Below are 72,089 nucleotides of genomic sequence, written 5' to 3'. Positions count from 1 at the left end.
ACACCTGTTAGAAAGCATAAACTTGATTTAATAACTGTGTTTAGTATTGCATCTGTTTATTGCTACATTTAACAACAGCCATTCATTAACTATACCACTCATCATCTGTGTAACAAACAAGCAGCTGATCTGAAATTACAATTAGCCTACCTTGCATATGTGTAGACTGTGAAAGGAAACCAAACTACATGGAGAAGACCCACCAAGCAAGTGGAGAACACGCAAACACAAACAAGACAAGATTTGAATCCGAGACCCTGGAGGTATCCACTTAACACCTTGTTGACTCAGTTAACAACATCTACATAAACGTTAATAATGTGACACATTAAAAAATAATGTATTATGGTACTTTCTGTGTGAAATACAGACCCAAAGCATTATTCTGACCCTCCAGGACTGGAGCCTGCTCTAAAAAGAGTATCCAGAAGGTGTCAGCATTTCTTGCTGCTTTGCAGATACCAGCCTGCTTAGTCCAGTAATGATTTCACTAAGTTTGTCTAACACGTTAAGCCAAATTGTCACTAAGCCTAACTGTTTAACTGCCAATCATAGAGATCTATGTTTAATTACTTAGGTACCCTGCTCTTGCTTACTAGAGGTTCCTTTAAATCAAAGGGCAAGGTATTCTATTAAATCAAAGGCCAAGGATTAACAAATATTATGAATGGAAGAACAGTCTTCAGAGAAAGGGGCTGTTTTGTTTTGATTTGTTTAGGCCAGTCTACGAGGAAAGGGGAGATGCAGAGGGGCTTTTCTTTCATAGAGAGCTGGAGACATAGAGGGGCCCCTCTAAATTCATCCCTCATTCGTTTTATGACAGGTCGCTTGTTTTATCCTTTGATTTCTCCTCATGATTCACACAAAAATGAGGTGAGAAATATGTGCTGAAAGAGCATTCTGACAAGGCTGCAAGAGGCCGGATAAAATAAGAAAGGAAACTTACTCTTTTGGCAAATCCTCAAAGCACATGCACATGGTAGTGCTCATGTGGATTTGAGTTTTATGAAGCGGTAGCCTTCAGAAGCATCATTCATTAATTATGGGGGACTACGTTTGGTATTAAAAGAAACAAAAGAACCCTATAATAAAAGTTAAATCAAGGGAAATAATTCACAAAAGACTTTCTAGTGGATGAAATATAGATGAATGTAGTGACCATGATGATACAGAAAACCTATTAGAGTTAAAAAAAAATATAACTGACTTCATAACTGACTTACCATTGCTTTCACTTTTACTGGAGTCTGTGGTGCTGACATTCTATTATGTTTATTTCAATTCCACATTGTGCAGCCAGCTAAAAAAAAGATTTTTTGTAGTCTAATTATACTAAGATATTAGTACGTGCACTAAGAGCCTTGCAACTGTTTATGAAGTCACACTTGTAGAGTTGTGGTGTATGACACAAGACAATAAACTAAAATTCAATTTTTATTAAAATTTTAACTTTCTCACTGTTGTACAGACTAATTAATATTCCAGTTCCATTTCCACTGTCTCATGCATATAACTGACATTTGTTAAGATGATCTGAATAGTAATTAGACTAAGGAACACATTCCATACCAGGAAAATATAAACTTCTATTATTTTATAAATACATTAGAAAAACTTTCAGATAGTTTCTTGGAGACAAACGCTTTTAATTTAATAACCAACGAAGATGGATCCTTGTATATATCTACCAGACCTGTATTAAAGTAAAGCACTTATAAAATTGTGACTTGTATTTAGGTGCATGCATTTTTCATTGTGTCTAGTTAAAAGGCACACTAGGACATGCTGAGGTGAGACTGTTCCTTACAGAACCACACTCACAGGAGTGATGGAGTCACACTGCGAGCCAGCTGGTTGAATGCTTTCTGAGATGGTGGGAGCTAATCAGCTCTCCAGGGTACACACACACACACACACACACATACACATACACATACACATAAACATGCACACAAAAGAGAGAAGCTCTCAGAGACATCAGTCTTTGAATATGACAGAAGAAATGTCCATTAAAATTTCAAAGCTGATTTCAGCTTTTGCTTACTAGATGGTTCTGTACAGTTTGTGCCCCGTTTCTGACTCTGGTAAACTCTGGCATAATTTATAAAGTTTCTTGGTTCATCTCAACAGTTTGATACTAATATTTTTATCTCCACTTCACTCACTTTATCTAGAGTTTTAGAGTCACGATTGATTTAATGTAGATGATTCATCAACTCCAAAAATAAGACTTACCGTAAATTTTAATTTAGGTTGAACCTTAACATACTGGTTATTTTTGCTAAAGCAGTGGTGTTTCTTTCAAATAGCATTTCTGTCACAAAAACCCATACGTGTATTCCATTATGAATGAGGTTATGTAAAAGATTTATATACTAGTATATAAAGTTACTGTACATGCTTCATGGTATATTCAGTACTAGTATGGTCCTGATGTCTTTTCTATCCACTTCATTAATCTTTTGTGTAGACTCTCTCCAAACATACTTTTCAGATGGTATTTTATTCCCTTCAGAGTTCGGTCTTGGGTTTCCGTCTGAACATACCACATTGCTTAGTCATATGATTTATTGACTGAATGCACATTTTACAAGTAATGTTGCGTTTCAGAAAGACTGTTAAAAGAACAGATTAAACAGAAATCAGGCAGCTATTCTGGTCTTGTAATTTTGATCCATGTATTGTGTTTCTCCATTCAGGACAGCAGGCTCCTTTAAATGAGGCCTGCATTCCATAAACCCATTATTATACATGACTGCACCAGCCACAGTGATGGTGTTTACTGAGCATTCAGCACATACAGCATTGAAAACTCAGCGAGTGTGTAATGTAACCAGTTAAAAAAAATACTCAGTATCAATATTACTGTCATCACTTACCTTTGCTATTTTGTTAGCAATGTATAACCCATTGTTGTTATTATAAACCACTGGTTTTGGCTGCAGAAAAACAATATATCATAACTTTTTTATCAATCCAGATACAGTACATTTTTGAGCTGGTTTTAGTGAATAACTGTAAACAACCTGTGTATCTTGAACTACTGTGTTGTTAGTTGCAAGATGGTTCATTTATCATTCTGATGTATTGATAATATACTGTAGGATAATTTCTTTCTTGTTTTCCTATTTTCAAAATGACAGATGCACGTTTACTGACCTCCTTAAATTCTTAATATATTACTTAAATAGAAGTCCTCTGTTTAAATTTTTACTAAAGAAACACACATAAGTACTTACAGTACTTTCAGATTTACTTTAATATGACTTGTATTGACTAGCTTCAAGTCACAGCAAAAGTTACTCAAATCATAAAATTATGTATAATAGTCCAAAGGTGGTGTGTGGCAATGAAATTACATGAACAAATGCAGTGAAGTATAAAGTACAGATATTTGTTGTAGGATATAATGGACTAAAAGTATACATGAAAATTGTGAACACTAACAAAGATCTACTGTAGTTACTATCCACCTCTGCCTAAAGGTCTGGATCTATATGTTGTTGTTGTTGTTGTTGTTGTTTCTGTTGTTGTTGTTGTTGTTGTTGTTGTTGTTGTTTTAAATCATCATTTTACTTTTATTTTATTCCCAAGATGGCTTTGAAACCTTTTCTCAGGGTTTATTCGATTACAGTAGTCAATAATAACCCAGGACAGTTGTCGTAATTATTAAGAAAATTATCTCTGCATGTACCAACATGAGTTCTGGTGCATTAAAAATGTTTAACATTCTTGCATTTAGCTTGTACACAAGTGCTGCAAAGTCAGAGAACATAAATCTAAGCATTTGCTGTAATTTAAACTTTTACATAAATTTTTGCCCATGACTCCAAATTTTGTGCCACAGATTTTTGTGTATACACATTATGTACACCAATCAGCCATAACATTAAAACTAATGAAAGATGAAGTAATCAAAAACTATTAACCAGTTACAAGATCACCTATCAAGGGGTGGGATATATTAGGCAAGTATACAGTCAGTGTTCACAGTTCATGTGTTGGAAGTGGGGAAAAATGGCCAAGTGTAATGATGACAAGGTCAAAGTATCTCCAAAACAGCAGGTCTTAAGGGGTTACATGTAGTTAGTGCCTAACAAAATTGTTTCAAGCAAAGACAACCAGTGAATTACCGACAGGGGCATGGCCACCCAACAATAACTGATATGTGGAGTGGAAGTGAAAGCCTATCTCATCCTATCAACAGCTACTGTATAGCACAAATTGTAAGGACTTTTCCTGCTGTTTATGATAGAAAGGGCCAGAAACAAACAGTGCATTACAGCTTGCTGTGTATGTGCCTCCGTCGCCAAAGAACAATCAGCATGCCCATGCTGAACCTTTGTCCAACAATGAAAGTGCCCACAACAGGCCCATGAGCATCAAACCTAGATTACAGAACAATGAATGAAGATCGTCTGGACTGAGGGAGATTGGAGGTGTGTGTTGTTTACCTGCAGGAGAGATGGCATTATGGGAACAAGTCAAGGCAGTGAAAGCAGTCTGAGGCTCTTGATTAATGCTCTGCTGGGGATCCTTGGGACTTGGCCTACTGCCTACCTAAACATTGCTGCAGACCAAGTTCACCTCTTATTGACAATTTTCAAATGATAGTGCCATCTTTCCGCAGGCTAACACACCCTGCCACACTGCAAAAATAATTTGTGAATGTTTTAAAGAACATAAAAGACAACTCATGGTGTTCACTTGGCCTTCATCTATCTGATCATGCACCTTTTTGAGACAGTGTTCAATAAGAATAGTTTATTGTGCGGACAGAGTCAACTTAGGTGATCTCATCTCAATGTCTAAACATGAGCTGTAAGACAACTAGTATTTATACTAGTCCTATGCTGCTGGTGTTCATGTAAGTAAAACGATAAAAGTGACAAAACTAAATAAAGGAAATGAACATCATATGGCCATACTGTTAGTAAATAAGGACACTTAAAAAATATACACTGACATAGTTTCTATTTAATTACTACTTCTATTGTGTATTAATTGTCTTAGAATTATAAGAAAACCAAAAAGACATTTCTCAGTAGGAGTAATTGGACAAGGACATCAGATCCAAAGTGGCCCATTTTGCAGCTTATAAGACTTAAAGAATCTGCTGTGTCTTGGTGCCAGATACAACAGCGCACCGCCAGAGGTCTTGTGACGTCCATGCCTCACTGGGTCAGAGCTGCTTTGGTGCCACAAGAGGGACCTGCACAATAATAGGCATGTGGTTGTGGTTTTAATGTTATGGCTAACATTAAAGTGTTATGGTATATAAATCATTAAAATGCACCAAAGCAATATCTACTGCTTAAGGATCTCTTTGTTATTAGACATAGTACATTTTGTTGTTACCTAGCCAATATAATTATATTGCGAGTTAATCTGTATCATCAGAGCTATTACTGTAGCTTTAGTTAATTTTTGTTTGCATATTTCCTAAGATTAAAAAGTCTAGACATCGTACCCTGACTGAGGTTGCTTTTGTCTTCTGTTTTGTATTAGGTTCGAATTAAGCCTGGGGTTGTTGATGCAGGAAGTCATTAGAAGGAGGAAGTTCTATGGGATCATGGATAATGTCTGGTTCCTGTAATATACACATTTCTGTGAAAAAGAGCTGCTGAGGGATTCTAAAAGTGACTTACAAGGGATGGCATTCAGTGCCATTTACTAAGTCTTGACATAAGCCAACAATGAGACTTGACAACATCCTGTCACATGAAGAATGTTCATCCACTTCCTTATGGAAAGACCCTGCAACTTAATAAAAAAATTATCATTTTTATATGGATACATTATCTAAAGTGTCCAACATATAGCCCCAATGTGTATTGATTAGTTACGTTTAGAAGATTGATAACAATGGTTAACACTTGCTGTTTTTTCAAATCTTGTTTTTTAAGTTCGATTGCTCTATGCATACATTATAGATTGCTTTGAATAATACACAAATACAGTATGTATTCTCTTACCCTGACTCAACTTTCCACTTTCTCATTTTCTGTACCGCTTTATCCTGTATACAGGTTTGTGGGGGCACTGGAGCCTTTCCTAGGAGACTTAGGGCATGAGGCGGGGTACACCCTGTACAGGGTGCCAATCTGTTGCAGAGCACACACATACACACGCTCATTCACACACAACAGGCAATTTGGAAACTGAAATACCCAGAGGAAACCCACCAAGCACAGGGAAAAACTTGCAAACTCCTTGACAGACACACGAGGTGGAATCAAACCCAGAACTTTGAGGTGCATGGTGACAGTGCTAAGCCACGTGCTTCCTCATTACTTCCAATTACAATTAAATTTGATATATATGTAGATATATATAGATATAAAGAATATGTGGGGAAAGGGCCATGCGATGGATTGCCATCCTGTCCAGGGTGTACTGTGCCTTATTCATTTAAAAATCAACATATAATACTTTCTGGTCATTTCAGTCAATTTTCTTTTTTATTTTCCTTTTCACCCTTTTTGTGCCTTTTTCTTTTTTTTTCCTTTTTAATTATAAAAAATAAATATCCATCCCCTAATTTAGCAAAAAAAATAATTGCATCTTCTAAAAATTTGTTTGATGGCTTTTAGATTTGATTATGGCATGATAAATGATGGTTGATTCATTTGTGAAAATCTATTGATGGGATAACCGAGGCATTCAGGTAGTTAGCTGACTCCATTTGTTTTGCTCCATAATGTTTCTGAGCCTAGACCTGACCAACGGAAACAACCCCAGATCAAACTACTGTTCCAGATGCTTGTAGATTTCTTTAGGCAAAGGTGCAGATCTCAGGGACACATGGGCATAAAGTTTTAGGGTAAACCAATATGTTTGGATGATGTCCTCCCCCTGAGTGATCTCACTCAGTTTTGTTGACATTGGAGTAACTGGTTTCTTTACATCTCAGGGAGCCCTCATGTCTGTGTTTCATTCTGGCTTTTCCTTTTGCTATCATTGTTAGTCTTACAAAAGTCCCTGCTTGCACTCTGAACAAATTGTGCATTGACCTCATCCATTACACGACAGTGAGTTCACCTAACTGTCTCTCTTTCTCTGTCAAGCTACACATGGCATGCTTAAGATTCCAGTGATTCTAACCCCTTCTTCTCTCCAACACGATCTGATGCATGCTGGTGTCCCACATCTGGGACTCTGGTTGCATCAGTGCTGCTGAGGTTGTCCTCATATGGTCTGCTTATTACTACTGGTGTCTCCATCACTAAACACTTGGTGGTAACCTTAACAAATTTGACTTTATGTTAACTAAAACACATTTCCTGTTATACAGTTGCACATTCAATCTCAAAGCACAGTTATGTTCTTCTAAATCTTTTCTCCTCAAGTCATCTTGGGAAGTTTTGCCACTATTGCCTCCAGATTGCTCATTAGGGATAAACAATTATGCATAATGGGTGCCTTTTTTTCTGACCACATTTCAGTTGTTAAACCAATTCCAGAGGAATACAGACAAATATTACAAAATGTTCATTTATGCTAGATTTATTTTGAGCTTTTTATACATTTAGTGTAACATGGAATTAAACATTAATTATTATTATTATTATTATTATTATTATTATTATTACTACTACCATATTGCATAAACAAATGTTCAGTACAAAAAAATCTAAAAACTACAAAGTACTGTCTTGTCATAAAATGTTATTAGATCACTATTGAATTTACAATAGTCATTATGAAATCATGCTTTATGTTACTTTTTTCCATTTCTGTCATTTCAAATGACATAAAATGAAACGACTTGACAAATGAAATTAGACTGCCTCTGCCTTTGATCCAGTCATATGAATTTTTGAATGCCAAAAATAAAAGAAAAGGAATTTGAGTCTTATGACTAAAATGTCATGGATTATTTCCCTATATGTTTCACGAACAAATGGTAATGTTATTGTAATTTTGGGTGCTTTACCTGGTGTGTAAAGTACCAGGCACCATGTTTTACTAAAGTACACGTCATATAATGAGGGATTTGTACAGGAAATCCAAGTCAGGTCCACACAGGTGGTGGTGTGTATAAGAGAGAGAGAGAGAGAGAGAGAGAGAGAGAATAGCAATTTAATAAAAAGACATTCATTTATTAATCCAATAAGGATCACATTAAACTGCTAATTGCACTTGTGTGTTCTGACCAACTTTAGAGTGTTGATGGTGTTTCAATGTTACTAACTACAGTAGATATTTTTCTAGACCACAACACAAGTCCTGGTCGAAGTTAATTCTAGCATAAAGGTTCTTTTTATCATAAATATTCTAATAATAACTGTTGACATTTTAAATATATTTTTAAACTATCTTTAACATAGATTTTGTAACTACTTCTCGGATTTAATTATATCACGAGGGAATCACATTGTGTTTTACACACAGCATGGACAGACCATAATCACATCACAGTGGAAGCTGTTACCAATGTGGCACAGCTTGTGAGTGGCATGCTGGGTAAATTTGGTGCATGATTGAGAAGTGAAAGTGCTGGAATAAGCAACATTTTCATGAGCTGGCCAGCGGAGAAAAGGTCACAGCTGCTCCCGTGACATGTTACTTCATCTACCTCTGTAATAATTATTCTTCATCATTATTTATAGATATTTGATTCAACATGACAGTGAGTTGAAACCATAACTGGACTGGAAAATAATGAGTTTCAGATTCCTGCTTGTCTTTTTTTTTCATTGGTCTATGCCATATTTTTAACCTTGACTGCATTGATACTGGAACTTATACGAGCTATAGTACTTTAGAAATGCATGTTGTTTAAAAAAAAACAATTGTAGTGGACTGTTGCCACTGTTGCCTCACACCACCACGGTTGGAGGTTCGAACTTTGCCTCACATCATCATCTGATGATGAGTTTTCTTCTGATTCTCTGGTACAGTACAGTGCATATTGATTGCTGTTTTCAAATCTAGTAGTGTATGACTGGGTGTGTAAGTGGGTGTGCTTGTACCCTGGAATGTGTTTGCATCATATGACTTGTCTGACTTCTCTGGGATAAATTCTAAGAACAGTGGTATAGAGAATAGATAAATTGATGAACAGTCAAATGTTATGTACATTAGTTTAATGTTTTTAAGATCCTTTAAAATATATCATTTTACATTCTCTGCAATGTTGCAGAGAAACATTAGAGTGAGCATGTTGTAATGAGAAATTACAGTTAATAATACCTGGCTCCAATAAGGTTATATACAAAGTAATTATTTACAGTGTACTGTACCATACGGCAATTTGTGGTACAGAATATCACACCAATAACATCGACACAGGAAAATAAAAAATGTCCCTACAAATTCCATTCTCAATAGATGGAACAAGAATCCATCAAGAATGAAATAGGATTAACTAAAGAAATGAGAAACAGGACTCAACTGATAAATTCAATTAGCAAAGCAGGCAATTAGCATAGCCATTCCCATGTGTAGGTAAAATAATCCCAGTAGTCTGGCTCATCCAGCTTTCCTGTGCATGGCATACAGTGACAGCTCGCCATATGGCAGGGAAAAAAATGAGGAGCTGATTATACCTAAGGGAATAATCATTAAGCAGCCAAAGTACATAAAGCTTTGATAATATAAACTATTCATAAATATATATACTCCATGCATTTCTAATATATGGAAACAGAAATGTATACTGGTATTTAAGAATTTTAAATAATTTCAGCCTTATAGTATCTGAATTATTCACACAGTTTTTATTTTTTTATATAAAACTTTCATGATAGTAGAAAGACAGAGATAAAAACCATCTCAGTGTAAAAAAAAAAACCAAAGGGTAGCTGACATTGCAGGTGCAGTATTTTTCAGTGTTTAGAGGTGACTTTGTTCTTCATCCCTTAGGATCTGTGGCTAAGCCACAAGGTCTGTATATGTCTGATCATTCGTCAAAGGAAAAAAGTCATATGGCCACAACAAAATATGAAGGAGCGAGACATAAAATTCAATTCAACCTCCTTAGGGCATTCCCTATTTTTAATATATATGTGGCACCATAGTAGGACACCTCAGTTATACTCACTCATTTAATTTCACCACAAACTGCCTTCATGCTTTTGATGCTTTGAGCTTAAAAAAAAAAAAAAAAAAAAAAAAAAACATTAGAAAGACTTTATTGCATTTTATTAAATTTAGCAGTTGTTCTTTCCCTTTTAGGATTGTGATTAGACAAAATCTTTTTTTTTTATTCTTTTTTTTTTAAGACACAACTGATATCTTTGTGGCTTTGGAAAATGGTCTTAAATGCTGAGACAGCTGAGGTGAAATATATATGACAGAAGCACTTGAAATTCAGTAGGGAGGTCTGATGTTGTTTGTCCTTCATAAATCCCACTAGTGAGAAATGGAAAAAAGCCATTCATATAGTTAACATTCCACTGCTTAGATTTACAGTTTAACTATCTGTACAGTGACCTGTTTAGAAGACCCTTGAACATATTTCTCATATAAATGTTGAGCAGGTATAGTAGTTACTTTGTCCATGCAAACCTATTAACAGAATTTATCGCTTCATCTTTCTAGCCTGTTATATGATTTTGAATTCCAGTGTTAAAACACAGTGGCATTCTGACGTAGCGGTTAGTGCTGTTGCTTTGCACCTCCAGGGCCTGGGTTTGATTTCCGCCACGGGTTGGTGTGCAAGGGGTTTGCATGTTTTCCCTGTGCTTGGTAGATTTCCTCCACATTCTCTGGTTTTCTTCCACAGTCCATGGACATGCAGACTAGACTAGGCATTTTTTATTTGCCCCTAGGCATTTTTTATTTGCGTACACATACATGTGCCCTGCAATGGATTGGCACATTTTCTAGGGTGTACCCTGCCTGATGCCCTAAGCCTCCTGGGATTGGCTCCAGGCCCCCCCGCGACCCTGTACACAGGATAAAGTGGTATAGACAATGAGTGAGTGAATGTCAAAACACTTCCATGTTTTAAAAAACCTTTTTAACAATTTCTAAACTTTTTCATTACAATGCCCTTGTATCTTATTAGCAGAAAATTTTATTACGGAATTTTTATCACTAGATATGATAACAAGGACAGTCCTTGTCAGAGCAGGTCTGTGATGCGTTAATTCTATTACACTTATGAAAATCAGAAATCTGCCCTATTAAAGAGATTTTATTCAGGCTTGAGTTCTTACTGTGAGCTTATTTTACTTTCAGTAATTTGGATTTAAGGTCTTATAGCCTTAGCCACAGGAAAAACAAGTTGCTGTAATAAAAAATGTCAACTTGAACTTTTTTGCTGGAAACTTCAGAAGCCAGAAACTCTTGTGCACATTTCCACTGAGGGACTTATTTTATAGGTAAAGGGGTCTTTGAAATTCCTACGGTGGCACAAGCCCTCACTGCCTACAGGCTTGAGTTATAGAAACATCAAATGATTCCTGTTCACTTGAATGAGAGGACGGAGTGAAGGGACCAGGGGAAGGTGAGGGTCTGGAGGAGACTCTCTCAGCTTTATGACCGCAGGGTTCCTGAACGGTGACCCGACTCTGACCCGGTGAAGTTCGCCTGAGTTGTGCTCGCGCTCCAAACTGTTACAAAATGGCAGAATCTAAGCAAAGGGGTCCGTTAGGGGAGACTGCGAGGTGCAACACGCAAGGGCTGGGGCACGTTTCCGACGCTGAGGTTTGTTTAGTGGACAAAAAAGTCCTAATTTTAAACAGGTGCTGTTTTATATCACTTTCAGCACGGATTAATTGTTGACACCTACAGACATACTGCTGAGTGATTTTGCTGTGCCTGGTGTATGGACTGAATACCAAAAACTTCCAAAATTCTGGTTTGGAAGATGCGACGTCTCTATGGCAAATAAATCTTAAATTATTAAACAATATTAAATACATAAGCTCTTAAAAGTAAACTCAAAAGTCTCTTTCCTTATCACTAGAAATCCTTTTATCACAAAATATCCATGCAGTCTTCCCTTTATAGGGCTAAAATTACATGCATGAAATATAAAATGACAATTACTTATGTGGCTTATAACAAATAATTGTGTGGACTGCATTGTTGCGTCACAATGTTTGTATCGGCCCCCCGTTTTGGTGGCATTTAGTGAGAATTTAGCTCGATTGCTACGCACAACCATCTCCAAGGAAAATGCCTCTGGTGCTTTCTGACCTAAAAACATAAGCGGGAGCAGCCTAAACGTGTATTACAGTCAGTTTAGTCTGATTGCTGTCACTGAGAGTCACTGTCTTCTTAGCTGTTATGTTTCAGACAGCAACTTAACAGAACACTCTCTAGAGCTAACGCTATCAGCTAGCATCTTTCCTGCCTATTTGCATGTTGTAAACGGTGCATTTTATGCACGCACAGGCTTCTGACACTTAATTACATTTTCCACCAAAGTTATGCTTAAATACTACAAATGCATTTTTGGGTTACTGTCAGCACTAGCCACCGACGTTGATCATCCTCAACATACAGTACTCCACAACATTATACTCACTCACTCAGTCACTTATTGTCTACAGTATACCTCTTAATTCTGTATTCAACTGGTAATTAATTCCTATCCCCAAACAAATTGAATTCATTATTTGAATAAATTATAATGATTGTGATGAATGGTATCATTCGGTAGAGGTTAAAGTTGAAAATGGTTCTTTATTTATACATTTGACATTAAAATGAGTGATAAATGCAGGTGCCTTTTTGTAAAAAATATGTTTATTATAATGGATTTTTTGTTAATGATTTTATGTTAAAATACCACTGATTTAATTTTAGGTGTCTTTTGAGTCTCCAGAAGAGGAATATGTATGCATGCACATAGCCACAGGACTCTCATATTAATTCTGGACACTTCATTTTTTTAATGCTTAATTTTTTATTAGTAAAATATTTTTAATGGGAAAATGCTTGAATAAATGATTATGGGTTATGGGTATTATTTATTGGAAATGATTAATCAAACAACCAGAAAATAATCATAAGATTAATTGTGGAAGTAATTAATAGACTAATGACTAATAACTATTACTTTTACTACTAATAGGAATAAAAAGAGTAAAAAGAAGAAGAGGAATCAACATATTAGTCAACAAAACTTTGGCTTCAGCCCTACTTTAAAGTATTATTTAATTACTATGTACAAGCTAATTAACCATACAAAATGGTCCTTAGGTACAATTATGCTGTGCTTTTAATCAATGTAAAGATATGTTACATTTGCATTTCACTGTAACATGTTTTAGTCACAAAGAAAAGTGCAGTTTTAAGTGATTTTTCTGAAAGCGTGATGCAAAAGGCTACAGAAAAAAAAGGCTACACAAATCTTTACAATCGTGTAACGGTTCATCAGTTTTTATGGTTATCAAGCTGTTATATCTGGGACAAAGCTTTAAAAAATGTAATAGCAATAAAAGCAACGTAATATTAGAATCTTCCAGCATTGTTAGTTATTTTGGGGTTTGTATTTTATCTATTTCAAAACTCGTTCACACTACAGACTTGGCTGCTGTATTGAAAGACCAGGTGGTTTACTACACACTCGTTCCATATGGTGCCCTTTAGTTTGCTGCACTCGCTACACCCTTTCTCTCACACACACACTCTGGCTCTCAGTCATTCTCTCTTTTCTGGCCTCTCTATCTCTGATGGGTACGTTGACATTCAGAGAAAAGCCTGACTGCTGACAGCTCTTTGAGCAGAAGCAGACTGTTGTTTTGAATGCAGAATCTGTGAGTGAGTGTGTGCGGTTGAATGTGTGTATGTGTGTGTGTGTGTGTATTTGTATGCGTATGTGTGTGTGTATGAGAAAGAAAGAGACCAGAGAGGCAACAACATTAATGAAAAGCAGATGTGCCAGCAAGGGATTGTACTCAGAGCCAGACCCTTTGTTTGTGTGTGTGTGTGTGTGTGTGCGTGTGCGAGTGCATCTGTGTGTCTCTGTGTGACTACACACATGTGTGTTTTAGCATTTGCATCCCTCTCATCTCGTAACCGCTGGTTGCCTTGCGTCTCTCGGCGTCTGATAGAGCAGTGCAGGGTGCATCGAGCCCAGGGAGTTCACTGTGAGTTGACCATCTGGAAGTGCTGGTGAAGATACAAACTGCGAGTGTGTATGCCAGCTATCGGAGGCTGTAGAGAATTCAGCCACACTTCAGGCTCACATTATACACACTTATTCTCCTTTACTTCTATAGAGCAAAAATAAACAAGGGTGAAAATACTGACAAAATAATTTATCACGTGCAAAACATGTTTTATATGTAAACCATTTGTGAGTTTCGCATCATAAGGGTTTTTCTGGGTAAACAATGAATCTGTACTAGAATACTGAGAATACTACAGCATTTTGTACAGTATATTATACTTGTGACCTATTTCATACAACTATTACATTTTTATTTTGTATTGCACAATACATCAATATAGACCTTAAAAAAACTAGGCCAGATTTTACACTCCTACCACATATAAGACTCAATGTCACAGGGTTAGTGTCACTGATGTCCAGAACATAACAAATCATATCAAATGCTACAAGATGTTCTCTTTCCAGTGATGAAATAGGGAATTGGGGACAAAGCAAAAATCTATATAAAACTGTACCTACACAACGACCTTCTACATACAGTAAGTGTATGTGATAATAACAGGGAATAAAACTAGCAGCTGATTGTACTGTATGTTACAAAGACTTTAGTAGTATATCACAACATTCTGGTGTATATAATACAGTATAGAATGTAATGTGCTGATTTATTAGCAGCACAAAGAGGATTTCTGGTGATGGATACTGTGAGATTTAGCACAGCCTAGCCAAGTCTTCAGCACAGCATGATACTTGAATATGGACTTGAGGGTTCAGTAAGCGATGTTGAGTTCATGTGCATTTTGTTATTTTTACTGTCTAACCATTTGTGCTGCAAACTTTGATTTTACGTCATCACTTTTTTCTTGTTGGAGCTGGAAAAGAAACAAGATTATGTTAAAACAGTTCAAATCTCTCTCTCTCTCTCTCTGTCTCTGTGTGTGTGTGTGTGTGTGTGTGTGTGTGTGTGTGTGTGTGTGTGTGTGTGTGTGTGTGTGTGTGTAAGAGTATGTCTAGTGGAAAACAGGTTTAATGAGCTGTGCACTGGGGGGCATTCCCTTGTTTCCTTGAAGTAGAAGGAAGTGTGAAGATTTATGACCTGCTTGATTGCCCCTCTCTTTCCTCCACGGTGGCTGACCAGCAGAAAGGGAAAGAGAAAGCGAGACGCATTAAATCACCGTCGGTGAGCTGCTGCACTTGGTGTTGATCCCTGAGAGATCAATCAGAAAGTCATATCTCAATTTGTCTGTATGACACTCTGCCCTGCAGCCAAGGCTTTCGTCCTCTTTATCACCTGCCGGACACTGGGCTTTGATGGAAGTCTGACTCGCCCCGTTTGATCATAGTGTCGCAGAGATTAAAAGTTAGGTTAGTCTGCGTGAGAGTCTGACCTCAGCAATTAAAAAAAAACCTTGGAATCAGATTCTGACAAGAAAAGTAATTACATGATTGCTCCATAAATGCGAACTTCAAAACGGCACTGATATGTGACCTCTTTTCTTCCATACTTCAGCTATTTTGTTTGTCAGGTAAAGTTGCTCAACTTTTTTTTTTCTTTCCTTTTTTTTTTCTTTCCTTTTTTTTTGAAGACACAATGTGGATACTATTTGTTAAATCTGTTAGAAAGGTTACTGACAAAATAGTAATATATAATCCGTGGCGAACAGCATTCTGTAATGTGTAGCTTAAGGATTTATTCATATAGGTGCTTAAATAAATAAATAAATAAATAAATAAATCACTGGTGCTTGTGGCTTTTACAGTTTGCAGTCATTTTATACCATAACACTCAGCGTAATCCTCACCTATCTACAGGATATCAGAGGATTATCAAAGGTCAAAGTCAATATAAGACTCTTTCTGCGCGCTCCATTTATCTCTCTTTCTCTCACCTCACACACACACACCCCCACTGTGTAGGAGTTAACAGAAGACGATGACCTCTGGGCCACTTGCGGTTCCTGATCCACAGTGAGGAATGTGAACCTAAGACCTCAACTGAATAAACTCAACTTTCATAGCATATGTGGACGACCCCAGTATAATGCCCGGCTCTAGAGTTCTTATGTAAGTTAAATGGAAAAATCATTTCAGGGTCTGACATTAAATAACAGGATGAAATCAATTGACTACAAATTTTTTTCCCCTCAACTGTCATCTGAAAGTACATTAAGAAAGTATCAGGAATCAGCAGGAGCCTCTTGCCTGTAGGTGAGTGGAATTAATCTGAACAGGGCTTCCCGTCATTAGGGTGATGGTTCTCCTCAGAGGATGTCGTTTGAAAAGTGAGGCTAGGCTACAAGCCTCACAGGCTGTTGTTATAACCTCTGACTCCCAACTCATTCTTTTTCCTGCTTGTGCCGGAGTCAATGTGCTGCTCAGTGCTGAAGAGATATAAAGTGAACTGAGCAGGCTCTTTAAAAACGTTCCCTCTGGCATCACAATTCCAATTAGGTCTCAATTATCACTGGGTTTTGTTCTATGAGTATTATTTGGGACAGTGTAATTACAAAGATTTTCTACAATCAATGAGATTGTACTGTACTGTGTAGGTGCATGTAGTTAAAGAGGTTCCAGCGTCAAAGCTTTGACAGTGTTGGAGTTGTGATACTGTATAAGTGGATATACTGTAAGCACCCTGGGGCATAAAGTCAATGCCAAATAATAAAGAATAATATAAAATATCATTGCCAAGTCATGTTGCAAATGAAACTTTGAACAGCCTATTTAAAATTCACAAAAAGGAAGCAATGCCAATGAGTCAATGCAAAACCCTGTTTACGTGTTTTGTGTAATGTGAAATGTTCATCAGCCTAGGGGATTACCAGTAATATACTGTATTACAGACCTTTTTTTTTTTCGCTGTTTGGCTCACATCTTGCAAAAAATATATATAGCAGAAAGATTTTAGTGCATGGACAGCATTTTATTTTTTTTACAACAAAACACACACACAGCAGGACCGTGCAGCTGGACTGAGGAGAACACAAGAAACTTTCTTTGTTCTAGAAAAATCATGACATCTACATGCAGTGCGAAACTGCATGTAGTAATTAAAGTATCATTTTTTTTTTATTATTGTTCCATAAAATCAGTGGTTCATGTGTGCACCAGTGTCTTTTAACAATGATGGCATTACATTACATGCAATATAATTTGTTATGTGAATGTAAATTATATCATAGGGACTAATAACAGTCTTTCTCACCTTCATCAACATTGATATGCATCGAAGTGCATTGTTATGCATTATTATTTATGATTTATTTTCAATAAATCATAAATAATAAATGAATAAATTACTTGAAAAAATATAGCAAATATTCAATAACAACCAGTTTTAGAAAGTAAGTATTTACACAACTGTAGCTACACTTTTATTTAAGTCAGCCTCACTTAAATCAGTTGGAATTAGATCCTCACAAAAAATTTCCACAAGCGCTAAGCGATTAATAATTCGCACAATGTCTAATCTACAAGGGTAATGTACAAAAGAGAGGGCAAGGGGATCCTGTCCTAATTACACAAAGATATTACAGGGTTATTAATGAGATAATGGCAGCCTGAATTAAATTAATTGCTCCTCTGAGTTTTATAGTGCACACATTATTAAGGCTCATGTGTGGCGGTGCGAAGAGAGCATGTGGCAGAGCATAAAATAGTACGTCTTGAATTGAGACATGGCTCGGGGCTCATTGGTATTCTGTAAGATAGTCAAGAAGGTTTCTTTTCCCATCACCAGCTTCCTCTCTCTGTCTCTGTCTCTCTCTTCCTGTCAATCTCTCTTTATCAAGATTTTTTTTTTAGTTGTACGTTGATTATTTGTGCATGCTATGTAGCGTAAGTAAAAATAAACAAATGATTTCATCTTGTCTTATAATAAAAGCAAAATAATAATGTTTATCATAAAGTCACAATTGCAAAAGAATGGTTACAATATAAAAACATATTTTATGGATTTCTTTATTATGTTTTTATAAAGTAGAGAGGCATATTTAAAAATACAATGATTTCCCATAAAGAGAGAGAGTGAGTGAGAGAGAGAAAGAGGAGTGTTTCTAAGGGATCAACTATTTATCTGCCATAATATACTGTAAGTGATAGAAAATTATTTTTTTTTGCAAACCTGTGTGTGTGTGTGTGTTTTTGTTGCAAACCCTATGTAATAAACATGAACAAGACGAGTGATATTCATAGTAAATTGTTCAAAGGGCTGTTATTATTTAATATCAGCACACTTGCATATCAGCACACTTACATCAGTATGCATTCACTCATTTTCTACTTATCTAACACAGGGCTGCGGGAGGCCTGGAGCCTATCCCAGGAGACTTAGAGTACCAAGCAAAGTATACACACTGGAAAGAGTGCCAATCCCTGAGCGCAAACATGAACACACTCACTTACACACAATGGCCAATTTGGAAATGGCAATTAGCCTAATCTGCATGACCGCAGGAGAAAACCAGGGTAGCCAAAGGAAACATACCAAGCACAGGGAGAACATGCAAACTCCACACGCCTAGACCTATAGACGGAACTCAAACCATTAACCCTGGAGGTGTGATACCACAGTGCTAACCACTATGCCACAGTGCTGCCCACAGACCAGAACAAAGTGTTGTATTAGTAATAAATACACTTATTGTCTACAGCACTTATCCTGTACAGAGTCGTGAGGGGCCTGGAGGCTATTCCAGGGTACTCGGGCAGGAGGCAGGAATACACCCTGGACATTACAGGGAACCCAAGGACACACTAAGGTCAATGTGGATACACCAGTTCAACTACTCTGCATGTCTTCAGCTTGTAGGAGGAAAATGGAAGAAACTCGCCAAGCACAGGGAGAACTTGCAAACTCCACACGCCTAGACCTATAGACGGAACTCAAACCATTAACCCTGGAGGTGTGATACCACAGTGCTAACCACTATGCCACAGTGCTGCCCACAGACCAGAACAAAGTGTTGTATTAGTAATAAATACACTTATTGTCTACAGCACTTATCCTGTACAGAGTCGTGAGGGGCCTGGAGGCTATTCCAGGGTACTCGGGCATGAGGCAGGAATACACCCTGGACATTACAGGGAACCCAAGGACACACTAAGGTCAATGTGGATACACCAGTTCAACTACTCTGCATGTCTTCAGCTTGTAGGAGGAAAATGGAAGAAACTCGCCAAGCACAGGGAGAACTTGCAAACTCCACACGCCTAGACCTATAGACGGAACTCAAACCATTAACCCTGGAGGTGTGATACCACAGTGCTAACCACTATGCCACAGTGCTGCCCACAGACCAGAACAAAGTGTTGTATTAGTAATAAATACACTTATTGTCTACAGCACTTATCCTGTACAGAGTCGTGAGGGGCCTGGAGGCTATTCCAGGGTACTCGGGCAGGAGGCAGGAATACACCCTGGACATTACAGGGAACCCAAGGACACACTAAGGTCAATGTGGATACACCAGTTCAACTACTCTGCATGTCTTCAGCTTGTAGGAGGAAAATGGAAGAAACTCGCCAAGCACAGGGAGAACTTGCAAACTCTGGAGGTGCGAGGCAACAGTGCTAACCACTATGTTATTGTGTATAAATAATAATAATAATAATAATAATAATATATACATATAAATATATTATTATTATTATTATTATTATTATATTATTATATACATATTATTATTAACTATATATATATAGTAATGACAGCAGATTCCAACCTGTTTTTATGTTTTTGAGCATGTTAAGAACCCCAAAAGTGTCCGGATGATTAAAAAAAATCCTTAGAAGAACAAGAGAGTCCTTACATATTTATGACATCAGCACTATTAAACAGCCCTATTAGAGTATTGAATGACATCATAGTAATGGCGTGTACGTGCTGATGTCATAGTGCTTGGGCCCTGACAAATAATCCTTAAAAGAATAAGAGGGCAATCACACATTTATAACATCAACAATATTAAAAACAGCATTATCAGAGCCATGACGATGATGTCATGCGATGTCATAGTGCTTGTCATACTGATGTCATAGCGCCTAAATAATGAACATTGATGAAAAGCCGAAACTTTTTCAAAAGTAAAAATATCAGTGAAATATTTTGTTTATGTTTACTATGGTCATGCTCATACAACCCCGTAAACAAAATAATAAGACGGACAAAGTGATATTTTCGTTACTTTAATGACTTAATGTGTTTACATTCTTACTTCATAGAATTGAGTCATTGTCGGTGGATTCATCCCAACTGTGTTACTATTTGCGCGGCGTCGCTGTGACTGTGCTGATTGTTCTCGGAGTCCCCCCTGAGAGGGGCCCCAGTGTGAGCAACACAGCCGAGCTGCGAGCCGCGCGCGCTGTAGCGCTCACTTCAGTTCGGCCAAAGCGCGCGCTGACAGCGGAGTTCACGCATACGCAGACACGCACACACACACACGCGCGCTCGCCGTGATTCCTTCTGGATCTATACTGTCAACTCGATTAAAGCTCCGGAGGACCAGAGTGGTGTTTCCCCCTGCAGCTGGCATGAGCTAACATGGAAACCAAACCTTTTTTGTCGCTAGGTAAGTTTTGCGTTTCCCTGTGTGATGTGGTTTCCTTTTCCCTCCGCAGGCATCATGCTGAGGATTTCTCCATCGACTCTACTTTAATGTAGCTCTGCTTCTCCAACACACACACACACACACACACACACAAGTGCAGCTGGATGCAAAGTAACACTGGAGCAGTTACAGTTCAGCAACTCTGTCCCAAATCCTGGAAATGAGTTTAGTTTAGAATAGAACACTTTATTATTATTATTATTATTATTATTATTATTGTTGTTGTTGTTGTTATTTACTAGTTTTGTTGTTTGTAGTAAAAGTATTAGTAATAATAACATGCCTGCTGTAGTAACTTTGCTGTGTTTATTTCCCAACTGGGCTTCGTCCCAAACCTCTTTCTCCTCACACAGCCTGACTAGTACACTTAGTACACTACTGTACCCTTTTTAGATGAAGTTCTAAAGTTGTGTGTGTGTGTGTTTTTTTTGTTGTTTTTTTTTTGCAATCTGTCCCGGTTGTCTTGTTTCAAAAAATCCTCTCCCATCTCCTGTCCAGACTGCCGGACTGTCTTCTTCCTGAACATGGATCATAAAGACAGCTCAGGGGTAACACTCACTGAGACACACTTGTGCCCTCAGCGTGATAAGTAAAAATCAGTGAAAACTATACAGCTAATAGCAGATTTGGTTTGTATATAGAAATTGCTTTAGATTTTTATCTTTAGATTTAATATGTATTTCATCTATGGTGTGACCAGAGTGTTCAAGGTAGACTACATGTGTGTGCATGACCCATGTGAGCTTTTAGTTCCCAGAACATTGAGATTATTATTCAATCATTCATCTTTCAGCATATCTGTATAAATACATATATATTAAGCAGGTTTTCACCAATCAGCAAGCAATCCGGGTCCGGAATCGCCTACGGGGTATGGCCATTTAAAAGGTTAAGCTATTAATCTTTAGAGCGGCGTCCAACTTGCATACTTCTATGCACAACAATAGGCCATAGGGAACATATGTGGTTTGGATCGAAGCCAGAAACCTTAAGTCTATAATCAGCAGAGCTTGTTGTTATATTAGCTGCAGCTCTGAAGCCCCCAGTGTTGTAGATGAACAATAAAAACACCTTGTCACACCTCAAAGTGGAATTCAGGTTCATAATTCACATGTTGCATTATAGTGTGAGATCCACAAGACTGTTTGTTTGCCAACTTTTCCTTTGGTTTGGTGTGTATGATATAAAAAGAATTAATAAAATGTGTTGGACTGGAATAGCATCCAGAGTATGTTCCTGTCTCACACACCCTGACCGGGATGCCACGATGATGTAATAAAAAAAAAACAGTGTCGTACAGGGGTTTAGTCCCCTTCTGTCAACAAACTGTGTGATCCCTGTAATGAAGACTAATCACTGCAGCCTTAAGTAAATCTGAGAAAGCTCTCATCCGCTTGGCATTAGGGGTGACCCTGAGCTTTGAGCAGATACTCCCAAGTCCACGGGTGTCAGAGGGAGGTATTGACTCTCTTTGTAGGATGGCCCGAGGTGTTCAGGACCACCCCCATAAAACAGGACCAGTTGGGTTTACAGCACTGAGGTTTAGTAGCTCTGAGGAGGTGATTGGTGCCTTTGTGAATGTCTGCAGCTGTCAGTTTTATTAGGGAGCCTTTAAAGGGAAAGTTAATTGCTTAAAGTGACAGCATCTCACAGACACCCTCCAGCCACTGTCTGGCTCCGAATCAAAGGCTGCGTAGGCTCCTTTCTAGACGTGCAGAAGGGCCAAATTGCACTTAAGAAAGTTTAAAGTGACAGTTACCACACACATATACACACACTTTTGGGAAGGGGGTAAAAGCCTTCTCTGTCTTTCTTCACTCTTACACAAACTGTTGTTCAAGTACCTGAAGCCTTTTGAAAGTTACACAAGAGCCTCATGAAGGATAGAAGACGTTATCAATAATATGCCCGAAAGCCCTAGTTGTTAATGATTTGCTCTGTGCACTGTATGCACTGATTCGATGATAACGGCTCCGTTGCCCCTTGTACTATGGACTGTGTTATTCCGCGGCTCTTGTGATGTAGCTCCGACCTGCTAACCAAAACTAACCTGTGTTACCCAGAACTCTTTGACCCTAAACTCTGGGCAAGTTTTGCAAGTCATGACTGTCACAAGATGATATTAAAAGGTTGCCTGGCCTCTTTCACTCTTCCCCTTTCCACTTGTGCTGTACAGTGGATTAGTCATATCTGATCTGTGCTGTCTAATTTACTTTAAGCTAATGGATTTGGCATTTACAGCCTGGCTTTGCGACAGAGCGACAGAATGTACCACGCCGCTCTCATCTGCTCTGTCTGATTTTATGAGCGTAAACACCCAGTCACGTGATGTGGTGTGGTGTGGTGTGATGTGGTCACTCTGAACAGGATTTTGTCTTTACTGTCCAGGCTGCACTAATGCTTTGTCTGGAGTGCGTAGGGTCATGGACACTGTAATGGCCTAATAAGTCTGTGGCTACTTTGGAGACATGGTAATGAGAAGGGCAGCTGGGTAATTACCAGGTGCAAAGCTACAGTATGAGTTTAAATCCTCTTTTTTTTTTTGAATTTTTTTTTTTATATATATAACCTTAACCTTTAAACAAGCAAATTGCAGAATTTAGTTTTTCTTGTGGTTTTAAAGTGCACTACAGACTAGTGCCAGGTTTGTGCTTAAAGAAACAACAGAATGTTTATGTAATTTATATTTTCTAATAATTACTTAATAATGATATTATAAACTTGTTTTTAATGCTTATGATCTAATTTTTCTCCACTGCTACCACAGAAAGGCAAAAAATCAGTTGACTCAAAAAAAAAACACTTGTAATTAAGGCAGTTCTTAAACTCCATTAATAAATATGTAAAATACATATTAAAATATAATCCAAATTAATACTGGGAGATGACATCTCAGTGTACTATGCACAGGCCCATTCACACATGTAGCCAATACAGGAAGGTTTTACGGACAGTTGCAGGAAACCAGAAAACTTGAAATAAATCTGCGCAAATAGAAAAAATAAACATCACGCTGGCTCTAACTTCAGTTTAGGATTAAAACTGAGACAGTGGAGCTGTGAGGTAGTAACAAATCCAGTTTATATATTGCCATTTACTGCACAGTTATTAGCATTAAAATTTAAATCACACTATGGACCCTGAGTAGTTATTTAATCACAAAAGCCTGCGATTTCCTATGAGTAATGTTTATGTAGAGTTTGTGAATAATTTAAATATTATTGTGGATTGATAATTAATTAGTAGCAAACATCCCCTTGCTGATATAATTAGTCCAACTATTTACTGTTAGCCAAATTAATTACAGTGGGATTGTTTTTATTTTAATCGTGCAGCTTTACCATTTACACTAAAGGTTTTGCATGTTCATGCACAGTCTGAGCCACGAGCACTTTGTCATGTCAAAAAAAGTGAAGGATACTTGAAGGATATTTATTGCTTAATTTATGAATACATTTGACTGAATAGTTAATTAAACTCCTTTTTTACGTAGTATATGGCATGTTTGGCGTAGATTTAACTGTACTGACTGCTCCGACAAGTGCCCTTACATTTCTAGTTTGTACAGTAAGTGAGAGTTTTTCAGTTCTCACATCAGTTCAGTTTTGATGTTAATACTATTTATAGATATGTAGAAGATCTGGAAGATACTAGATAATACATTCTGTTATACCTTGAATGTCTAAAAAGTTCTATTAAAAAAAGTCTTTCACTATATGCAAGTGTAACATCATCCACAAATTATGTGTAATAGCGAAAAAATATGATCTCCAAAGGTTTTTTTTTTTCCAACACATCACCCCCCACCCCCCCTTCTTTTTTTTTGTTGCTTTAGATTTTAAGTAAGCTTTTTCCGGTTGTTTCCTGTGAATATTCTGCCTGTGTTTGCATGGAGTCACTGGCTGAAAGTGCGGCAGTTAGGAGTTAAGATAAGATCTGTCAGAGATCACGATATCCCCAAAGCTGTGCATATCTTTAAGGCTGAGTGCATTAAATTTTACCCCTTTACCAATTCCCAAATACGATAATGGATCCCTCAGACTACTGCTTAAGTCCGACATGACTCAGTTACATTCATGTTTATTATTACAATGCAAAAAGTGTTGTTGTTTTTTTGCTTTTGCCAAAAAAAAAGAAAGAAAAAGAATGTCTTTGTGTTTAGCCTGCACATGAACTTCATGTCCACGTTCGCAATCACAGCTCTTTGTTGAACATACTGTATAAAGATATACTCGTCTTTGGCTAAATGCCTTGGCATCCAGAATGTGCAAACCTTTTTGGATTGGTGCGAACATTAAATTGTGGTAAATGTACAGCTCTATAGACTTGAGTCAAAATAGAGAACATTTGCCTCTATAGAAACTGCAGAGACAAGATGGCTCTGTCGAGATAGACATTAGCAAGGATGATTGAGCAATTCAAATAAATGTAAGCGTTTGAAAAGTATGTAAAGTATGCTGTTGGGAAGTGCTGGTTGGTTTGTTGAAATGGTGCTTGGAAACATCTCAAAATGTTGAAACTTTTGGCCTGCAGAGGATTTTATGTGAGCCTGTTACAGGGATATAAAGGCTAGTTCATGTGGTAGTGGGCAGCATGGCCAAACTGTACAGTATAGGAAAATATAGATTTAAAAATCAATATAGCATGCTAGAGTATCTACTGTTTTTGCTATCCTTTAGTCCTTATAAAAGCCTAACTAAGCGTCACAATTGAACTTTCTTTTAAATCTGATTTCTTGTTTATCTGGTAGTTGCATCTTCGAGGAATGACTATATCCAGAGGGCTTGTATGTGTCTCTGTGGGTTTTATTTTTAATAAATAACAGTAATGATCACTTTTTTATTTTTAGCACGACTAAAGAGCTAATCTAAAGGCACCCTTACTAACCATATAAACAATGTAAAATGTAATTCTTCTTTGTATTTCTAACAATAAAATCTGCTATTTACGTTTATAACCAATGAATGAAACCATAAAATGAACCATTAATTGAGTTTTGGAGTAGTGTGCTGAACAGGTTTATTATATTTCACTGCATTTGTCTGTTTATATTTTTATATAAATACATTTATTTTGTGGATGCACATAGACGGCGGTATGTTTTAATAATTGGTCTTGAGGGTCATTAAAAACATTTAGAAACGATTAGAATGAGATTATCATTAGTGGAGCCGTGCAGCATGACTCCACAATCATCAGCTTTTCCCTTGAATATAAGTACATTCTATAAATCTATAAAATCTATAAAAAAAAATTTTATCTTTTTTAACTGACAATATTTTTGTCATCAAATTAATATTATTTACTGATATTTACTGGCTGAAAAGTGGTCACAGTTTAAAGGTGAAAGTAAATGTGTAAAAAGGGATTTTTATCTGTGACCAGTGTAGACACCAAAGAAAATCAAAAATAGGAATGTAAGTTCTTTATCCTTGACTCAGTCTATCAGGTTGCATGTTTCTATTCATGTCTCTCTGCATTCTATACAGGTGCAACAGCTTTGATAATATCTATAATTAAGGAGAAGCAGAACCTGTAAACTGGGTTAACCGTCGTTCCATGCAGTAGTAGTTCAGCATATTTTTGCGCTGTATGGAACAGTGAAATCAAAACTGTTCTCACTGTACTGAATATAATTCTGATACCATTTTAACTATATAAGCAAATACAGATAATACGAAACTCATGTATTTTTCTAACACATCATAAAGCAGCCTCCTAATATATATGCAGGTCAGACTTAAAACATGCTGCTAATTAGCTCTACAGGAAAGATCTCACCCAGGGGTGGAGACGTTCATAAAGATTCTAAAAATAAATAAATAATAATAGCAAATGAATCTGCTTGTTCATGATGCATGTGTGTTTGTCCCACTGGGTGTTAAAAAACATTAAAGCTAATGAAACAACTTTATCATCCATTAAAAAGCAATAAAAGAGTAGATTATTGTTTATATATCACTGTTTATAGATGTACTCATAGCAGCATGTCTTTACCATGGAAAACCTATCAACTGTATATTGCTCAAAAGTCTTCATTAGTCATTATATATTTCAGTGCTTTTATACAATAATAAGCAGATCTCGTCCATGACCAGATAAGTCTCGCCATGTGCAGACCCTGAAACACTTTGCAAGTCAGTTTGAGTTCATGTGACACATTTATAGTGCTGGTATTGCCCACAATTATTTTCTCCTAATCTAATCTGTTTAGGCAATTCCACTTGATAGATGTGACAGTCAGAAAAGAGACTGCACAGTTTCTTCATAAAAAATATTTGTGGTTCATTCCTTTGATGAATGTCACAATATTGGCTTGACATGTGTTGCTTGTGTGTGTGTGCGTGTGTGTGTGTGTGTGTGTGTGTGCGTGTGCGTGTGGGGTGGGAGTTTTCCCTGAAGCTAACACACACGGTGGTTAATTAATGGCAAAGCAGCAATATGGACATGTGTCCAGTTCTATAAGTTCTAGCTGCAACAACTACAATGTAAGGACAAAAAAAAAAAAAACACCACACAAGGAAAAAATAAATCAAGAATAATAATTTTTTTAATTGTTTTAATCCCCTTGTACCACTAACAATTTACACCAACAAAAAAGAATGTACAGTATATGTTTGTCTATGTATCTATATATATATTTTTTTATCACATTACACTTGTAGAACAAGGTAGCTATTGCTGTAGAACAAGGTAGCTCTTGCTGTAATTTATCTTTATGTGATAAAGAAAATGCAAAAAAAAAAAAAAAAAAAAAAAAACCTTTACCACTAACCAAAACACACTTCACTGTTTCAACAGTTATACTTGTTTTCTTAATCTGTTTATGTATCTGATTCTCCATACATGTTCCTGCGAGTAGGCTGTTACTATAGCAGCAATAACATTAGAACAAACGCTTTCAGGCAAGCATGTGATTCCAAATGTGAAGCATGCATTACTGTTATAGAAAGTTCATCAAAACACATTCAGGCGAATCGTTGGGAATTCAACAGCAATTATGACTGACTATTCAGGTAAATAGTATGATGATCATGTAACAGTTTAAGTAGCTGATAATTATAGCAGGAAATGCAATGTGGTCTAAAATGTTTGGTTTGCTCATTGGGGACAAGCTATTATAGCTACAGATTTAAAAATCTATGCATTAAAAATATCAAACGTAACTATATACACTACCATTCAAAAGTTTGGGGTCACTTGCAAATTTCTTTGTTTTTGTTTAGTGATTTATTTTCTACATTCTACAACAATACTGGGGATTTCAAAACTATAAAATAACACATATGGGATTAGGTAATTACGTAACAACAACATAAACAACAGTTAGTTGTTATTTTAAGACACAGAGGTCAGCCTTTTTGTAATAGTTCTTGCAAGAACAGTATTGTCAAGTGCATTTGCAAAATCCGTCGAGCACCATAATGAAACTGGCTCTCATGAAGGCCATCCCAGGAGGGCGAGACCAAAACCTACCTCTGCCGCAGACAAGAAGTTCATTTAGAGTTATCAGCCTGAACAATGACCAATTAACAGCACCTCAGATTAGAGGCGTTATGAAGTCTTTACAGAGCACAAGTAGCAGAAACACCTCACCATTAACTGCTCAAAGGAGATAAATGCATTTTTTGGACGCCTTCAGCATTCCTTTACAATGTAGAAAGGAATAAAAATCAGGAACCATCATGGAGTTAGAAAGTGACCCCAAACTTTTGAACGATAGTGTACAGTATATACTGTGTGTGTGTGTGTGTGTGTGTGTGTGTGTGTTTTCCGTGTTGCCAGTTTCCTTTTTTTTTTGTTAGGTTTTGTGGACACTCGAGTTTTTTCTTAGAGGAGTAAGTGAAATGGACAAACACAAAAATTTGTCAACATCTACATGGTCTGAGCAATCAATCAGAATAATAATTTTATCCTCATTTTAAATAAATATCCTTGTACTTAGACTGGAATCTTGACGAATCTATGTGTCAAGTGTGTACATGTGTGTGAGATATTAAAGTGAAAATGCCATTATATACTTACAGTATAATAAAGTTATCGAATCAGATTTTAATAGTGTAACTGCTGATTGATGCTAAATATGGATTGATGATTTTGATGTTAGTTTCTGGATTTTCTATGATTTGTCATGCACTTGTCTTGACTTTTTTTGTCAAGACAAGTGGTTAATCTTTCAAGACAAGTGCAAGAAGTTGATCTTTTATAATAAAGATATATTATATACGATAACTTGGGGTGACTTTTGTTTTAGGGTGAACTACTTGTTAAAGTAATAAGCCTTAGAGCTAGATAGGATGTGCTAGAGAGCTAGTTTTTGTGATCATTTCTCTGTGGTTGTGTGTTTTTTTTTTTTTCAGCGGTTAGAAAGTAACACACCCGCTGAATTGCACTACACATTCCTTTCAGTTCCTTTATGTGGCTTTGCTTCCTTTATGGAGTGGTGGAGGTGTCTCTGGGGTGGTGCGGGCGTTTAAACAATGTAAGGCCGTATCTAATCCCGCTGACATTCTTCTTCTACTGTTGGATTGATTTTCTGTATTGTACAGAAGTTTTGGCTGTTTTTCTTCCCATATGTTATTTGTTACCTATTTTTTTTGTACCTGTTTATTTATTTATGTTGCATTTAAAATCATGCTTTTGTTGCTATTCCACCTGAATGTTTGGGGGTGAAAATCTTGTATATGCTCAGATCTTTAGAGACGACTCTCCTCAGTGATTTGTTTGCGTTTTACATTTGCATACAGTGAGATACCAGAGTGTGTGTTGTATGAATGATGTATGTTTTGTGCACAGCAGGAAATCATAGGAGAACAATGAGGAGATGAGGAACAGGATGCACGCATGTGTGTGTGTGTGTGTGTGTGTGTATGTACGTTTGAGTTTATCATACACACATCAAGCTTTCATATTCCGCTCCTGTGTGGTTAGCCATGAGCAGAAGCATAGTCATTAATACCACGGGCTGGAAGTGCACTATTTTATGACTTGACTACTACATACTGTAAATGTCTGGATGTCTGGATTATTTGTCATTTCATTTAATATGCATGTTACGACGTGAAAAGTCTAATTAGTTCCACCCCTGTTATCTGATTAATCTGTTGAATTCAGAATGATATCTATGGTTTTAATCCTGCGTTTGACATCCCCCATAATGAAAAGGTTGCTTTTATTAGACCTCGCTTGTGTTTAATGGGCCAGTGAAAATAGAGAGGGCTAGATCCGCTGACACTCTCCTCAGTCAAACTTTTAAGTCACTACAAGCATCCTACAAGATTCTGTGACCTTAGAAAACTGACACGGATCAATGGGACGCGCAGAAAAAAGAGCATCGTAACTCATGTTTTGTGCAGGAGAAGGTCAGTGCTGATGTGCTTTCATTTACGAAGCTTACTCGAGGTGCGTCTGTGGAGAAGTTGCAAATGCAACCCGTGTGCCAGGAATGCTGATCCTCACCTATGAGGCTAATAATGGGCCGAACGCGTCATGTGTTGACCTCCTAGCACAGAGAGAGAGAAAGTTTTTAGCTTTTTGGGGTTCACCTACAGACCGTCACTGTATTTGTTGCCTGGTTATCTGCAGAAGGAGCAACTTTCAGTAAAGAAAAACTCCACTTATGAGGAAAGATATTAAAGAGTGACAGATGGTAATAGAGATATGTTTTCCCTTTCTTAAGAAATGACAGAAAACATCTTTTCACGCCCAAAAGAAATCTGCAAAATATCAAAGCACTGTTTTTTCCCCTCTTATTTGTTCCTGCAAAAGAAAAGCGAACGGAGTGTTTATTGCCACCAGATTTTGTTTTTCCATCTAGCATTCATTAATCTTTCAGAAAGATTCATCTCTCTCACTCTGAGCCTGAGGGCAAACAGCGAAAGGAAACCCTGTTATACTGACAGCATCAATACACATCAAGAGCCCTAATCACGCGTTCTCAGTATAGGTGAAATGTGTAAATATCTTTTTCTCTCTCTCATACACGATTCATGCACGGTCCTTATATTTCCACCAGACGTTAATGATTTCTGCAGTTCGGGTGATTTGCATACTGCGTCTTAATCTGCGTTCTGGATCGGGGCTGGCAGGAATATGAAAAAATACACTTTATATTTTTCTCAGACTTATAGCGCAGCAGTGACTCCAGGCTGATTTAATTTGGAAAGTATGTTGGCTGCATTGGGAATAAATTTCAGGAACTGTTTCACACACCCAGGAAAATACATATCAGTGACTCTGAGAATTATTTTGGTTTTACTGTATTTTTATTTTTTTTCATAAAGAATTGCCACAAGTGTTGAAGGAAAGTAATATTGTTATGAAATATGGCTTGGAAACATTCTGGTTAATTGGTGAGCTGGACAGCTATTGAGGCATTGTGTGTGTGTGTGTGTGTGTGTGTGTGTGAGAGAGATAAAGAGAGAGAGAGAGAGAAAAAGAGAGAGACAGGAGTGTCTGGAATGACGTTTATTGGGAAAGTGAGAGGAATGAACTGTGACTGTGAAGTTGAACTCAAGGTCAGGAGTTCCTCTTAGTCTAGGGTAACCTCTCCCCTTTCGTTCCCTTCCTCTCCTCTCTTTCTCTTTCAGTCTTTCTCTTTCATACATTTTTCTTTCTCTTTCTGCCTAGCTCTACTTTACTACTTCATGCTATTCCACTATACACTGCACGTCTGTTTTTAACTGTCTAGGGGTACAGTTAGGGGGCTGAGTTCTGCAACTATTTTAAGAATCTGTGGAAGCTGCCTACGTTTAAGCAGCCACATACTTCACTCTTTCTCTCTTTTCCTCTATGTCTGTTTTTTCCCCTGCTTTTCACAGAGTACAGGGTGGCCCAAAAGTCTTTTTTATTTCAAAGTAAAGTAAATGCTCAAATTATACATTAATTAAGTATACGTTTATACACTGAATGCAAAAAAAATTAACATTAATGTATCAGAGCTGAAGCTGAACTCGTGGGTAATCAGCTAATTCAGTGCCGATTCTGGTAGACTATTCACTTTAAATAACTCGAAAGAGAGTCAAGAGGTAAGAGTTCTGGTTTAATTTGATAGTCTATTGTATACGCGTCATTCAACAGAGACGATCCTCATAATAGCTTAACCATGTATAGACACAGTGTGCAGAAGAAACAGAAATGAAAGCACGAGACAGCACGGCTGACTTAAAGAAAAGGAAAGTACACTATGATAACTGAAGTTTTAAAACTAGGATAGACAGATCAATGTATGTTTATTCTTTCAGCGGGAAGTTTAAAAATCGTTTGTCATGTGTTTCGAAACAGTGGACTAATAAAAAGCAGTAATGTGAAGTGCCATGTCATTTGACAAAAATATTTGCAGCAGTCCAATATAAAAAAAAAAGGGATGTAAAATTCCTGACCTGAGAGCCTGGTATGACAGAGCAACCAGAGTCCTTTCACATTCATTTACATCCCAGCAATGAGTTAATAAAGAGTGTAAAGATATTCCATACAAATACAAGTAAATATACAGCACAAGGCCATCAAAGTGCAAATGGTACATTTAACGTAATTACTGAAAACTGGCAATTAATATTATTGAAATGCTATGGAAAAATCTTACCTGCCCTTTGTTATACAGTATACTTACAAGGATTGCCAATATACTGTAGAGACCTGAATCATAATGCAAACCTGAAATTTGGAGAAGAAAATTTTATTGACCGGTTCTTACTAAGTTTTCATTTAGACCCCTTACTCTATGCAGTTACAATGAAATCTACAAATCCTGTTGAAAATATCTAGATTCATTTGATAAAAAAGGACACTTTGACAGAAACTGCATTATGCTTGTGGAAATAGCTGATTCAGGACTGTTGACTTGTAAATTCCGATCTTTTTATCATTTGTAATGTTTTCTTTGTCATTTTTCTGGCTTAGAATTTTGAATTCATTCTCTGCAGAGAGACCGGGCATCAGCGGTAGTGTGAGGTGGTATAGGAGGCTTTGCTTCTTTAAAGTCTGCATAGAACTCACCTTACATTTGTGTAATTATCAGTACGTCTGTCCCAAGTTATATTACAGCTACAGAACCCAGCAGGCATCCGAATGCCTCCGCATGCTGATCTAATTCATTATAATGAGTAATGCCACTTCAGCCTGCGAGGCAAACAAAAGCCTATTAGACAGTGTTGTGTAATCACAAGCCCAGGAGATAATTGATGCCGTCGCGGTAGGTCCGCCCCCCCTCGGCTTCTTTCCGAACGCTTGATCAAGAACGGTAAAAGAACAGAATTTTATGATGTTCCTGATGTAATAAATTGCAGTCCTGATCTTTGACCTTGGGTTTGATCGCTATGGAAACCAGAACTGACATTGGAAATAAAGGATTCTGCTCTAAGTGTGGCCTCTAGTTAGTCTTGTAAATGTGAGCTTTAAAAGAGGAAAACATCCCAGAGGCTCGTAAAGGGGGCTTCCATCCCTTCCTGAGTGTGAGTTTTGTTTTTGTGTGTGTGTGTATGCGTGTATGTGTGTGTACATTACAAGAGGTCACAGGATGTGAAGCTGCAGATAGGGGCGCTTATTTTATTAGGTTGTAATAAATTAAATGTCTTCGAAATAAATCAAGGCCACACACACACATGCACACGCACACCCCCCACACACCCACACACATTTAGTCTTTTCAGAATGTCATTTAAAAAAAAAATAGTTTTTTAGTGCTTGGCTAGTAGAACAGCACATCCAAGTAAAGAATGCCTGTCTGTGTTTGGAACTGTGTGACTCTTACTCGCATCCTCTTGTGTCACACACCCAGGGTTCCTGAAAAGCCCATGCTCAATTGCGCCGCCCTGTGTGCAGGGCCGGCCGGGCAATGCTGGCAGCTCGCCCTCGGGCTGCTCCTGCTACATGGGCACATGCCCGCTGCACCAGCGCAGGATATCTACAGGTACAGAAAAATGCACACACACACACACACACACACACACGCACATGCATATCATGTTTGCAGAGGTACATCTAAAACATAAGGTGAGGTGTATTTTGTCATGAACACACACTTACCAGACCGGCTCTGCTGTACATCAGGGTCACACCTACAACATCGACTGCTGTTTTTCTCTTTTTTAGAATGAGTCTGTATTTGTAAAAGGAAGCTTTCATAGTAATGCGAGCTGGTGCAAACAGTTATGATTTATATGTCCTTTGAGACAACTCATTGCGTGTTATTACGATTACTCATTGTTATAAATCAATAAGACAGACAACCTCCGGCTGCAGGGTAAATCCTTTGTAGTCTGGTTTCATGCATGTCATTCCTGCTCTGGTAGGTGTGAGAGCAGAAAAACAATTAAAACCTTTCATTATGAAAACATGTTTTAGCAAAACCCAGGATCTTGTCATTTTCCTGTTCTTTTTTGAGGCCAATTATTATTATCTGTGCTGTAGACAGTATTAGCTGTATGTTTTTAGTCTTTTTTAAATAATCGTAAAATTTTTATCATTAGTTTTATAGCTTTTAGCGGTTGCCCTAATCCTAACATTTATTTTATTATACATCAGAGGAGTTGAGGCCCTTGTTAATAGCCCAAAAATAGCAGTTTGGTAATGCTAATATTTTGAATCTGTTACCTTCTAATTGGCTTCACCACTGTCTTACCCCTGCCCCTAGTTTCCCAGTCTAAATAATGTAATGTTTTAACATCAAAAAATACATAAAGAATCCTTTTTATGCTCATGTCTGATGCAACTATCAATAGCTAATAACGGGTATATATGTTAAACCATAACCATCTTTTAAAGCAAACCATCTCAAATCATTTTATACACTTTTTTTTAATGATAATGACAGATTACAATATCGTACATTACAATATCATTTTATTCTGTATTAATACCTTTTGAACTTTTTTTTTATTATTATTGTTGCACTGTGAATACAAGGTATACACACTTACCAGTCACTTCATTAGGTACACCTGTTCATCTACTCTTTAATGGGAATATCTAATCAGCCAAAAAGAGAAAATATCCAGTGAGTGTCAGTTCTCTGGGCGGAAATGCCTTGTTGATGCCAGAGGTCAGAGGAATATGGCCAAACTGGTTTGAGCTGATAGAACGGCAACAGTAACATAAGAGCATCCCTGAACGCGCAGGAGCAGAAGACCACACCGGCTGCCACTCCTGTCAGCTAAGAATAGGAAGCAGAGGCTATGATTTGCAGGAGCTTACCAAAATTGGATAATAGAAGATTGGAAAAACATTGCATGGTCTAATGAGTTTTGATTTCTGATGTGAGTCCCTTTATAACCACAGGATAATGCGCCATGTTACAAAGAAACCAGTTTGAATCATCTCAAACTGGTTTTTGGACATGACAATGAGTTCGCCTTACTCAAACACACTCCACAGTCACCAGATCTTAATCCAACAGAGGAAATTTACGATGTGGTGGAACAGGAGATTTGCATCAGGGATGTACATCTGACAAATCTTCAGTAACTGCAGGATGCTGTCATTTTGATATTGACCACAATCTCTAAGGAATGTTTACAGCACCTTAAATCTATGCCACGAAAAATTAAGATGAAGGGGGGGGGGGTGTCCAACCCTGTACTAGCACGGTGTACCTAATGGAATGGCCAGTGAGTATAGTTCTTAGTGCAGTTTACCAGACTGAACTGTAAATATGATTTTAAGTATAACATCACCATATTACAAAAATAAGTTGTTTTTATCCTGTAAGAGCAATCAACACACAACAGTAGTGAAGATTATGCTTTCACAGTGGAGAATGTTACTTTTCATGAAAGCATCATCTTTACTTTTGATGTTTGTTAAATTTAAATCATTCTATGGCAATAACTTTTATTGAAATGTAAACATTCATATTTTTAATGGTTAATTAATTTGTACTGGTTTAAAAGTATGGAAAAGTCACTTTACCATTGGTACAGATATTATATACAAGCTATGTGAAAACATATGTAAAGAAATAGAACAGTGAGACTATAAAGCTAAGGGTTACGGTAATAAATCTGTATATGAATTAACCTGCCAACTGTTGCCTAAACTAGTCCAGACAAGTCCAGCAGGTTTGCAAAAGTACAGTCACTACACATACCAGGTTTATTAACAGCATGCCTCTGCAGGCATCATCAAATTATAATAGTTTAAAATATGTGCTTTATTGAGATTTTTTGTTTGGATGTCAGATGGTAGTCTCTGTTACTTCATAATTTTAGATTTAAAGAATATTAAGTTACACACACATATTAAAATGAAATCTTTTTGGGATTTATGAATTTGTGAAACGTTTTACTAATTTTATCTAACCCTGATACAGTATGTCCTAAAAATCAAGAAATCTCAGACCGTGAATAAAACCATAAAGGCTTTATGTATCTTCTATGTTTTATGTTAATTTCACCTTAATGTATTCTGTGGAATTTTTTAAACAACACTGGAATTTTTGAACAGCATTGCTTTGCTACAGTACATTTAGTCTGAAAAAAAAAATCTCATTAGCTTATCCTGATACATTTGCTAAAGTCATTTTAATCACACTTTGAATGTAGCAGCGTTGGCGTTGCTCGTGTTACTGTGTGTCAAATTGTGCACGGTCTCCACATGTTTTCTCTCATTTCCCAAAAATCATGTGAATAGGGAGCTGGCTTAACAAAACTGCCAGAATGCCAGAATGAGTGTGTGAAATGTAAGTGTTCCCAGAATAGGCTCCTGATGCTCAACCCTCATCAGGGTAAACCTCAAAAATAAATAAATGAATAAAAAAAAAGGTAATAACTTTACACAGTTATTTAAGATCGCTGGGATTAAACTTGCTGTTAATTCCGAACTCTCATGTGACTTACGATAGGCATGAGAGTATTTTTTTTCTCCCTAAGTTGTACCCAGTTGGTACCGACCTTATCATCCAACAGCTACTAATCACAGTAGCTACTAAACTACTAATGAACACTATCACATTCTTCCTCTGAGAGACATGATGCCAGCTGCCCTCGTCTACCTGCGCGAAGTTGCAGATGCCTAATTGACTATTGCCACTATGATTGATATGAGAGCGCAAAGTATCTTTGTTTTAGCAATTATGCACATGCATTTTTGAGTTTCAAAACCAGCCCAATTTGGTGCAAAAACCACAACCCTAAAAGTTCAGCTGGTGTGACTCAACAGGGTGTGTCTAACGCACAAGATGTATTATTTCACATTCAATCGGTAGTGATTTGTGCTAGAAAAGCTCAAACCCTTTTTTTCAGTCCTGTATTCTCCACTTTGTGAATGTAAACTCCCCAATAATTGCACTAATTTCTTTTCTTTATATTGAATTAGCTGAGAAATGCTATTTTAAAGCAGCAAAAAGAGAGCAATTGTGTGTGTGTGGGTGTGTGTGTGTGTGTGTGTGTGTGTGTGTGTGTGTGTGTGTGCATGCATGCATGTGTGTGTTATTAGCACCAGCAGGTATGCCATTAACTTGTGAAAAATAGCATGCTTAGGAGAAGTGTATTTTTTTTCAATTCCCTGCAGCCTCTTCTGACTCTCCAAAATTTGGACATTTTTGCAATTTTTGCTAATAGTAAAGACAGAGTATTGTACTGATTTAAATAAAGTAACACAACATACAGTCATAAATCATAAAAGGACACGAAAGTGTCAAAGAAATCGAAATGTATGTTTCGGACTCTTCAAATGAGCTTTGATGACAGCTTTGCACTCTTGGCATTCAGACAGCTTCCTGGGATGCTTTTCCAACACGCTTCAAGTAGTTCACATACAGTCTGTCAAGTCTGTGCATACCTTAGAGTTTCCTTCTCTTGCCTGTCTCAGCCTGAGTTGCTTTGAATGTTTGCTGCCTTTTTTGCACACTGTAATCATTTAAGTGAACTCTAAATCTTGTGATTTATGGAGAAGAGACGTGTCTTTATCTTAGTGTTTGTAATTTCTAGATCCGCTTTAATTCCCACAAACCCTAGCAAGTGGCCACATGGAAGTGTAAGAGAATGATATATTATCTGTTTCTTTGTGGTTAGAGGCCACCGCAATTACAGCCTTTTGTTGTGAATAAAGCAAGGCATGCTGGAAAAAGTAACCGAAGCTCCGGAGGGCAAACATAGCACGGCTAGTCTGAACTCTCATCCCGATGTCTGATGTGGGGTGGCTACTAATTCAGCCGCGCTTTATTGTTGGCTTGTTGTAGAAAATAGATTTACTGGAAACTATTGACAAAAGTCCAGCATTCGGGTCATTTGGGAGTGAGGACACGAGAAACTCATGTATTCATTTATCCTGTCATGAAGCTAATTAAGGTGCTGACATGAAGCTTGTGACATGAATGCAAAGAAAAGCTAGTGAAGGTAGTATAAAATGGGCCTTGTTCTCCAGCCCTGTAGTTGCTCTGAGAGAGAGAGACAGAGAGAGAGAGAGACATGGACAGAAAGACAGAGAGAGTGAGTTGGCAAATGGAAAAGATTATCCAATGGAATGTCTGGACTGACCTCAAAAAGAGTGAACAGGCCAAGGAGCCAATAGGATTGTGTGCTTAGCGTTGAGCTAATTTTTTCCTGATGATTGCAGTCGCCATCTCTATAAAACAGTCTGAAGTTGTGTGGAGAGCAGGAGCACAGCAGCACACACATATGGTACACGTTGGTAGAATTCAAGTGACAGATGCCTGAGAGGTGAATCGCACATAATTTGTAGGCATTTCCTTTTGCGCTTCGAATTCAGAATAAGTGTCTTTCGTGGCTTGTTGAACCAGTGATGCCACACACTTTGGCTTCTGTAATTTAAATCGTTATTGTACAAAAATATTTGTTATTTTTATATATTCCAGTATTTTAGTTTCTCGTTTGTCAGATGTATGAGGGATGAAGCTATCAAATGTAGGATTTTGTCATCAGTCGTCCGATCCCAAAACGTCTCTAAAAGATTAATCTCTCCTAATTGAACAAATTAACAGTTAAATATTTTCTCTTATTTATACGTTTTCTTTGCTGTTGTGCCCTTACCTGCCGGTTAAAGCTCTGAAGAAACTCTATCTAGTTTTATGACTGTTTTAAATCTTGATCCTGAAACTATTGTCCACCATCATTATAAGCTGACTGGGCCTCGAGAAATGTTCCTAGAACTTTTATCCTGTTGCATAGTATAGCAGTATTACAAATAATTATTAGTACTATATAAGCATTTTAAAATAATCAATACATTTACCATGTGCATGTCTATATAGTCTGACTAATACAGTAGGTCTCTGGCTCTTTAAAGGCAGTGCTGACAGTGTGTGTGTGTGTGTGTGTGTGTGTGTGTGTGTGTGTGTGTGTGTGTGTGTGTGTGTGTGTGTGAGAGAGAGAGAGAGAGAGAGAGAGAGAGAGACATAGCAGGAAAACAAACCTGACAGAGTCTGTAACATGAGCAGCTTTAAGCAAGTCATAAGGAACAGTTGAAAGGGCACTTGTTGTCAGGTTAAGTTTTAAAAGTTTGGGGGTGTCTGATGTCTCCGCTCCTTTGATTGGTCAGACTCCATCATAGACATCGATATCGGGACATCACAAGTCTGGCCTGTGAGCAAACATGAGTAAATGGTGGAGCTACAGTTTTTTAGAATAAAAAGCACTATAATACACACCAACTTTTTGTGGGTTTTTTAAAGGTTTTTGATTTAAGTGTAATATAAAAAAAAGTTCAGTTAATTAGAATCTCTATAGTTGGGCTAGAATCCTTGCTAGATTCAGCATAGAACTGAATTAATTCCATAGAAAAAGGAGTAGTAGGTGATGTATGGCGACTCTTTTGTGTTGTGTGGTTATTCATCTCGTTGAATGCATTTAACTTTGGTGAAATGTTGCAATTTCTCTATAGTCCTGCAGGTGGTGCAATCTAAACTATTAGGCAGCACAGCGTCCTGTGTGAGAAGCCCCTGTCTGCCAATTAATTGTGGGAGGATCGTTGCGTCGACGTCATTAATTTACTTACAACCAATAAGAAAATATATGGGCGGGGCAACACGTGCAGCCCCGCCCCAGATTTAGCCCCCCCTCGATCTGCAGGCTGCAAACAGGTGTACTTGTCCTGTGTGGGTGGAGCGAATCATTAGACAAGTTTGTTTAGAATTGTAACAAAATTTCAAGAAAAAAATACTAAATCAGTATATTCATTAAATCGTGATACAGAAAAAAAGAATTTAATTTAATTAGTCTTATCTAAAAGTTTTCCCGGTCCGGTATGTCACAGCCTACATTAATTAATCTTTTTGCTGTAACACAATTATGAGAGAAGGTATTAAAAAAGTATCAAAACTACCATACTATACTATACTAAAATATACTATACCGAACTATACTATACTGCACTATACTGCACTATACTATACTATACTATACTATGCTATACTATGCTATGCTATACTATACTATACTATACTATACCGCACTATACTATACCGCACTATACTATGCTATACTATACTATACTATACTATATTATCTTATACTATACTATAAGGTAATTCCCCTAACATAAGAACCAGGTCTGTTCTGTGAGCTCGTTTGTAAGTATACTAACACAATTGGCTATACACAGTCTAAAACTAACATGTTTCATGATCTTGTCCTTGTTCTTTAAGATTCATGTTCATGTTTAAGGATAGAGCAATGTCTGCCATCTTTTTACCTCATTCATTCTTACAATTATTTTAACTTCATCGTTAAAATAAAAATATTTCATTTTTTACTTCAGCGTTATTAATTGGTGCTTCTGAGCAGTGTAAGTGTCATTGCCGCTGCTTTTACGCTTGCTCCTGGACATTATGGGATGCGCACTGCATGCACGTGAACATGCGATCTAACTTTTGCAATTAAACATGCATATGTTTGTAACTTCAATGTTTGTATGCTGGAGACTTGCCGTACTATTCTATACTATTACTGTACTGTACTGTACTATATTATATAATACAATACTATACTATACTATTAATGTACAATACCACACTGTAGCCACATTGTGCATGAGTAGCACAGCAGCAGTGAAATAAGCCACAGAGTGAAATAAGATCCAACCATAGGGCGTTACATGAAAATCAATTAGGAGTAGACTGTTTTCTTTCTCTGGATGTTGGCGGAGAGGAATAAATAAATCTAGTGAGTGTAATACCCAAAGTCAGCTCATTCTGCTAACAGGGTTGTGATTTGTAAAGCCATGTACAAACTAATGATTATTTTAACTTTTTAATATAGCAGAAAATGCTATTTATTTTACTGGAAACATTGTCCAGAATTGCATTGTTGAAACATTATTATCATGTGGCTTGAAGCACCCAAAGAGAAATAGAGTTTTTTTTTTCCTCTCTCTATTACATTAATAGGTTTGAAAGTTCAATGAGAGGTTTACATTTTTTTTTACAGATGACAGACACTGGCAAAACTTTAAATCATATTTCTGTTGCATAAAAATATATATTTTATATTTTGTTAATATCATAAACCTAGATCCGGACCTCACCTGATAATATTTCCGTATTTCGTACATAAATGTTAGTTTTATGTATAAAACCCTCTTTGTCGTCACACAGGAACCAAGGGGTACATTACGGTAGACATGTTTTCATTCTTTACTTTTGTTTACTCCATAGGATTGCATTAAATCACCAATGTCGAGAACTGCAGAGAACGATTCAATGTAATTGTGACATGAGCACGCTGTACCGTTTTCACTCTGGTCAAAACCATGTACATGCGAAAGCCTGAGCAGGTGTTTCTGTTTATCTGTTGCTATCTGTCTGTCCCTCAACAGGTGTGAAGTATCAGATAGCACAGGCCACATTATGCAGGTGTTTAATATGGTAAAAGTGCTGTCCATCTCTTACATAACCAGATTTGATTGCCGCTTTGTTGTGATTAACCCATCAGTACTTTAATAGTTCAGTTTATTCAGCAGACAGCACTGCTCTAGATCCAGATTGCCTACAGTGATTTGGTATGTGAGTGACACTATTTCTAACATTGTTTTAGGAAGCTCTGTCATGATAGACACCTTTAACAGCAGGTTAATATGCAGGGAATGCATGTTTCCTATGACAGAAATAACCTCTGAATATGAGGCATGTGCATACAAAGTACAGAATTACAGAAATAGACATAACAGGTGCTTAGTTATGTTTTATAACTTGCTCATCTTCCTGAGATAGTCTTCTGATGATAAAATCTGTCAGGTGCCCCAGATCATAGTAATTTCTATTCCGACCAGATATTCATTTAGCATTCAACTGTACAGTATAGGCTTTCTGTCAGATGTCAGACCCTCTAGGTGTTTTTAAATCACAGGTGGTAAGAGTATCATTAATGTTTCAGATACTTGATTCAGGTTCTGTGTGAAACTAGGATAAAAAAACATGAATGCCACTGGGTTCAGCACACCAAGGAGGGTAAAGAAAATATATCTCTCTGGACAAAATTGTTCAGCTGATTTATCTTCATTGCATGTCATCGCCATGTTAACTGGATAATCCTCAATCATGTAATCATACAGTTAGAAAGCCTCAACTGTTCAAGAGATGACCCGCTTGAAATCTGAGCGAGTGTGACAAAAACAACTCATATTCTCCAGCATGCTCAGTAAAACCTAACCGCTGTTTTCTTATATTTTCTAAAAAAACTGCACAAATTTGTTTTATGCAGTTTCTTTTATGCAGAAATGTTTTCAAAAGCATCTTTTGCCTATGACATATTTTTGTGTCCAGGACTTTTGCACAGTACTATAAGTAAACTAGTTGTTAGGTTTTACTGAGCTTCCTGGAGAATATGAGTTTCTCTGGTAACTTTGTCACACTTGCTCCTTTCTATTTTTATGCAAATCCCCGGAGCGTACTTTAGGTTTTTTGTTGCCATCTGAAAAATGGTCTGTCTTCACAGCCATGCATATATTCTCCTGTAATGTTATTTATTTATAAATTTTTAAATTATATATGGAAAAACTGAATGATTTTGTAAATAATTATACAGACATGATAAACATATATAACAAAACTGATACAGAAAATAATATGGTGCCTAAGACTTTTGCACAGTACTGTATATTTGGTATTGTAAAAATGCTTAGAGCTAGATTGTTAAATGAACTCAAAATACATCATGTTTGTGATGTAAAAGTTTGCCATGTTTAACTTGCACAGATGCAGGCAGCGTGTCACCATCCAGTCCCACTCGAGTCTTCATCTTTCTCAGATAGACTGAAGCCGATCAGATGCTACTGTATGCTATGAAGCCAGACGTAACATAGCATAACATTACGTAGCAGTGAGTCATTTCTTAGACACCGAAGCAAACCAGGTCTTTGAGCTTTAAAGAAGGATTTATAGAAGGACCTGATCTCATGTACATTACAGAGTCAAGTGTCATGTCTGCCACCAGGTGGTCCACATGCCTTGTGATTAGACCCAGCACCTAAATCAGGCATCCCTCAGCCATAGGGAATAAACATGAATCTTAGCCTGTAAGAATAATAGCGTCTCAATTTATACCTCAGCTAACCAAAAATAGCTTTTTTGTCCTACCTTGCGGATATGGAAGTGGAAAATAGTGCAGACGAAGACCTGACCAGGCAGGAGGGAAACCAACTCCCACTGTTCTGTTGTTCTGTTAGCATTGCTGCTAATTTGGCAAGCTAAATAGGACACATCCTACTGGGAAGAATAAGATATACTGTAGAAACAGGGAAGCCTGAGAAAAGACTGGAGATGATATGGGTTCTGGAGGATGGCTATAGTCAGAAGCGTATGGTAAGGTCATAAGTTTTAGTCCAATATGTACTAGAAGAGAAGAAGATTAGAAAAGATGGCTGTATGACAGTGGTATTTATTGTCGTTTGTGACTTAAGTGGAATTCATTCTAATTCTGACAGTTAGGAGAGGTGAAACAGAGCTGTTTTATTTCTGACTTGCCTTATGGGGACCATGACAAACAGCTCATCTCTCAGCACTCCTTCACACTGCTGCACTTAATCATTGCTGTGAGCTGCATGTGAATGCAACCGCATTGGATTGCTGCACCTGACAGTCATAAAACTGATAGACACAACTATTTAGAACACAAATTGTTCTATTCATAACCTTTGTTAAGGAGACCTCACAATTTTTTTCATTGCTTTTGTTCACGTTTTTATTCAGGTGTAAATGTAATGTGTTGAGGATTCTGAATTCCATAAAGTAATTTTGTGTAATAACTCCTTGCTTCATTCTCTGGACTGAACTGGTGTGTTCACACTAGTAGTTCAGTTCTCTCGGTTCGTGTAAACTCATGAAATTGTTATACATGGAAAAAAACATTTGACACTTCATCAGACCATTCATCCATTATATTTATAAGCGTTTTTTGCTCTTGCTATTGAACACTATCACAAGCGCTTTCATGCGCTGTCTATAGGGAACTCCTTGGATGCTCATTAAATTTAACATTTATGTATTAATAAGGAGGTATAAGGTATTAAATTTTTTTTTCTTTTGTTTCTCTTTTTATCTCTTCTTTTTTTCCTTTTTTAATGTAAAAAAGTAAATAAGGCACTTTAACTTAGGCAGATGGCATACAGTAGCTAGAACTTTTTTTCACTCTCAAATGTTGCCTTTACATCAGATTCCACAGAGTCGACCAGTGAAAGTTTTCAGGAACAGTCGGTCATCATTAACTGATAATACTAGCAAAGCAGACTTAGTTTATTTACATACTGTATATTTGCTCTGTGGTGCGTTGAAGTGTCAGCCTCGTGTGTTAAGTGTGTTAAGTAAAGTGTTAAGGCCCCGATCAACAGTGCTTGCGAGAAGTCCCTTTCCCATCATGCAGTCACATACTCAAAAGATCACAAGGTTCTGTGTAAGTGTCTATGGAGAAATGGGGATATATAATGTGTATGTTTTATCATGCTGTATGTTTTATCATAATGTTACATTTATCAATGTTGTCATTCTTTGCTGTTTTTGAAATAAATTAGCGGCCTTTGAGAGAAATCATTTCCCCCAACAGTCTTTTGCTATGAAATGTTGATTCAGTCGCTAGTGTCGCCTTGTTGGGAACAGAAACTGCAGAACTAATGTATTTTCCAGTAGTGCTATAAAGGCCAGTATTGAGAGAACATGTGTGCTTGATCTTATCTTTGTTTCCACACACAGACATGTACCACTCATCTAAATTACACTGAACAGCATCACTGTCACTGGATTATTCACAATGACAGTAATTAAGCAGTAATAGACTCTACGCATGGAGTGCTGATTCCTACCCATGTGCAGTTCTGTTTATCTACTGTTTATCTTTCAGTAGGGGTTTGTGAGTGCTCAGGTAAACCGAACGCATTCAGCACATCAGTTTACATCAGTTTAGATCTCACTGTTTGTACAGCAGAGGGAGATCATTTTCTTTCTTGACGCTTACACTGTCATGCTTGACTTTAGCCAGAACTGAGATGTTATTTATAGTATCATTTTAAATGGAGCAGCATGTTTCAGAGTGTCTTAAAGCCACTGTTAAGATTTGTGAGAACAAAAGTAATGGACACTATATTTACGGGAAGGTCCTTTCAAAAATTTAGCTTTTGTACAAACCTTATAATGTTATGTGCTCTATGAAGTGTGTGCACTATATGACAGTTTAGAAAAGAATTCACTATTTTCCTGGCTCTGGGAAAATAGTGGTGGATGGAAAGTTGTGCTTATATGATGAGGTTTCTCTTTACAGGGAGTGTGTGGAGACTAATGAGTTGTCCACATGTTGTTTATGATATAGAGGAGTTCCAGATCTCTGCACCATGACTGTTTACATTTTGCGACTGTGTAAATGCACACATTTGTGTAAGGCTACCTGCACCCATGCGACGTGTAACGTGTGCCTGAAGAGGTGAGGAGTTGGTCGACGGCCAGGGGAGAGACAGTGCCAAGAGAGTCCAAACGATATCCATGCAAGATTGGGGTTTAATACTGTAGGTTTGCATGGCTATTGGAAAATCACAGAATTGCAAAAAAAAGAAAAAAAAAAAGACCAGCGTGCAAATATGGTCGTTTAGTTGAGCTGTTGTAACATTTCACCGATGTATGTGCATGGTGTGGTGTGCAAACAGACGGAGAGGCACAAGACTGCAAGACAGTCTGTGGGATTTCAGCTGGCAGTCATAGCTTCTGGTAGAAATCCAAACTGACATTACTAGTGTATAATGTAACAGTGTGTGCTGGCTCTCCCTGTGCTACACACTTCAGGCATCTGATTACATACAGCATTTTGTGAGGAATATCCAGTTACTGTATTACAGGTAGGTCTGTTTAATACATCCCACACAACAACCATGATTTGTTCTTTTAAAAAGTAGATAAATATAGAAAATTAAAGCTGAAAAACTAATCTGGTTTTATTTTTAGACTTTACAACCAGGTTATACGGTTTAGCTGATAAAAATGTAAAAAAATACATATTAATGTTTTCCCAGGCCTCTTTTCTCCAGCTGTACTGTTTGCCTTGACACTTATCTTTTAGTGTTTGCACTATCCCTTGTTTGGTGTATATTTTTACCCTTGTCAATAACGAGTGAAAGTACAAATGTCACAGTGTCAAGGAATGACGGACGTGTTACCCTTTTGCTTTTTATTGAGAAGGTACAGCATGTACCATATATCATGTCCAATTACATCACATTCCAGTGCGCCAGTATTTAAAATATAGTAACATGCTACAAAATATTGCAATGAAAAATGAAACCTAATCAAATACAGTGGTACCTCGGCATCCGAATTTAATCCATTCTTAAGTGTTCCTAAGGTGAAAATTCATATTGCAAAAATCCAATTATTTCCATCGAAAATAATGTAAATGCATATCCGTTCCAGGATATTAACGATGTTAACAATTTTCAACACCATAATAATATTTTTGCATGTAAAAACAATTAAAACATTTTGAAGAGACATGTAAATGAAGTAAAATATGAAATAAATAGACATTAAGCCTCACTCAACCTTAATTTAATTATACACCAGCTGAAACTGAAAACTGAACGTGGCTACCTTTTCTTTTTGCTGCCATCCTAATATTCTTGGGATTGTGGTGTGAAAATTTTGTCTTCATCAAATGTCAGACAAAATGCAAAAAACCCACAAAAAATTTGGAAACTCGCTTTGCTTGGTTTTGCACTTATGCAAACAAGTTTTGAACGGCTCCCGGACATACGCGCAAATTATGCTTATGCAAATGTCTTGCAAAATTGCAGCTCTTAAGGCGAAAAGTAAGTAGGATATGATATCAGCAGGGTCACGTCAGATGATATTGTTAACATTGCGTCGTTCAAAACCTGTTTAAGCAGTCTGCATTAAATTATCTTTCCTCCTTAGTTTTTGAGCAGTAAACATGCTGTAGATTTGCAGTGAGCAAGCTCATAGAATTTAAGTTACTGTCACTGTGCAATCCATGCAACACTTAAAAATAACATAACAACAAGCTGGATTAAAATGCATCACATTTCTATGTCTTTATTTAGTCCCTGGCACCAGTCAGGTGTTTTGAAGCTGCTGCACTGTTCAGAAAATGACAACAAACAGAAGGTGGTGTCTTTGGTGTACTGTGGAGTGTGTACTGACTTTAAAATCCACAGTGTCAGTTTACTTGATGGACTGTCTGATGAATCCAAGTCTACAACTGTGATAGTGACGGCTAAAGTTGGGCTAGGTGTACTTAAATCCCAGCTCAATAAATGCATTGTGGGGTTGTACCTAAACAGCCTATTGTTCTGATTTTGCATGAGCATTACTAATATTTTCTATAGTCACATAAGCATGAGATCGTATTGTGGAATTTCAATGATGACGTTTACTTTTCACTCACATGTTAAGTTAAACAAGATGTAAAACAAGGGGCGGTGTGATGCTGGCTTAGGCTTTCAGCACCTTCAGTGCTGCTAGTGCAGATCAAAAGATTGTTAAATGGCAAGAACTGACTGAATACAAAGGTTCTGTATTTTTTGTTCTTTAAAAATGGCTCTGAATTGAGCAAATCATCCAAAAAAAGCTGTGATTTCTGTTACAATATTTAACATAGATGAGTGTTATACATTACAGTTACTTATTTTATCTTTCATTTTCTTTTTCTCCCTTCTTTCCCCAGACTCATCAGGCCAGCTGTCTTCATCTCCTCTGAGCTCCCCGACTGGTCACTGTGCTGTCGGCCCTCACCCACTCCACCCGTCCCTGCTCACCCCGTCTTCCATGGGCTCCACGCCAGGTCAGCTTCACTCACCCATCAATGGCCTAGCATCGCCCTTTCCTGTCATCAGCTCACCCATGGGACATCCCTCCATCACGGGGCCTTCCAGCACCAGTATGGCCTTTGGACCTAGCCTCAGTCCACAAGTAAGTGTGGAGTTCATAATGTCCTGCGTAGACTGCTTGTGAATTTACCTTCGTGGCTTTTTACAGACATCCTTGCCCGAAGTTACTTACAGAAGTGCTTTGACGTTTATATCAATAAATTCATCCTGATACTGGCACACTACCAGGAAAATTTAATCAGTCTAAAACCTCTGTTGGGGGGAAATATCATCCTCATCCTCTCTTTCTCGTCCTCTCATCAGATGGTAATTGTTGAGAACCTGGGACATAAATCAAATAAACACTTTAAACACACACACACATGTGGATAAACATTTTAGTGTAATTGTGTGTTTGTTAGTCTGGAACAACTTTTTATTATGGACTTTTTAACATGGAAAAATACTAGTCCTCGTAAAAGTTTGTGGCGTTATTGGATTTTTGTCAAGTCGTGAACATGTTGAATATGAAAGGGTTTTTACGACACATTGTAAAAAAAATAAATAAATACTGAAATTTCCAAATGATGTAATTCCACTTATTAGCTGTCTTATTCTGAGCTTTGTTTGCTTTCCAAGAAGCACTAACTTTACATAGTCTGTTGGCAAATGAATAGATGACTTTCATGAATAGTCACTGTGTTAAACTTTAATTAAATCATTTTTTGCATTGGAGAGAATAAACAAAACAGGCTTTTTAGATTCTGTGAAATGTTGAGGATCTTCATGAACAACCAGCTGAATGTTTTTCATGTTTTCTTTGCTTTGTAACGTGTCTCCTCTCATGTTACAGCTTCACAGAGTGCTGTGGGGATGAAGTGAGATCTTTTCCATGAACTCACACATGTGAATTAGGGAGGCATATCGCTGCTGTGTTAGGTTTCACGATAACAAGGTTAGCCATATAAGACACGTCTTGTTGCACAGTTATCATAAAGGACTTTGTCAGAAACACTTGCTCATTAAGAAGAGGCCTTGCATGGACGAAAGGAAGCCATTAGTGCTGTGTGCTGCCCCGCATGGAGCTCCTACATGTTTGAGCACGCAATGAGGTTGAATTGAAACAATGAGGTGCTTTCCCCCTTCTTCTCACCACACAAGTTTCCTTTCAGAAAACTCTTAAATGAGCCACTAAATCCAAAGGGGGTCTGCTTATTAAAATTTTAGATATTGCACATTTGGGATTTAATAGCTAGCAAAAAGGTTTTTTTTTTAGCTCAGCCTCTAGTCCCCTCCTTTAATACTCATTAGCACCTTCAGAGCACTTGACGTGTGACCAGTATGTCTCATCTGTGTTCTTATTGTGCCACATGGGCACTGTGATCTTTACTGGCTGGCTGAAAGTGCTTAGCAGAGGCCTCTTCTGGGCCTGACCAGAGCCTGGGCAGACGGGAAATGAGCCAGCCGTTAAAACCTGCTGCTCAGCCATGTGGTGTATGTCAGAATGAAAGATTTTTAACACCCAGTCAGACCCATGCGTCACATATACACAGTGTGTACATCCTGTCGATAGCTCAGATATATTAGGTTCCTACAGGGAATAAAATTAATAGAGCCATTCCCCAGAAAGTAATTTATACATTGTTTTGAAATACTTGGTTTGATTTGTTTTTTCACTTTACTTTATTGACGATGTGGGTTGTGAGAACCTCATCACTGGTGATGTACGACCAAACCTTCAACTCCTTTGCAATAAATCTCTGTTCATTATTCATGTTAGAACAAAAAATAAATGTTAAATGTTGTTTTTATAGAAATTTATGAATTCCACTCCAGTCCTCATGGGGAGAATTGGTGGCATGGCAGGTCCTCGTCACAGCCCCAGAATCCAATCCTTCTCTCAGGGTTCTGTCTCTGTTTTACATGTTCTCCCATGTGTCTGTGTGGGTTTCCTCTTCGTCCTCTGGGTTTTTCTTTTAGCATTTTAGATGCTACATGTAAATGTGTGCTTAAGGTCCTACACGAGATGATCAGTGGCCTGTCCATGGTTTATTCTCTGTTCATGCCCAGAGTTCCTGGGTTAGACTTCAAATCCACCACAACCCCAATGACTAACAAGAAATCAATGAATAAGTGACTGAGTGTGTGTACTCGTATGTATGTGTGTATGTATGCTAGGCACAAGTTGTCTCTCAATCCACATCAGGACGCATAAGGTTTTTGTGTGTATTAAGTATTTGTGAGATTTAAGCTTGGTTAAACTGGTCCAGCTCTACCTCCAATCAATTTGGTGTCTTTGGTCCGTGTAAAAAGCCTCCATGTTACTGTTCCTAACATAATAGGTCTATCAGATTCATTAAAGGACACCAAATAAGACTATAACTGTAAAAACTACAAAGCTTCCCTTTCTATTTCTCACTGTTTCAGTTCAGCACAGGCTAAATATTTTATATGTTTTGTCATATAAGTGATCCTAGCTGAAATTAGCAGGAGTAGCAAACTTTTTTAGAGATGGATTGTTTCGTTGGTCTTTCGGTTGCTCCCGGGTTAGCGGACCATGGTGATTTAAATGTTGCATTAATTAATTAATTTAATTTATTAATTTTTTACTCCAGTATAACTGTGTAGTGAAAACTTGGACTGGCACTAAGCATTTTCGGACTAAATGCCACTGCCACCATTACCAGTCGCAATTTGAGTAAAAAAAAAATAAAAATGAAAAAAATATAACTTATTGGCTAAGGCTGAACTAAAACGGATAAACACATGCATGCATGATGTCTAAAGATCTTTGTAAATTATCAGGGAAGAGAGCATATTTAACTTTTTGGCCAGGTGCCCTGTGTCATGTACATACAGCGAAAGAACCAGTCATTAACATGCAAGTCATAGAGAGACCCAGAGACAGACAGATGATAGAAAATACATTTGCATTTTCCGGTTAAACAAAAGGATTCCAGCAGACACAAGCCATTTGTATGTATATTTGTTTGGCTATAGGAAGTTTTGTCATGTAAGCATTCAGGAAGCACGATGAGGACTTTGTTTTTTGGGCGGGCATAGAGGCATGAGAAAGTTTGCATCATATTAGAAAATAACTTACAGAAATTTTGCCTTTAAATTGTTTAATATTTTGGATAGCCTTCCACAAGCTTCTTACCATAAGCTTCTTACCACTTGCTCAAGGCAGAAGCTTTTTCAGTTCTGCCCAAAACTTTTACTGTATTAAGGTCAGGGTGACTGTAATACATCAACGTTATTGTACTTAAGACAGTTTGCCACAATCTACCTTTTGGAAAACTCATTTGCGACCAAGCTTTTAATTGGTCTGTTAACTGGGATGATGTCTTGAGATGTTGCTTTAATATTTTTCTATAATGTTCCTTCCTCATGATGCTCTACATTCTGAAGTGCACCAGTCCCCCTGCATCAAAGCACGCTCACAACATGATGCTGCCACCCCTGTACTTCATGGTTGGAATGGTGTTCATTGGCTTCCAAGCCTCCCCTTTTTCCTTCAGACAACAATGGTCATTATTGCCAAACAGTTTTAATTTTGTTTCATTAGACCAGAGGACATTTCTCCAGAAAGTAAGAGCTTTGTCCCCATAATTTTCGTATTCTTTCTTGCTGAGCAGTCTTTCAGGTTACATCAATATATCACCTCAGTGAGGATGGGTTCCCTGTTGAGTCTGTTTCCTTTCATGGTTTGTTACTCTCAGAGAGTCTTTCTTTGCCACTGTCACCATTGCCCTCGGCTTGCTCATCAGGGACAATCACAGGGACAATCACATTCACATTTCATACAAACTGCCATTATTTCTTTTGATTGTGTAAAGCTGCTTTACTACAATGTTAAAAGCGCTATACAAATAAAATTGAATTGAATCAACTCGAATTCGCGCTAAACCTATAGTTTGTTAACATCAGTGTTAAAATCTGTGGGTAAAAATGTGTTTTAATGACTTAAACATGCATGTAAACCTTTGACTTCAACTGTACCAGAGGTGTAGGTATGGAAAACAAAGGTTTGATAGGACCAAGCACAGTTCCTTGAATGGTTACCAGTATGTCTACGGATGTGTTAATGGTCAGAGAGATGTGGTCAGACCAAATCCCATGTGGCTTCCTACTTTCTACAAATGTTCACTGCAGAGATAACTTTTCACATTTAATCACTTCTACATCCTATGTTGTGCACTCTACAGCATCTTGCAGAGCCATGACTCAAACTAATTATAGGGTTTAAGCAGCTTTTCCAATGCTGCGGTTGTGGTAAATTTCACTTTTTATGGTCAGTTGCGGATTAAATCATAAGCTCCTCATCCATAAATAGACTGCTGCAGTGCTTGCTGCGGTGGTAAAAATACATTTATTTGTTCTGAGTAAGTTGTATATAAGTGACTAACTTAATGAGTAGCTTTTTTTGTTTTAAAGCTGTATACCAGTGAGAAACACAATACCCTAATCCATATCTAAATCTAAAACTAAATCTGATTAGATATGAAACTTGTCACTATGCCCCCCAAAATACTGGAAATGACTGGAGGACAAAAATACCAAGGGGGAGATATACCAGCACTGTCATGAATAAATGCTGTAATTGCATCATACACTTAATACCTGCACTTCTTGTGTTGACTTTTTGGGTGCGTTCCTCAGTAACTCCAGGGTTTCCAAGGTTAGAAAAAAAGGCATACACCTCCTATTTATATCAGTATTTGTAACTATATAGAACATCCTGGTGCTGCTCATTATTCCCTCTTTGGGAGCATCAGTAATATCGATAGAGGTTGTTTAGTATGTCCTCATCTCTTCTATCTAAATGTAGAGATTCTCCTGGCACTGACACACAGAACCCCAAATGCAGATTGAGTTGCATGTTCAACCAAAATAGCCAGAGACGATACAGTGTGTGTGTGTGTGTGTGTGTGTGTGTGTGTGTGTTTGTGTGTGTGTGTGTCCGATTATAACAGGGAGAAGGAAAACAGCCACATGTGTATAGAATAGATGCAAGCAGGGAAAGAGGTAGGTTGATTTATGTCTGAACATACTGTACGTGTGTGTGGTTATGTAGGGTCACATGTCTAAAAGTGGAGATATAACCGTGCTGCATCTATACATACACTAGATACATATATAGACCCAGCATGTCATGCTGCAGAACTGTTAGTCTAGTTGTATTTCATCAGTTTAGGAAAGATTTAGTGTTTCTTTTTTTTCTTTTTATGAGATCCTCTTTTTACATCTGAACTCACAACAGAGAGACTGCGGCAATGTTTATGTGTGTTTACCCTTTCCGGCATATGAAGGGAAAGGATTTGTGGTTGTCTTCAGTGGTATTTCATTGACCACAAAATCCGGTTGACAGAATGCACAGGTGAGATTGTGACGCGTGTGTGAATGAGCAAGTGTGTATGTGAGTGAAGGAGTGCATTCTGATTGAAGGGTGTGAATTAAACGTTTACATGCTCACTTTATTAAAAATTCCTCTTTACATGAATCATGTCAATCATAGAATCAGTTTCGCAATAAGAGCAGAGTATAACACGCAGCGAGCATATTAACCGTGTGTTCCTTTCGTGTTTAATAGTTTAAATGAGGATAATCGATGATAAATCACAAAACTAAGAAGAAACACATGACAGTGTTCAATTTTGTGGGGAGCCAAATTTGTGGTTTGCAAATGAATACAGTCTTTAACTGTTGTGTAACAGCCGCATGCCAAGTTAGTTTCTGTATTATTCATGTTTTCACAAAGATGATTAGTTGTTCTCTATGAGATGTTACTATAGAAACAACAATGTATAAGAATAAGCACAATAATATACATATGATTTTATGTTATCTTTTTTTGTTCGTTAGCTTTTTTCATGCAAAATTGAGAGTGCATTTGAATGACTGATGGTTTGAGTTGAGTGATGCGGAGCAGGGAGTGTTCGTGCACTATGTGGAAGGATCAAACTTTGTGCTGGCAGTTATAAATTATTAGCATCTTAAAAAGAACAGTTGTACAGAATGAAAGTTAGACATATGGATTATGTGTGTTCAAGGTTCAGACTAAAACAATCTGAGTGAAAACAATGAAAGACAAGGGAACGACATTTGATATTCGGTTGAGTGTTTTTGCTAGGGGTGTGTGTGTGCGTGTGTGTGTGTGATGAGCATCATGCAAACACTGCTGCTCTCCTATGGGCTGGTAGAGATGAACGAAGTGTGAAGGCTGCAGCCTGTTTCAAGTTTCAACAACTTATATTATTTTATATGATAGAATAGTTTATTTCATGGGAATGAAACACTGCCTCTGAGAATCCTGCTGCTTCGGTTTATGGAGAAGGGAGAGAGGAGATATTTGTTTAAGATGGATTCTCAGTTTCCAGCGGGATCGAGATTCTCTCATTTCTGGGTAAAGACAATTTAAAAGATAGGGCAACGTGGAGTACTTTAGATAGATGGATGAATGCAGCCTATGTGTTCATGAACTCATTAAGAGTCAGTTTTCAGCAGTAAAAAACAAACGGATCTCATACTGCATATAATGACATTTTCACAAGTGGAAATTTCTTGAATATGGTCATATTTATCTAGTTATTCATTGTATTTGGTTACAAAGCCAAATGTACGCTTTTTTTTCTCCCAAACTTACCTGTTCTATTGGCAGATAATATCGTTAGGTTTACTTTTGCTATGTGTGTTTCAGCTCAGTTCCCCAATGACTTCAGTCAGCAGTCCAGAAGACATCAAACCTCCTCTGGGCCTGAATGGGGTCATGAAGGTTCCAGCTCAGCCAACCGGCACCCTGCTGTCTCTCACCAAACACATCTGCGCCATCTGTGGCGATCGATCTTCCGGTAAGACTTATCCAAGAACATTAAAATTCCTTTTTTGCAGGCAAAAATAGTAATGGATGAACTTCTCTTTCAGGGAAACACTACGGCGTGTACAGCTGTGAAGGCTGCAAAGGCTTCTTTAAGCGAACAGTAAGGAAAGACCTGACTTACACCTGCCGAGACAACAAGGACTGTCCCATCGACAAGCGCCAACGCAACCGCTGCCAGTACTGCCGCTACCAGAAGTGTCTGGCTATGGGCATGAAAAGAGAAGGTGTTCTTTACTTTACTTTTTCAATTTTCTCCATATTTTGTGTGTATGAGCAAGAACATTTTGATTCCATTCATATATATATTCACGAGCATGCACACTTGTGTGAAGGAGTGCAGACAGCCCTTTCCGTTGAGCTTGTTATATCGTTCTGTGTCTGGAAAAAAAAAGCGATTGGCTGACTTCACATGTCCCAGAGGAAACCTTTACCCTCTCTGACCTAACAAAGGAGAAAAATGTATAAAAATTTCCCTGTTGCAAATGTTGATGTCAAGGATCACTAAGATCTTTCCAATACGATTTACATACATTAACAAATATATGTCTTTCTGCCTGCAGGAAATCGCTGCTGCTCTGTTACAGTATGCCAAAAAATCTGATTTGTGCTGCCTGCCTGAACAAGGCTCCTGTGTCTAAGCTGAGGTTTACCTGGCTTCCTCAGAGTGTGTTTGTGAGTGAGTCTTGTGGTAGTGATTGAGAGTCAGACATGTTGTTGGTAGATGCCTGCATCTGGTGTCACTTTTCCTCAGAATCATTTTAGCCAGCGCTCGGTGGATGTTTATGTGGTCTCCGTAACTTTACTGCATGCCAGCTATCTGGGAATGCAAGCGGGATAGTAGGGATAGTAGAGTGGAAGACTGATTTGTTTGGCTTGATAGTAAGGGAAAAAATCCTGGGCCATCAAGGTTTCTGTTTTAGAATCTTTGTGTTCCTTAATATTGATGGGGGAACAGTGGAAAGTTGTAAAATACTTTTTAACGCAGTAGAGGAAAAGATTGAAATGTTGCCGAGTAAAGGACAGGCTTGTTTCTCACCTCATCCAAAATAAGTAGGAATGTGAACACACTTTGCTTGTTGCACCCTTTCATTACAAGACACGACTGTCAACCTCGTCAGGATACGGAAAGTAGAAAGGACAATCTTATTGGCCATTACACACAATAGAGGACTGTTCAATTTACTGAATCATATTTTTATTGGATTGTAGCCAAATAACATATAGTCTTTTATATATAGTCTCAGAGACCAGGCAGAGATAGTTTGACTTCCTGGATTTATGTAATTATAGCTGCACTGAATTTAGCTCTCTGATGTCTGTGAATAATGTCCTCCATTCTATTAAAAACAGACTGTGACATTGCTGTGGAAATCTGTAGCCAGGGAGCAAAGTGAAAGCAGCTGCATGTGTCTGTGGGTGTGTTGGTCTGTGTGTGTCTGTGTGTGAGTGCCAATGGTATTATAAATACATTACATACAGTGTCCTCAATAATGATCAGCACTTTTGTAAAATTGAGCAAAATAAACATTACAAGCAATAATTTCGTTTTTTTCATTTTTCATTTAAAAAAAACAAACTAATTGTCGTCTTGTCATTTGTTCTCATTCCCCAGAATTACTATCGCTGTCTATAACTGTTTTCATGTTCTCAAACAGGAATATAAAGGGGTTTATAATGCTCTGCACAGAGGGAGTGGACTTATATCCCTCCACAAGTATTTTCTAATCTTGTTAGACTACAGGACTACAGGAAGAGATTCAGTGCTGTTATTCTTTCCGTGGCACCCTCACCACATATTACTTGTAGCGAAGATAATAACCTTCAAATGAACCGTTGTTTGTAAAATTTGCAGAAGCGTCATATGAAAAATATGCTTACAATAAACAAAACAATATTCTCGTATGTTTGTGCTCAAAATGTCACAGTTATTTATTTTATCTACAAAAGTTCTAATTTTCATGAAGGGTGCCAATAATTCTTGAGGGCACTGACTTTGTTGGTGAGTAAATTTGTATGCATGATACTGAATGATTCCCTCCTAGTCCACATTTACTGCATATAAATAATTCCTTTTATGTTTGTGTGTGTGTGTGTGTGTGTGTGTGTGTGTGTGTGTGTGTCTTTGCACGCCTCCAGCTGTCCAGGAGGAGCGTCAGCGGGCGAAAGAAAAGAGTGAAGCTGAATTGGAGCTGGCGGGTTGTGCCAGTGAAGACATGCCAGTGGAGAAGATTCTGGAGGCTGAGCTGGCGGTGGAGCCCAAAACCGAAACTTATGTGGAAGGCGGTGTTGGTGCCGCTGCCAACTCTGTAAGACAGTTCTCTCTTTCTCTGTCTTTAGCAAACACACACTATCCAAATCACCCTGGCAGTCTGATAGATCAAGTCAAGTACTTCATGCAGCTGTTTCATCTCGATTAGACCACACTGACACTCTCAGATACTGGGCGGATCTTCCAAACGTCTAAACGTTCCAGTTTAGAAGTGATGGAAGTGTGTTTAGTGAACTCTGACAGGAAGGGGCTCCCTCTGGACAGGATGTTCACTTGTACAGGGTAGTGCATTCCGGCAGCGAACCACCACACATTCCTACACCTAGACATAGGACAGTAGTCATCTTCCAGTTTACAGTGTTCACAGCCTCCACTGGGAGTAGAGCTCAGCCTATTCTAATGGTTTTAGATGGTAATAGTTTTTTGGTTGTTGTTGTTTTATTACAGGTCCAGATGTAAGACAAATATAATAGGTTTATATTTATTCATGTAATTCTTATATGTTGTGTTTTTTATAGTGAGAACATACAAAGGTAGGATGCTTTATATAATTTAAGGATACTAATAATCATATTAAGAAAAACATGTTATGGAACCAAGAAAAATATGTTCAGAGATATTTGTTTACCATTTAATCCTTTGTAACAATCAGCATGTTTTCTGACGCAGGAATCTTTCATAACAGTACACTATACTTTCAGATTACTTCAGTAAGGGGAAAAAGGCTGGTGACTGTATACTGTATGATACAACCCTAAAAACACTAAATGTGTCATATGATTTATTAGCAGGCCGCGTGGTGGCTTAGTGGTTAGCACTGTAGTCTCACACCTCCAGGGTTGAGGGTTCGATTTCCACCTTGGGTCTGTGTGTGTGTGGAGTTTGCATATTCTCCCCTGTGCTTGGTGGGTTTCCTCTGGGTACAGTTTTCTCCGGTTTCCTCCTACAGTCCAAAGACAAGCAGATTAACCAAATTGACATTCCAAAATTGCACATCGAGTGTATGTGTGTTTGTGAGTGCGCACTGCGATAGGTTGGAACCCTGTTCAGGGAGTAGACTCCATGCCCCCCACAACCCTGTACAGGATAAGCGATATAGAAGATGAATTAATGATTTATGAAAATGTTTAAGAATGCAGCCCCTGTACTTTTTTCTTTGCAATAAAAAAAAAATCTGCTTAATTCATTATATAAAGCTGTCCAATTAAACTTTTCAGAACCTAAATACAGATTAGGCTTGCATACTTGTCCAGGAACAACATCGCTGATTCTGCATTCAGCTTCTTCTTCTTTACCAAGGCTATATTGCTCCATTTGTAGGATTTATTCTGGGTTTACTGGACTTCATTTAGAGTTTTTTTATTTATTTATTTTTTTTTTTTTTGCTCACAGAAGAAATATCTAACTGCACTAATTTCAGAGGGCAGAGAGAAGGAGCATTAGGGAGTGTCTGTATAATGACTTACAAGAGGCCCGTCCAAAGAAAAACAAGGCTTCCAAACCAGACAGCAATTTCCCAAATTGGTTTTCTCAGCCACAAAATACACTTGTGTTGAGACCATGGTTTAAAATGTCCATTTTTCTCATACTTTTCCATAATTTCTTTTTTACACATTATTTGAACTAGTAAGAAAAAAGAATGGACTCTTTCACCTTGAAAGCTACTAAATGTAAGATTTCAGAATGTGGTTCTGTCCAGTGGAAAAAAAAAATACATTGTGAGTTATGTTATGTGAGAAACAAACGTCATTCGACACTTAAATTGAATAGTATAGATCCTATTGGTGAATTTGTGATTAATTGCAATTCCACCATGCTGTGTTTGTGATCTTACCTCTAAAACGCAAGGGCTTGTCTTGTCTGTCCATGCTGGTTCAAAACTGCAGTTTGAAACCATTGCATGCTGTTCCCAGGTATTTGTGTGTCACAGAGACTAAGACTAGTGGGCTAGCTCAAAGAACATTGCCTTATAGAAAGGCAAAGGCTTCTTTCTATATATTACTGTTTTGATAAGGTTTTAAGTTTGATTACACTGCACAGTGTGGTGGTGCACATGATGTGCACAGGTCTGAAAATGATTCCTTATACTTCCAGAACCACTCTTTCACAGTATGAGGAGTGTAATGACCCTGTGCCACCAGGGGAAAAAATGACATACGTTGACAGAATGTGTTAAGATTATTAGCTGACTTTATTTTATTGTCACATGCTTTAGAATATAATCAGTCTGGACTCATCAGAACACATTCAAAGTCCAATCTTTACACTCGCTAGTAAATTGAAGGTTTTTTATGATTATTCTCACTAACAAGTGGTTTTCTCATGACCACACTGCCTTTTTAGTCTCATTCCTCGTGATTTTACTTTTACTATTAAGCATAGTTATGTTGCAACTTTACAAAGCATTTATGTCATCTCTAATCATGCTCAATAATTATTTTTTTTGCGATCTTTCTTCTGTGAGGTTTCTGTGAAGTTTGTGGTTTAATAATGCGTTGGTTAATTCTGAACTCAATTCTTGTCATTTTTAAGTTTTCCTCAAATATTTGACCCCTCTAAAACTGTGACTTTTTTGGCCGGGCAGTCTATATGCAAGCATTTGCAGTAAGTAATATTTTATGGAAATAGAACTCAATTGCCCTTTTTAGTTTCATCCATAAAAACAGTATTTAAAGATTTCTTTTTTTCTGGTTTTACCCTGCTCTTCACTAAATGGCCTGTTTTGTTCTTGTGTTTGGAAAAGCTTCTTTCAAATGAAACCTGACTCGGATTAATCCTGCTTTCTTTTGGATCAAATGAAATTTTTGAGATGCCTGCATGAAATATGTTTAGAACATGGCTGATGTTGTGAAATGGTCTGGATGTAGAATGTGCCAGAATGAAGGCCATTTAGGAGAGATGAGAAAAAAAAGGAAACAACCTAACTTTCTGATATTGCTGCGTTCACCATGAAACTGTCCCCCCATCGCACCTCTATGCTTCCATTTATTGGTGGAGTCCAAAATTTTGGGATGTTTATTGGAGAAGAGCTTTGAAGAATTGTAGCTGACAAATATGGGAGTTTTGTATTGTAAAGTTTAGCACTGTAAATCATCACATACAGACACACACACACACAGTTCTAACACGGTTTTAACAAAAAGAAGACTGCATAGCTAAGGTTAAGCTATAACAGCTTCAACTCTTCTTTGAAGGCTGTCCACAGTATTTTGGAGTGTTTCTGTGGGATTTTCTGCCCGTTCATTCTGTAGAGCATTTATGAGGTCAGGCACTGATGTTGGACGAGGAGGCCTGGCTCGCAATCTTTCTTCCAGGTCATCTGAAAGGTCCTCAATGGGGTTGATGTCAGGGCTCTGTGTGCTTTTACACCAAACTCATCAAACCATGTCTTTATTATCCTTGCTTTGTGCACTGGCGCACTGTCATGTTGGAAGACACTGTTGCCACAAAGTTGGAAGCATAAAATTGTCCAAGATGTTTTTGTATGCTGAAGCATTAATATTGCCCTTCACTGTGGTTAAGAGGCTTGATAAAAACACCTGAATTCAATAATTAACAGGTTTGGCCAAATACTTTTGTCCATATCGTGTAAGAGCAAACTATCCACGACTGATTAACACCACATAACTACATTAAGGGGAAAACATAAAGAACTTGCCTGAGACATTGTAAATTTAAAGGTAATCAGAAAGAAGTAAAACTAGTTTCAGTTATAATCTTTGCATGTCCATTCAACGCAAGTTCAGGCCCTTTAAGATGGGTGGAGATTAAATGGAATCTACTGGAGCTTGGATTTTCCCTCAACTTTATAGGATTCCTCTGATTTGCTCTCATTTTCTGTGTCTTTTTTCACCAAGTTACCCAGAAGCAACACAAACATTTCACGATCTTTTTGAATAAGAATTTACCATAAAAATATAGATCTTCCGTTGTAGTATAGCTTAAAGATTAAAAAATATGATTGTGTTATGTACGTTTTTACATCAGTTTTTGCTGCATAAATGTATTCATTAACATGAAGCTCTCTTTTCTACCTGTCTCTTTTTCTGCAGCCCAATGACCCAGTTACGAACATTTGCCAAGCCGCTGATAAGCAGCTCTTCACATTAGTGGAATGGGCAAAGAGGATACCACACTTTTCCGATCTGCCTTTAGATGACCAGGTCATCCTTTTACGAGCAGGTACCAATATAATTAAACAACAATCAACTGCTTTTTATTCAATCTGTATACATAATCATAACTGTGTATGAAATACATGTCCTGTGACAGTAATGGCCACTTAAATGAGCACATTTTGTGTTTACTACAAGATGTGTCGCATTCCATACTCTCTGTGCATTGCATATGGGACATATGAAGCATTCGAGTCTAGTTTTATGAGCTTATTTTAATTAGCATAGTATGAAAGAAGACAATCTCAGAATCCAGCTAAACAAATGTGTATGTTATTAAAGAACTAAGCTGTCAGTCTGAATACTAAATAAATATATCATATGAATTAGATGTTTGTAAATATATTAAACATAGAGAAAATCCATTATTATCATTATGTTTGTAATGTTGAGCGAGCAAATGTGTTTGTTCTCTTGCTACACGTGTTCTGCAGGCCTGAGGTTGCCTGAGGACGCTCATCACTGTTGCATGCTATGTGTGCATGCTAAGCTCTGACCTTGTCATAGCATATTTAGACTTGATCAATGTTTGACACGTTTAAAGCAAGCAGATCTGTTCCCAGTTTTGGTTTACTTTCTTGACACAAACATGTGGTTTACCCAAATGGCCACCAGAATGCATCGTCTTCTTTCTGCCTTTCCACATGTCTCTGTTCAGAGACTACACTGAAGGCTGCCTGTCTCTCTTTATCTCTCACAGGGTGGAACGAGCTCCTCATCGCGTCTTTCTCGCACCGCTCGATTAGTGTCAAAGATGGCATATTGTTAGCAACAGGCCTTCATGTCCATAGAAACAGTGCACATAGCGCTGGAGTGGGTGCCATTTTTGATAGGTGAGTGTTTGAGCCTTCACACATCTTTGGAGTAGAAACTTTGAAGTGTGAGTCGGTTAAGTACATGGAAAATGTAGAGGTTTCCAGGCTGTTGGGAATCACCAACGTACAACTCTGTGGGAAGAGTGAAACAGGCTTGCTAGGTCAAATCATTGGGCAACACTGTACACTACGGGATTTTTGCCATATTAATGAAGTTTTTGCCAGATTTGTAATTCTTAACTGTTCTTGGTAACTCTGATGTCGCATGCCTTAAATCAGATATGAATTGGCTGCGCATTGCCTATGAAAGTGTACACCATACTCACGATTATGATGTAATCACCTATGATTCCTCTACAAACATGCTGAACTGTCTATGACCTTGCGCTGTACTTACTGACGGAACTATCTACTACATCTTTTGCTTTAAACTGTCAAGACTTGCCAAGAACTGCTATGATTTCTTATTATGACCTGACTAGGCGTGTTTTGGTTGCCTGTGATGATGGAAGCTATGATCCTGCCATGAACTTCAATAATAAGCATCACTATATGCAGTGTACTATCTATTAGTGCGTACTGTTTAGGAGTTTAGTGCACATGGCTGGACTTACCCATATTAGAATATTTGTCCATCCCCGTCACAAGAGGTTTATTTATGAAGCTATGCAGTACTGACAACTCAAAGATGTCCACATCAACACTAAACAAATTTGCCAATTTGACTTTACAATCCATTAATAGTAGTAGGCACTTACACGCACTGATATGCACCTCCATAGAAATGTAACTTTATATCCACTTCAACAACTGTGACTGGTCCACCTGGTAGCTTCTTCTTCTATGCCCTGTTTTTGAAAAGAGTTAAAAGTAGTCCTGACCAACTCCTCCAATGTCATCTCTCGTTTTACTGTTGTAGTAATTTTAGTAAATGTAACTTGTTCAACATCACATCACTTCTTCAACTTCAACAAGATCTGCTAAGTTTCATTCACCTTTGTTTGTAGATCAATGTCCGATATAATGTATCAATTGATGTATCTGATAACCTGTCCTTGCAGTGACTAACCAGTTTACTGCATAATTTTGCAAAAATGTGGTAAAGCACTGGCCATGCAAGTGGCATTATTCATGCTGCGTGTCTTATGTAAGCTGCATCTGGAAAATGTACTACTTTCAACAAATCAACATTCATTAAATGTTACTTCAGGGCCAAATTATCCCATCCTGTCTTGTTTCCAAGTCAAACTGTGTACAGGTCAGTTGATTGTTTGCACAACAACATTAAACATGTTGACGAGATGTGTGTCCTGTAAAACTTTCCATTGCCGTCATAATTGTCGTCATCACGAATCCAAAATTCAAAACTTACACTCTTTTTAATAATTACGTATTAATTACCATATACAATTAGTGCAATTAACCCTAAGAGATAGGAAAACCGGTTAGTGTTAGTAACAGAGTAACAGTCTGAGGACTGATGAACATACACAGACTGAAAGAACATGCACCCTCTTAATATAATCATTGGTTACTGAATGTGACTCCCTTCAACAGTTCAAAATATTAGCACTTCCACTATTTATAAACCTAAACGTAGCATAGAAGATCTCATAAAACATAAATTCACGGATTTTTACACTTTTGCACAGCCTGTCAGCTGTTATACATATACACAGAGGCTTTGTTGTTTAGGAGGTTAGAAAGCCCTGTACTGGGATATTAAACCAGACCTTTATGACAAATAGATTTTTGACCGCCATAGATCATCGTCTGTGAGCTTTTGAAAATGAGTCTGCTAAGGACCTTACTCTGTCTCTATCTAAATTGATAGCACTTTTACATTAGGCCACATGGAAGTGTTATACAGATATGAGATCATGATTTACTTTCCATATGAAACATGTGAGTGCCCTTAAATTAAATGTCCAGTCAGTTTAGAGCGAAGTAAAAAAATCCATTTCATGTGCCTTAATGGTTTCGATACAGATAGGGAGTGATGAGTCATTTCCTGATATTTAGCACAAGACGATTTTCTTCTCAGTGTTTGCGAACGCAAATTAGTCGGTAAAATTGGAAATGTAAGTCTTGCAAAGATACGCTGAGTTGCTTCTTTTATTGGAACAGAGTGCTGACAGAGCTGGTGTCGAAGATGCGAGACATGCAGATGGACAAGTCTGAGCTTGGATGCCTGCGAGCTATTGTTCTTTTTAATCCAGGTACAGAAACGCATATTCACATGTGTACATATACACCGTGACTAGACATTACCTGTTTACAAACACAAACATGGTATTTTAATGAACTGACATTTTTCTGTATCCATGGTCTAGAAATCAGAGAAAAGTGTAGTAAATGTGCTTCTTAATCTGCTACACTGTATAAACTGAAAACACTTAACCAAGCTTCTTTGATCTTATTTAACACTTTATTGTGCTGTTCTAAATTTACATCTTTTTTATATATAACACATTCCATCTTTAATGCAAAGTGAAATCTCTTACTTTATTCAAAATAAAATGCTTTTAACATGACATCATGCAGTGTACGGCCTTGGACACATAATGTATCTGACGCACTGATGTTAGCTAACTGATTTCTGAAATATGCCATAACATGTCATGTTCTAATATCTTCCCCTCCTCCACACGTAGACTCTAAAGGCCTGTCTAATCCAACAGAGGTGGAGGCACTTAGGGAAAGAGTATATGCTTCACTGGAGGCCTACTGTAAACAGAAATACCCTGATCAGCCTGGGAGGTAAATATACACAAACCATGTTTCTCTGGTATATAATTTTAAAGTATTTAATTAATGTTATTTGTTAGAATTGAGAAATGTAATTAGTTTCGTTGTTGGTGTAAGTATTGAATGTCCACATCCATCTAATGCAATTATGACAGTAAAGAGACCATGTTGTTGTTGTTTTTTTTTAAAGATGTATTTGTTTGATACCTCTTACTTAAGGGTGCTTTCACATCTATTAGTCCATCATTTCAGAGCAAAATGAAATTTTATCTGTTTTTCATTTTTGTATGGCTTTGCATGCCTGTATGTTTAGGGCTAAATGGAAAACTTCTTTATTCATCATCCAGAAATAACATGAATGGAATGAAAATAAAATCAAGCGTTTATACGCGTGCATAGAAATTACAGGAATCAACACACAGAGAACAGGAGCCAGTGCTACAAAATCAAATAGATAATTATATAAATAACTAGTTCTAATTATTTGATGTCAAATCCAGCTTTTGCTTTCTTAGTTTGTTATTAAGAACAATCACATGCTTTGGCTTGGTTTGTGCCTCTCAGCTCAGGGTCGTAGCCCACAAGCCAAAAAACACACCATCTAGATTCATGTCCTACTTTCTGGTTGTTTCTTTATGATTAAGTTTACAAAAAAACAAAACAAAAAAAACATACGAGTTATGTGAAAGCACCCTTAATAAGTTGTCCTAAACTTGATCCATCCTAACATCTGTTTCTTTACATGATTTTGAGCAGATTTGCTAAACTGCTGCTCCGACTGCCTGCTCTGCGCTCCATCGGTCTGAAGTGTCTGGAGCACCTCTTTTTCTTCAAACTCATTGGAGACACCCCAATCGACACTTTCCTAATGGAAATGCTAGAGGCGCCACACCAAATGACATAATGGAGCAGTGCCTTAACTCGCTCATGACGAAGTCGCTCAGAATCTCTGTAAAGAACAATCTTTTTTGCGCACATCACCTTCAAGAGGCTACGATGAGATGCATCTCAGTGACAAATGCTTTATCGGCTTTTCTTGCAATCCAGGAGACAAACAGGTTAGCGTTGGTGCTTCATTTTTTTGGGAATTTGCAAATCCATGTATTTACAGAAAGATCATTCACTATGGAGCAATTTATAAGGAGGATGGATTGAGAGAGTTCTAACAGGTATGCTTGGGAGGAAAGCTGGCTGCCCGGATTTTAGCGGATCTTGTGGTCTAAACAGTATCTTGAATATTCTGCCTCACAGTGACCTACCTCTGCAGTTTCCTCTCTTTACAGCGTCTGTGCTCAAATAGCTTCATGTATGTACACATTCACGTCAGTGGGAGTGTATAGGTTTGATGAATGGATGCAAAATTCTGCAATACCTCATAAACACCCCTCGGTACCACAGGACTCCTTTTTCCTGACACCTCATCACTGCCTTTGGTATAGACTGTACTTTATGTACCGAAACATTCAATGTTAATTTAGCAGTGTTTTTTTTTTTTTTTCAGAATTTTTCAGAATTCATTGATGTGAGAAAGTTGTATAAGTAAAAAATTGTTGTATTTGCAGCACTTAACTGATTAAAATTTCTTTTCTTTTTTTTTTCAAACAGTGTTGATATTAGTTAAACTTCCAGCAGTCAGTCAGAATTACAGAATGAAATAAAAGTCAGGTGTGTTCTTTACCTGATTCAAGTTTATTGATAGAAAAAAGCAATGATTCTTTGTTGTTTGTGTAACATTTTACATGTTGGATTATCAATTGTTATGACTTCATAATTCATCTCATTATTGTATCAAGTATTTCCAAAGATTTTCATTCATGTGATGATTCCCAGCAAAGCAGCATTTGTGCTATAATAATATGCAACTAGGCTACGCTCACATTAAAAGGCTGAAGTGGCATAAATCAGGGTTTTTTTTTTTTTTTTTCAAAATTGAGACAATGTTCTCAACTCATATTCTGGATACAAATATGATACTAGATACATAGCCTTGTAATCATATAAGAATGTATGAAGTGAGTGCTTGTAGCCTGTTAATAGTGTTAATATGACGAGTAAGTGGAGAAAGTAATAACTGAAAAAGCATAAAAAAAAAAAACTGCACCTGGAATTTTATTTTAATTTGGTCCTATGTAAACCGGCTCCCAAGCTGTCAGTCTGACTCCAGAGCAGATTTCATTATTGACAGATTGTACTATAATTTCATTACCGCAGTCTCTAAAACGTTTGTTCATGTTGTTCACGCTTATCATCCACGTGGTGTTATTGATTTCAAAATGTGCTCATGTAAGTCATTTCAGTGCGGAAGTCTGAGGTCACTTAAACACGATTGTGACCTGTCAAGATAGAAAGAGTGAGGCTAGTCTGCCACCTGGTGGTCACAGGTGATACTTAAGGTTTTACTAATTAATTTTACCATTGGAGCCAAAAAGGGAAAAAGATTAAATAGAATTGAATAAAACTTGTTAATGTGAACATAGCCTTTTCTTAAGAGAATCCAGATGATGGTCTGGCCTCAGGGATGTGGAAGGTTTGGAAGAGTCTGCCATCTGGTGTCTCACAAGTGAAACTACCATTCAATGTTATGCTGGAACAGGAATATGAAGAATCCTTTAATGTTTTATAGTGTTCAGACTTGGGAAGCATTACAAAATAACCAGACCTCAGGCTTTGTAAAACACTTTTTATATTATAGTGTTAGTCAGACTCATATTGTGCAATTTCTTTCTGTTGTGATGTTTGCTTAAAGGAACCTCTTGCAAACTGAGCCAGGCTGAACTAAAACAGTGTTCTTATACAGTTATTATGCATTTTAGGTTATTATTATTATTATTATTATTATCATTATTACAAGTTTTCATAATCAGACTGCAGAATCTTAGCAAAGCCGCTGATTGCTCTTTCAGTAGTCAAACTTTGAACTTAACGAAAGCAGAAGCTACCACTCAGGCACATATAAGGTTTACATACAGTTTTTCACAAAACCCTAACAGTAGGTTTTTTTTTGTTTTGTTTTGTTTTTATGGCCCCTGTCACCTGTAGCCTGAAACCAGGTTTAAAACTGTGGGCTTTAAACACCAGCATAAAGTCATAGGATAAACAAAAAAGCCTCTTTGTACATTTACTAGATCAGAAATCCAAGCTGCAACTCTAAAATGCCCTAATCTAGAATAATCCTGGGTGCGGGGCCTCATGGAAGACAAACAGGGTTTAGTAGACCAACAGAAACAGCTAATATACTTTCCCAATGATAAGCAAAATTTTGGCAAACCATGAAAAGATTTTGGTTTAAAGAGAAATATCTATTTTTGTACAATTGTAAGTTTTTTTTCCTTGTGTTCCAGGTATTTACATAATTCTATTGAATGTTGCAGACATTAATTGTATAATTGTTGATTTGTAAAGTGGATGGGATCTTGCCCTCTGAACAGGTTGCTGTTGGAATTTTTTCCCTAGATCTTTTAATATTATTATTATTATTATTGTTGTTGTTGTTGTTGTTGTTGTTGCTGTTTAAGGATGATTTGGCTTCACCTGGTAGTAAAATGCCATTTTTATATATCAGTACAATAAGAATGGGTTAATAGTATGTTGTCATATCATACAGTGTTTATTGTTTAAAGGACAATTAAATTCTCAGTTTTGAAAGCTACTTTTTCCTTAGTGCATGAAAGAATCATTAACAAGTTGCAAACTTTTTAAAGACAAGTAAAAATAAAGATGTTTGTATATTTTCCCTATTAAAATAGGCCTAAACTTGCAGTGTTATTTGCAGACATTGTAGATAGAGAGATCAGCCAGAATATTTAGCCAACATTGTATAATTCAGACACTGGCAATTGTATAAAAACATGAATAAATTTGTACAATTACCTAAGTTTCCCAATGAAAATAAAATAACAAAAATATCATGTTAGGTGTTTTATCAAATCCTATTTAATAAGCATATAAGAATTGTGAATGAAATAAGAAATGTCTTAGAAGGCGTACAACAATCCTTACCAAAAAATTTATAATGAACCGAAAGGTTAATTAAACTGTTTTTACAGCCATGTAAGAAATGCAAGTATAATTTTAGACCACGATAAATCACCAGAACAACCACACCGTGCCTTTACCTGAATATTACAGGATGCTATTCTTCCAACAGATATTTGCCTATTTTGTGTTTTGAAGAAGGTGGTTTTCCAAAACCTCTTTTTTATATGTTTAGTTAGAGTAAGATGAAATCACAAGGTCATAGCATACTACATTGCTTATTGTTTATTATTTTCAGCCTCTTCAATGAGTCCTCATGCCCTATGGATCAGATGTTGTTACATATATCAGGGTAGAAATATGTAAATATAGTGTTATTATATAAAAATTATCAGTCAGAGAACTTTGTATTGATACGCAGTAACAGCTCATTATAATGAGAAAAATAAACCCAGAACATAACACCAATAATGCCTTCAGAGTATAATAACAAAGCCACCAAACTTTACTATAAGTTGTCAACCATCTGCTATCTGTAACTAATCCAATTGTATGTTTGAGAGGATTAGATTGAAGTTTATTGTCACTGAGCAAAGTAAACCAAAAGGCAACAAAATGGAGTTAAAATGCAACTACAAGTGCATAATTCTCTCTATCTCTCTCTCTCTCTGGATGTGTGTGTGTGTGTGTTTGTGTAAAGGATTTTTTACTTTTTAAAAATAGATGCACCCATTGATTAGTCAGTGATTGGACTTGCCTGTTTTTCAGCTTGATCAGCCATGACTGATCACATTGGACAACCGATTCTGTGCCGAGTGCACGAGTTCATATTATTAAAAAGTTGTGCTGCCTTTATCTCCAAACTCTGTAAGTGGATTAGTTTCATAACCCATACACATTTTTACACCAGTTTAAAAACACTACGACACTAATTAGACTCGAAACACATGCTTCAGAAGCCGCAAGCAGCTGCACGCTCACAATTGCTTAACACGCACTCAAGACTTTAGAGACAAACACGGTTTGTTTTGTTTTTTAGGCATCATGTACACCCTCAGGCCACCGAAAAACTAACCACTGCACGCTGCTTTTTTTTTTCTTTCATGCAAATCATAAGTGGGGTATCGATTTTTGCTTGCAATGCAGTTACAAATGAACTAATGTAACATGTTCACACCTGCACAGCAGTGACTGGGGGGACAGTAGCCTTAAAAGGAAAGCGCTGATAAGACATTTTAATATTATCCGGAGTGCGGATAATTTTTGACTTACCCTCGTAATATATAAGGAATAGACTGCATTTATTTACTTGTAAACTTAATGACAACCTTTTTACATCTAAAACAGTTTATACTGATTTGAGAAATATTGAATTGGTCGCAATATTTATCGAATTAGCACCTGATATGTATCATTGATATACTGTGTATATATATATATTGAGTGCGTGTTCATCACTTTTGAGCATGCAGCTGCTTGCGGCTTCTGAAGCATGTGTTTGGAGTCTAATTAGTGTCCTAGTGTTTTTAATCTGGTGTAAAAATGTGTATGGGTTTCAAGACTAATCCACTTACAGAGTTTGGAGATAAAGGCAGTACAACTTTTGATAATGTAACTCCATAAAATGCATTTCTGTTGCATCAGAATCGGTTATGTCCAATGTGATCAGCCATGGCTGATCAAGCTGAAAAACCAATGGGCGCATCACTTTTCTAAATCTTATATATATATATATATATATATATATATATATATATATATATATATACATACACCATATTATATGCTGTACCTATTTTTTGTTATATATGTTTATCATGTCTGCATAATTATGTACAAAATTATTCTGTATTTCCATATATAACTTAAAAATTAATAAATAAATAACATTGCAGAAGAATATAAGCATGGCTGTAAGAAAAGAAATAGTACAGGACAGACCAGTTTTCAGATGCAACCAAAAAACCTAATGTACGCTCCTGGGATTTACATAAAAATAGAAAGGAGCAAGTGTGACAAAATTACCAGAAGAACTCATATTCTCCAGCAAGTTCAGTAAGACCTAACAACTGTTTTCTTATAAAACTGCTCAAATCTGTGTCTAAAACTCTTGATTTTAAGCAATGAGTTTTCACTCTAAATATTGACTTATTGCTTATTATTTATTATTATATATTATTATATTATTTATATTATTTATCTTTATAGAAGTTTCTTTTATGCAGAAATGTTTTTAAAAGCACTATATGCCATATTTTTGTATGTGCCCACGTCTTTTGCACAGTACTATAAGTAAACTAGTTAGGTTTTACTGAGCTTGCTGGAGAACACTATATTTTTTCCTTTACAGCCATGCATATATTCTCCTGTAATGTAATTTATTTATTAGTTGTTAAGTTGTATATGGAAATACTGAATAATTTTGTTGACAATTATGCAGACATAATAAACATACATAACAAAATTGGTACAGCATATAATATGGTGCCTAAGACTTTTGCACAGTACTGTATACGCTGTGGATGCCAGTGGTGATTACCATTGTATTTATTCTCATTTATATATACTGTATATACAATGCCACGAAAAAGTATTTGCCCCTTCCTATTTCTTTTGCATATTTGTCACATTTAAATGACTCAGATCATCGCACCAATTTTAAGATTACACAATAATAGTAATTATAAAATGCATGTTTTTAAATGCTCATTTAATCATACAGTATATAACAAATAAACCTGTAGGTTATGTACTGTAAGAACAGTTTGACAATGAACGAGAGGGATGGGGTGCTGCATCAGATAACCTGGGCTCCACAATCATCCAATCTAAATCCAATTTAGATAGGTTGGGATAAGTTGGATCAGAGAATGAAGGAAAGTAGCCAAGAAGCATCCAGCACCACTGGTAATTCCTTTAAGATTGACTCAACCCATGACGCTGACTGAGAGAATGCCAAGAGTGTGCAAAGCCGTCATCAAAGCAAAAGGTGGCTAGTTTTTATAAACACATTTTTATTGTATACATAATTTGATATTTGTTCTGTCGTAATTTCAATGTCTTCAGTATTAATTTATATTGTTGTCACACTCCTCAAAAAGTATGAATTAATTTCTTCTGTGTCTTAGCAATTGCTCTGAGAGTTTAATAGTCTTGTCATTTTCCAGTGCTGCCAATGCAGTGATGATGTTCTCTGCAGGATGACAAGCGGTCGCAATCAACACATCTAAAAACAAATTATACACAAATTATAAACAAGCACACAGTTTACACAGCATGAGTGACGAGTATTC

At 37.2% G+C, this 72,089-nt stretch overlaps 1 protein-coding gene across 2 annotated transcripts; it reads left to right on the top strand.

Annotated features, from left to right (window-relative positions):
* The first annotated feature begins 20,471 nt into the window (after nt 1-20,471).
* Nucleotides 20,472-68,688, top strand: rxrab (retinoid x receptor, alpha b). Of its 2 annotated transcripts, XM_053480956.1 has the most exons (11): nt 20,472-20,643; nt 33,461-33,592; nt 47,793-48,037; nt 54,635-54,785; nt 54,859-55,038; nt 56,951-57,120; nt 61,136-61,265; nt 61,959-62,091; nt 64,201-64,292; nt 64,728-64,833; nt 65,578-68,688. In XM_053480956.1, exons 1-11 carry the CDS (start codon nt 20,616-20,618, stop codon nt 65,723-65,725), a joined length of 1,515 nt encoding a protein of 504 aa, XP_053336931.1. In that variant the 5' UTR covers nt 20,472-20,615; the 3' UTR covers nt 65,726-68,688. The 2 variants fall into 2 exon arrangements, with proteins under 2 accessions (XP_053336931.1, XP_053336932.1); XM_053480957.1 differs by lacking the exon at nt 33,461-33,592.
* The last annotated feature ends 3,401 nt before the right edge of the window (nt 68,689-72,089 follow it).

The sequence above is a fragment of the Clarias gariepinus genome, chromosome 21, assembly GCF_024256425.1.
Source record: "Clarias gariepinus isolate MV-2021 ecotype Netherlands chromosome 21, CGAR_prim_01v2, whole genome shotgun sequence".
Taxonomy (NCBI): Eukaryota; Metazoa; Chordata; class Actinopteri; order Siluriformes; family Clariidae; genus Clarias; species Clarias gariepinus.
This window is presented reverse-complemented; position numbering and strand designations above follow the sequence as displayed.

Bases quoted from the DNA above. Each gene is read 5' to 3' on its own strand.
- rxrab (XM_053480956.1), top strand. From the start codon at position 20,616: ATGGAAACCAAACCTTTTTTGTCGCTAG. The intron at 48,038-54,634 runs GTAAGTGTGGAG...TGTGTGTTTCAG, and splicing joins GACCTAGCCTCAGTCCACAA to CTCAGTTCCCCAATGACTTC. The intron at 64,834-65,577 runs GTAAATATACAC...GATTTTGAGCAG, and splicing joins TACCCTGATCAGCCTGGGAG to ATTTGCTAAACTGCTGCTCC.